The sequence below is a fragment of the Diadema antillarum genome, unplaced genomic scaffold, assembly GCF_040938485.1.
Source record: "Diadema antillarum isolate AM-2024a unplaced genomic scaffold, OU_Dant_1.0 scf00000005, whole genome shotgun sequence".
In the NCBI taxonomy this organism is placed as follows: Eukaryota; Metazoa; Echinodermata; class Echinoidea; order Diadematoida; family Diadematidae; genus Diadema; species Diadema antillarum.
In genome coordinates this window covers 4,444-59,191 of record NW_027270894.1, presented here as the reverse complement: position 1 = coordinate 59,191, position 54,748 = coordinate 4,444, and the positions used below count along the sequence as shown (strand labels likewise).

The window sequence follows — 54,748 nt, the reverse complement described above, 5'->3', positions numbered from 1 at the left end:
CGCGCACAGCACACAGAGAGCTAGTCTAAAGTAAAAGACTTCCCAACTCTGGTTGTGTGTTCTCTCTCGTAGATCAGATCATATTTTTATATTTTTAATCCCCCTCTTTTAAGGGACTTTCCCGCTACAATATGGTACCGAACTCTGAGGGCACAAATTAATAGCGTTTAATTAGCACTTAACAGGGGCGGACCCAGGAATTTCGTGAAGGGGACGTGCCTTTACAAAGATTAAAGAGGGGCGCCCGATCCCTCCCCCATAACTTTTTGGCCCCAACTGTTGATGTATTTAAGGCAAGGTTGGGTGATGTGTACATTACCCTGTCATGGGGGGAGGGGGAGCATTTTTAATGCACTGTTAGCCACCTTGAACCTGCAACCGAATATCACAGCTGTGGAGTCTTGTTTGCAGTAGCCAGAAGAAGAAGAAGAAGACGGGGAAGTCTTGCTCGTTTCTGTGCGTGCTCCTCTGAGATTAATACACTGTAGAGTTAGTAACTAATCGGTATTCGAAGGGGGCATTTCATGAAGCATTTTGTCCGACAACTTTGCTGGACAAATATGCTTTCAGCCAATCAGATGCAAGGAATTCAGAGGCTTTTAACAGTACAACTTTTAACAAATGCATCATGTAAAGTAACGCTCCCGAGCGTATAATTTATGGGACACCAAGTGTCGCTGGTCTATTTCGTTGCGAAATCAGTCATTTCGTCGTCGAAACAGGTATATTTCGTAACAAAATGTTCCGAAGTAATCATGTCGCAGACGAAATGTTCATTTCAGTACAAAATATCATTATTTCGTTACGAAATATAAGCAAAATGCTCATTTGGTTACGAAATATTGTTACGTGTATTTCGTTACGCAATGTTATTTTAGTTATGGAAATAGTACTTTCGGCGTCGAAATGTTCATTTCGTAACGAAATAAAGTTCGTTTTGAAATTATTATTTTTTTTAACGAAATGACTTTGTTTCGTAACGAAATGATCATTTCGTGGCGTTATTTTTTTAACAAAATGATTTTGTAACGAAAATAACGGCATATTATTGTGTGTATCATCATTTCCACATTACCAAGAAATAACGAGGTTATATCTACAAGATTAACATCTTTTTAACAAAATGTCACACATATAGAAGTAGAACAGAGACAATCTATTTTTTTTTTGCTGTTGTTTTGTGTCAATTTATTACCATACACCATTTAGATAATATACTGTAGAAAGAAAACAAAAGAAACAAAAGCTTTAAATGTTAGGGAGTGCATTCAGCCTAAATAAGATACCAGTACTTCAAAAGAGAGAAGGAAATGAGATTGTATAGAAAGAAATCAACATATCTATTTCTGACACAGCCGGATGACACAATAATACATCGTAGGTACACATCATGTAGACATTCCCTTTAAACAGAGGTGCAATATAACAATTGACATCCACTACCTGATATCCCCGTAGGAGATATATTTTCCCGGCAATGTTATGGTGTTAAGAAGCGCGCAGCGCTGAGGGAAAATGCTGTATCACCGGGAAAATGAAACTTCAAAGGGGTTGTTGAGTGATATAGCGCAAAATGTAGATAAAGCAATACTTGTAATGTTATCACGGTCTATACCTATAAAAGTACATACTGGGTCACCAGCCCTGTCGACAGCCAGTCAAATGTTTGAATTATATTACCTGGCGTCACCTGAGGGATATAACGATTTGAATAGTCGCTGCATTAATAGTCAGGCGGCTGCACTGTTACCACTCGCTGACTAGTATTTATGTGCACCATCTAATAATAGTAGGTGGTCCACATAAACACTAGTCAGTGATTGGTCCACACAAACTACACATATTGCGATATATTATGTAATAACATAACATCTCAGAAGGGTTGGAATTCCCCGAGAAAGATCCTTGAGCAATTCTTTGAAACAGTGTTGTGCATGTGTCTTGCTTGTACAACCACGTGCAGTTCGAATCCTTAAAATGCACCCATGGATACCCTGTAAGCCTGATATTCAACAATAGAAAGGAAAACAAAAAATGTATATGCCATATCGTCATTGACATAAAATAAACTTCCTGAAGCACAAAAACAAAGAATTCAAAGCAATAAGAAATGACCAAAAAAAAAAAAAAAAAAAAAAGCGCACAACAAATTATCATTCATACGTCCACCTTGTAAATGCGAAAGCATTTTACAGAAGAGCCATGGTCCTCATCCAATAGGTATACACATATTGTGCTCATTATTACACTACCAGGATTACATTTGATGTATATGCACGATCTTACGTGCAACATTCCAAATTATTTGCACGACAAATGGACAATATAACCCTCTTTTTAATTCTAGTTCCGTGACGCCAAAGAGTGTACGGGTGGAATGGAATTTTAATACCAAGGGCCAACTCCGAGGGAAATCAGTCTAGAATAATGCATGACACGGTGTAGACAAATTGTTACGGTAAATCTAGATACACGGGATTCGTAGTGCATAATTATATGCATGATTAGAGTGCATGGCTGTGTGGTATCATAAATAAGAGTTGGATATTACGTAGTGCCAATCTAATAAGTTAGAAATCATCTCATACACGTGCTACAATGTATTTCTAGTTTTGCATATTTACAGGTGTATAGATACGTACACATTACAACAATGGATCATTGCTCACTTTGCAAAACTTCCAAGATAATCATAAACAGCTGACTCTTGATAATTCAAAATTTTGTGTTTAAAAAGTAGAAATGATACATACAAGAAGTACTGTCATTGCAAGGTCAAGTTCAAAGACCACTGGAAAAGGTCGAACTTGTGCCCAATTAATTATTTTCTGTCCCTGCCAATTTCAGTAAACTTTGCTTGATCATATTTTTTTTTCTAGAGAATATGCTAGTACATAATTAATATTGATACCTCGAAAACATATCATGCTGTCAGCTTTCATTTTAGCGACAGCTCAGTTTAGAGCGATATCTGCTCACATTTTAACATCACAACAACAAAAAATCACGTTTACAGTAGCCTTGGATGACAATAATATGTGGTAAAGATTTGACAGATGCAAAAGTTTAGAATACTAGTAACAGGTGCGAACTGCACAGATAAATAGCACATCTCTTCTCATTAAGTGATTGGACATACTTGTAGATAAGCATTATGAAAATGATAGTCTTAGTTTCAGCCAACTTCTATACGACGTGCATAAAAACATGAAAGAAATATAACATTTTTGAAACATCGTAATAACTCTGATACAAGAAAAATTTGTTAAGAATCATTACACGTTAAGTCTCCTGCTATTTCTACACAGCAAGATACAGAATATTCATATTCTTTAAATTTCATCTTTTTTAAAATCATGGATCACAGTTACATTCACACACACTCATACAAACACACATACAATACATTCTTCCACAGATGATAAAGATACAGTAATGTTTTTCTTTATAACGCCTCTATATTGTATAAAGTACAGTCACTCATTTGTTTTCACCTATAACATGTAGATTTTAAGTACAATGCCATTTTTAATTTTTCATTTGATACTGACACATCACTATTTTTTCACAATATCTTTTTTGGGGGGTATGTACCCACTTCCAACAACCACATCAAGACCTAGTTGCATAACCACACGTAACAAGAAAAAGTATTTCAGCTAGAATGAGAGTATCTCATAATCCAAGTTCTTCTGAAAGTTGCACACCATACATACATGACAAATGTACTTACGCTAGCAAGGAAACATTTCCTAAACTCTATTCCCTTTTGAAAGCAAGAACAAGTAAGTCACTACATGCTTCTGAACACTGAGTTATGACTGCAACCTGTGAAGTATGCATACACTCACCTACCTTCATACATACACTGGAAACTAACAAACATACAGGTAAATAAACTCTAATTTCAAAAGTTGATTAGTATAATACTTTGGCAAATGTAAAAGATTAAAAGTCAAGGCTCACTAAATGGAAGACGCAAGTTATGCAAGCTAAGTTGCAGATGAAAGCCATATATGAATTTATTGTTTATACTATAAACACAAGCCCGTGACTGAATCAGGCAGTATACACAGTACTAGTATATTGTCAGCTGGTATGAGAACCAAAAGGCCTTTATCACAATATTGGAGGAATTGAGTTAGTGGTATCACATCGTAGAGCTCAATCTCCTGTACATTAATGTGTCAGTCTTATTTTCAGTAAAATATAGGAAAAAAATAAACAAGGGTGCTATTTTACCCTATATTGGGAACAATGATTATGAATCTCAACACTTTTGACTAAATAAACTTTCTATTTCATAAAAATGTTTTGTTTTGTTTTTATTTACGTTCAAATCTTAGAATACGATATATAGTGCCCTTCTGGTTTTCAGCTGATGATATGTGCTCTATTACCTCATTATTCCCAACCAAGCTATGATAGCTGCAAATTATGGTGATCTGGCTGGAAATCTGGCATTTGATCAAAGTTTGTTTGAAAGTCACAAAGGTTTGGTGGCTTGCCTACCTCAAGTGATAAATCCAACACTTTGAGAATTTCTGTAAGTTTAAAACATTTCATTCCTATTCCAAGTCACATTGGTACAGTAGGGTAGCAGACATTCACACGTTAACCTGTCAAAGACTATAAATAGCCCCGAGTAAACTAAGGCAGGTGCCTGTGGTAAATGTGCTCTATAACACAATTTGCTCATCTGTGGTGGGGTAAAATTTAGATGGTTTCAATACGCAATAAGGAGAAATGTGTTACATTAACCAGAAGGTAAAATAATGTGTAAATCTGGAATGCTTTTGTATTCTCACGCCAGGACGAAAAAAAAAGAAGAAAAAATAGTAATAATATCTAAATAAATTTATACTTGAGTTTTTGAGATGCCTACTCTAGAAAGATGAAGACTTGGTAGCTCTGCAGTGCCAATGTTCTGAATGAAACTTTGATGGTTAAATGAATTATTGCCCAGAATATAGGATGCTCCCAAATTCTGTGGTCTGGTTTCTTCACATAAGTTCCTCATCAACAGAACACAATTCTTTGAAGTAGTATCTAGGGTATTTTCTCCACTGTTTTATGGTGTACAAATTATCCCTTCATTTTCCTTTTCTCGAAAACTACCCTGACAAGACCTTTGGTTTTTTGTAGTTTCCATGTTACATCAAAACTAGAGAAGCACTCTGAGAGCGCAGACCTCTGCCAAGCATGCAGCTCATTTCCATCACTGATCTTGTTCTTCCATCAGAGATATCAGTGATTTCCACCCATATGTACTTATACTATAGTATGCTGAAAGTGTTTATAATAGTGTACTGAAAGTCTCCCGATTTCCCAATATAGAAGCCTTTGTTACATCATAAACCCTCAGCTACACAGCGCGCCTCACCCTAGCAGAAACTAGAGCACGCACTTTAGTGCGCGCATGCAAACCTCAAATACGCGCAGCCTGAACTTTAAAGTTCATTGACCCTACCTGCCAAAATATCAAAAATCCTTCAGAAATTCCCCCAAAATTCTCGGATCACTACCAAAAGTTAATCGTTTGTTACTTGTGTCATTCTCAACCTTTCCTGCAAGTTTCATCCCAATCCGTTATCTACTTTTTGAGTTATTCTGCGCACAGACAAACGAACGAACGAACGAACGAACAAACAAACCAACGGCAACAAAAACATAACCTCCTCCCTTGGCGGAGGTAATTAACAAATGTGACCGGCGACAACGGTTTCAGGCAAAAGTCGGGAATTTTGAAAATTCATTTTTTCACTGAATCACATTGCCCATTTCCTAAGCTTTGCATTGATATAAAACACTTGTATTCTTCGGCACCATAAGTGGGCATAAAAAGAGAAATAAAATTCACTTTTTAAGTTGTTCGCCTGACAAAACTGCGAGAAAACAGGCTTTGAAGATTCACCTCTTTCTCAAAGACAATGTCCGAGCGGCGATGCGAGGGGAGAATCACCCATCCGTACGATGGTGCCAATCGATGTTAAGCCCCGCCTCTAGCAACCACATCGCCTTCTGATTGGCTCACTGAGAGAGTCAAATTTCCCGGGCACCTTCCTCGGAGCTCAGCGTATGGAGCCGAAAAACAATGCGTTTCGCTCGGGTTTGTTTACCAGTACGTCTTTCAAGATGGCGAATACGATAATTGCACGTATGGTGTACATGTACATGACGTGTATGGTGCACGTATTACGCAATGGCATCTACACGCCATGACTGTGTGCATATGTAACAGGAGTGGTGGCGAATCCACACATTTACAAATCGCGTTTTCATTGTGGTTGATTTGTCTTTATCATTGGCGACCCTTTTGGAAGCAGAATTGCTAGTGCTGGCAAGGGTCATGCTTAAATTAAAAAAAAAAAAAACACGACTCGTTAGTTTGGTGCGATTTTGACGTGTAGCATTTGAATATAATTGGTCACATGTGACTGCTCCTTTCCTCTTATCTGCCTTCCACTGAGTCAGTCTGCTGTCATAATCTTTACTACATGTACAAGTAGACACATTTGAGAATATTTAGTTTTCTTTTCACACGATTATGTCATGCTACACGATTTTTGTTTCACTTCCGTTGTCGAACATTGCGGTAGAATAGTTTGGACAGAAAGCCACACGAAGAGCACGCACTACTAGAGCGAGCGTTTAAACCACTATAGCAAGAACAATGGAGCATGTAATCGTGCATGCGTGGACAAAGCATTCCCCACACGCTGCAACTGGTGTCTCCGAAAGCCGAATTATGTAAATGTATGCGACGCACCAGCCAATCGCATGCGAGACTGTGCGCCGTAGCAACACAGGGGATATTGGCGCGGCGTTCGAAAGAAGCTCGAAACTGACGAGTGCGATCCAACATAGGGTGCTTAAAATTCCATTTTTGATGGGAAAAACTTAGTCTTATACTTTGAAATTTAGTGTAGATGTAGAAAACATATCAAAGATTCGATTTCTGCAAAAAACCTAAATCGACAAAAATAATGGTCAAAATCTTTGTATCCCGCCTAGGAGGGAATTTGCTCTTGCGACTTTTGCCTGAAACCGTTGTCGCGGGTCACAAATGTTATGTATTGCATGAATTTACATTGTTTCCTGTGCCATTTCTGTTTTGTACAATATGCATTTTTTTTTTTCCGTATGAAACAGAACAAAGTTCCAAAATTCAAAGTCTTATTACTCCTGCAGTTCCCTGCACTCTTTCCATTTTCATGGCGGGTTGTTGGAAAAAATGAAGAAAAAGTCAATAATGCAATGGGACTCTGACTGTACTTCTCAATCAAACACTTTTCTTTGCTCATTTTTCCACTAAAAAAATATATTCATTACTGGTCAGTTTTCTTCTGATCATTTGTTACATACTCAAAACGCTGCATCACTTCGGTGATCCTCGCATTTATTCCCAGGTTGAATTTTCCTTCGGGTTTATGCCAGGTTCAAGAGTGTGCGTGTGTGTCACACACAAACACACGGCTATAGCTTCTGACCATCCAAGCATTGAGAATTTGGGTTTCTTGGACAAACACTGAACTAGGGCTTTCTATACCAACAGTCAGCTATTAAACCAGATGAGGACGGGCTCACTTCATAGAAATTAGTCCTACGATTCCTCTGAAGAATGATACAATTTGGATAGTTACGTTCAATCGGCTGAAAAATAAATAGAAATCAAGTGTGAGTATCTTTCAGAAATAAACTTGCAATCAATGTTGACTATGTACAGACCTACACAGGATGATTCAGCACAAGATGAGTTGCAACACTTTGTGAAATGGACCAGAAGCATGTTATACCAAACCAAATGAGAAGGTGAAAACTACCAACTTCAAGTATGTTACTCTCTATGAACTGGATTTTAGGGTTTTGATATTATGGCATCAAAATTCAATTTTATTCCCATAAAACATTTCTTGTCCAAAGGACATAAATAAGAGAAATTTTGTAAGAACATTCAATATAAATGTAATGTATTACATTTTTCATGCCAGAAAAGAGAATTTGATGTGTACAGTGATATTAGAAATTGCCTAAATCATGAACCCGTCTTTCAGCTGATGTAAAGTGATGTACAATAAAATGGAATTAGAAAAATTCATGATATATACAATGTATGAAGCCAAATCGTAGGAGTTACAGAATTGGAAATACTATGTTGATGAAAATATTACTGATTTGCGTGTTAGATATTCACAGACATTTTAATGAAGATATTACATCAGCATGATTGCCCAAGCAATTACTTGCATTTCAAAAAAGCAAAATTTAGTAAGCATGATTTTAAAGAGATACAGCTGCAGAATGTAATTTGTTTATGAATGAATTAAAGGCAAAACACCTATTTCAAAGAAGATCAAAATTGCAGTAGGGACTAGGATAGTTCATGTCCCATTACAAAAAAAGGAATCAAGCATATGCACTACCCTAATATTCCATGTCCAATGGTGATGCTGAAATAACAGTTTGTGGCATGAAATTAACCCTTTTTTGAGCCAATGAGTCAAATGTGCACAAATTTCACAAACATATCTATGGACAGGGAATTAAATGTGGCACAACAGAGTTAAAAAGCAAAAGATTGTCATTCTTCAAATTTATAGCGTCAGGGATAACCAGCTGAGGACTAGTCCTGAGTATACTCAGGCAAGAGTCTACAGAAAATGTGTGTTCCTATCACAAAATCAGCTTGTTCTCAACGGGTTGAACGGCACATAAAACAATCACGTGACACCAAGAATATGAATTACACAATTCTATAATTCAACATTGGACACATACCAACATACCAAAATTTCAAAATACTAAAGCACTAAATTGCTTTAAAAAAAAAAATTAAATCAATTAATCAATAAAAACACTCATCTCAATTCCACGAGTCACACACTATCAAGTTGCCACACCAACTCCAATAGAATAAACATTAACCTTCTCATAACCACCACCCTACAATGCCATTGGCATCACATCACCTCCAGTTTGCAAACTGCAAAAAATGACTTCAGTTCATTTACTCTGAACAAAGGGACTGGTTTTGAGCCTACTTGGGCACTGCAGGCCATCTGCTCCCAGCTTCTTGTTGTTGTTGTTTCATTTTATGGTGTTTTGCATTCTCCCATCCACCTACACTTTCTTAGCCTAACAAAACAGCCTGTTCGGAGAACAACTCTAGTTGTGGTCCACCTGGCATTGGAATGTATGCTATCTGTCATCTTGTAGTCTTGGTCATACAGTCCCTTTGATGAGTTTTACTTGGTCCTTGTATTTCACAAGTGTTGAGACAACAGGATGGACAACTGCCTTGCCACAATAGGTGTTTTTAACAGCTGGCTCCGAGAATCTAGCTACCAGTGGCTGTATCAGACCCTTCTCCAAGTCAGCCCCGAAAGTGTACTGCGGGAAGAAAATAGGTATTCACTCATTCATACATAAACAGCAAGATTAGTCCTAAAATTAAATAAGAATTGACCGTCATTATTAATATATCCACGATAGACAGGATATCATGTACTTTGCACACGCCTACCTACGGGATAATCCATAGCAGAAATGGCTTGATGGATAATGTCATTTACATCTAGACTATTATAGCCTGTGAAATCTGACCCGATATCCCACAGTCCTTTGCATCACTTCCTGTTACTGATATTTTCATTTGGATTGGTATTCACTTTGGAGGTTTACAGCAGGCTGCTGACAGAATAGGTCTACATCTATGTGAGATCGAACACTATTGTATGCGTACATATAGGCCTACAATACTGTAGTCCCACCTATAGAGTCTATGAGTTTATAGGCCACACTAATCCGCAGAGCGCAGATCTTTGACTTATTATTTGCTATTTCCTCATATTTCTAAGCATTATACCCTATGAGTTATATACCATCGGAAAGCTTACATTATGAAAATTTCAAAATTGACAGACGGGTTTTTATGTATAAAGGCTATGGATATTTTTCATTAGTGGTTTCTTTTGAATAAGCAGTGTGATTATTCATAAATATGTAAATCTTACAAAAATACTAAAATCACATGACGTCACATAATTCATGACATGACGCTGATTTACACCTTATATGAAAAGTCATATTTCTTCCTCTTTCAACTGATCTATAGTTTTCCATAGTTTTCTTTTCATAAGTGTCAATGATGTCACCTTGAATTTGAGACAGCACATTTTATCACAGTGAACGTACATGAAATAGTCTCCGGCAGCAACAGCCTTTTAACTGCATTAAATGACAGGCGGACATGGGTTGACAAGGCATTTACAGTAACTGTTCATATTGTTACCTCCATGATGCAACACTTACCTTACAAAAAAAAAGGCAACAATCTTTATTCAACCAGGCTCAACTATGACATTTCATCTTTAAAGGGCCCCTGCAATTCAAATGCATGTTGATTTGTGTTGATTTATGATACCCTCAACATCACTTAGGCAGTGAAACAAATGTCTAGAAACATTCCATATATTGTTAACAATTTTTTCTTCTACTTTTCTTCAGATTACTTGGGAACGCCCCCCCCCCCCCCCCCCCCCCAAAGAAACAAGGAAAAGTAGAAATTACGCGGTGCGTAATATATGTCCCCGCCGGAAGTAGCATTTTGTAGCAAAATGTGCAATATAGGTAAAAAATCAAGGTCAAAGGTCAAAGAAGTCAAAGGTCAAAATTCTGTGTACAAGTTTTGAAGCCCTCACCTAGTGCCATCACATAAAGCAAACGGAATCGAAATCGGGTTAGAAATGGCGAAGGAGTAGCATTTTGTAGCCAATGTACAATACAGGTCAAAAATCAAGGTCAAAGGTCAAAGAAGTCAAAGGTCAAAATTCTGCGTAAAGTTTTGAAGCCCTCACCTAGTGCCATCACATAAAGCAAACGGAATCGAAATCGGGTTAGAAATGGCGAAGGAGTAGCATTTTGTAGCCAATGTACAATACAGGTCAAAAATCAAGGTCAAAGGTCAAAGAAGGCAAAGGTCAAAATTCTGCGTAGAAGTTTTGAAGCCCTCACCTAGTGCCATCACATAAAGCGAACGGAATCGAAATCGGGTTAGAAATGGCGAAGGAGTAGCATTTTGTAGCCAATGTACAATACAGGTCAAAAATCAAGGTCAAAGGTCAAAGAAGGCAAAGGTCAAAATTCTGTGTAGAAGTTTTGAAGCCCTCACTTAGTGCCATCACATAAAGCAAACGGAATCGAAATCGGGTTAGAAATGGCGAAGGAGTAGCATTTTGTAGCAAAATGTACAATACAGGTCAAAAATCAAGGTCAAAGGTCAAAGAAGGCAAAGGTCAAAATTCTGTGTAGAAGTTTTGAAGCCCTCACTTAGTGCCATCACATAAAGCAAACGGAATCGAAATCGGGTTAGAAATGGCGAAGGAGTAGCATTTTGTAGCAAAATGTACAATACAGGTCAAAAATCAAGGTCAAAGGTCAAAGAAGGCAAAGGTCAAAATTCTGTGTAGAAGTTTTGAAGCCCTCACCTAGTGCCATCACATAAAGCAAACGGAATCGAAATCGGGTTAGAAATGGCGAAGGAGTAGCATTTTGTAGCAAAATGTACAATATAGGTCAAAAATCAAGGTCAAAGGTCAAAGAAGGCACAGGTCAAAATTCTGTGTAGAAGTTTTGAAGCCCTCACCTAGTGCCATCATATAAAGCAAACGGAATCGAAATCGGGTTAGAAATGGCGAAGGAGTAGCATTTTGTAGCAAAATGTACAATATAGGTCAAAGGTCAAGGTCAAAGGTCACGACTGAAATTCTGTGTAGAAGTTTCAAAGCTCCCATGTAGTGCTATCATATAAAGCAAACAGAATCAAAATTGGCTCATAAATGACAGAGAAGTAGCAAATTGAAGATTTTGATCACACACGGACGCACACACGGACACACGGACACACGGACGGACGGACGGACACACGGACACACACACGTACGGAGCCCGTTTCATAGTCCCCTGCTCGAACTCGTTCGGCGGGGACAAAAAAAAATCCTTCCAAACCAATATTCTTCAGATCTAGATGACCTCATCTGTCAATCATTGCTGAAATGCAGAAATGTTTAACGAAAGACATTGGAATGCACCTTCCCCTCGACTCAGCATGACTTGCATGTTCCCTCGCCATGTCTTTTGTTAGTCACATTAATATCACAAAAACATGCATCTGTCGCAACTCACGTCTCGAAAAGATTCGTAGATGGCGCGGAAGGCGAGCATCTTCTCGTTGTGGTAGACTCCCCTGTTGCCATGGATAACAGCAATGCCGTGCTCGTTGGTTCGGTGACAGTTATTGGAGTACATGCAGTGGTCGGGTCGGTAGTTCCACTCACAAGGGTATGAAAACAGTCCCTCTGAAACAAAAGAAATATGGATAAAATCATGAGGCAAATAGGGATTGTCTCCAAATATACAGTTTGCTGTAAAGTATCTTAAAGTTATGGAAACAAAGTGGGTAGTAAAGAGATACAGGTAGTATGTTTTACCTATCTCTTTTTTTTTTTCTTTTTGAACGAACTGCAATTTTGTAGTTTTGACCAAGATCATTACATTTGTCATGCATTTTACATACACTGTATAACATTTGGAAAATTAGCATTGCCTATGTGATGGGGCCTGTATAAAAGTCTGAGTTTGATAATCTAGTGAAAGGAACTACATTACTGTCTGTACAAAGCGACTTCAATAGAAAAATGACATGACAGAGGAAGTTGATTAAATCCTGTTCCCAAAAGGCGAAGAATTCTCATACAATTACAAGAGGTGCTCTGTAATACAGACCACTGTATCTTAGAATACCAGTAGAATATAATTTGGTTGTATCCTAGAAGAATGACTCACAAGGCGCGGTCAGACTGACAAAAGATCAAGAAGTTTAAGATCGCCAAGTTAAGTCTTCCCGATCTTTTGTCGTGCGGTCACACTGGCAGCCAAACTTCTCGATCTTTGGATCGAGAAGTTTGGGTCATCAGTGCGCACGCGCAAGAAAGAAGAAAGAGCATGCCGTCCGATGGCTAGTTGTTGTGACGTAACAATGCATATCTGTACACGACAATGGCCTCGCGCTTCTTAGACACTACCCGCAAGCAAGTGGTGGACTGGTCACATGACAAAGATCGCGAAGTTTCAGTTTCTCACAGTCACACTGGCAAAAGATCGAGAAGTTTGGAGGGGGAGGGGGAAAAATCCCTAGTTGATGTGGGAAGTTTCGCGAGAAGTTTGGGGGAAATTTCTTGGGAAGTTTGCGGTCACACTGGCAAAACTTCCAGATCTTAAACTTCTTGATCTTTTGCCAGTCAGACCGCGTCTACTAATTGATGGTATTACAGAGAAAATGCTTACGAGGATAGAAGTGAAAGAGGATGTTGATTAAATCCTGGTCTCCCCACGTGATCTTGAGTTTGTACTCATGGTAGTATGGTACGATCTTCTGACTCCAGCCAAAGTTCCTCATCCGCGTCAGGTTCATCAGCATCACTCCAGAGTTCATGCCTGTCTCGCCGTAGTACGGGTGGCGGGCAAAACGGTTGTACCTGGCAGAGAGGTGCAAGGCAGCAAAAACTGTGATACCATGGGTAAAGAGTCAACGGAAATATATGTGATCCTGAATCACAAAACCAACAAAAAGTTGCCAGACATGAATTTTTAGTTAAGGGCAGATTCTGAAAGAGCAGACTCTAAGCTTTAAAATGATGTATAACTCAATTCATATGGCCTCTCCTAACCTAATCAAATATTAGAAAGAAAGCATGCACTCTGGAAAAGTTTGAACTGAGAAAAGAGGCTCTGAAGTACAGGATCTATTCAAGAGCAAAATCTTTACCAAGTCATGCTTGGCTGTGCTATGAATGGGACAAAAAACAGGATGTGAACCACCGCAGCAACAACAATGAAGGGATTACCAAATTAAGCTGAAATTGAGCATGCTCTATTAACACATTCTGTCCATAATTAAGTCCAACTTTCAAGGCCATAGCCCTTTCCTTTCAAAAGTTATTAGAGTTGAAAGTGAAGGGTGTAAAGGATTTTTAAGAAATGAAAAGGGCTTCTACCTTATCACACTACTCTACAAAAAAGGGTCGTACAAAAATTGCTGAAAACACACTTTCCCATTCATTTTATGACCCCAAATTTAAAAATAATGTAGAAAAAGAATAACTCTTCCAGATTATATGAAAAACTCAAGATTGACTTGGTAGACCCGTTTCACCTTTTTGGAATCCTCACGTAAAATCAAGGGGTGCTGCTTTTTGTTGATTTGGTGATGCACGGTCATATATAAAATGAAAAAATAAACAAAAAGTAATTCATGTACATGTAAAAGTGGCCGCATTAGACCAACCCAGAAAAAATACCAACAGTCACTCTGGACCATAACACAGTGACACCACAAACCTCATTTTACTATACAGTCCTCCAGGGGCAGATCCAGGAATTCCATAAAGAGGAGGGGGGGGGGGGGGGGGGTGCCAAAGATGATTTCTTTAAAAAATTAACCCATTGAGACTGAGTCCCGACTCCCAAGTATACTGTACTCGGGCAAGCATCTACGGGAAATGTGTGTTGTAGCAGAATCAAACCGTCCTTTCTGGGTTAAAGGAAGGGGGCACCCATGCCCCCTTTTTAATCTTTTCTTTAATTTCTTTTGTTTAAAATAATCAAATAAATGTTTAAACTAGATATATCGCTACGGCGACTGATATGCCTCCGCCATAATGCATGGTTCTCTTAATAGGTCTATAGTACAATGTCTTGACAATGTGTGATGACAGTTTCACACAATTGGCAAAATATTGAAATGACAGGTCTGCCACAAATGTGCTGAATGTTCACTTTCCTAGAACTAGGTTCAATTGGATGAATGATTAAAATGTCAGAGTGCAGGTATTTGGGGAACTGATGATTTTTACTTGACTTTTGATCCTTTCATAAGTTCATGCATTGAGTAATTTTCAAGGTATTGAGAAAAAGTATAATTTCAGTATCAAATGGGAAAATAGCATTATCTAAACCTGGCCTTTGACCTTTGACCTCACAGTTCCAAAGAGAATCACTGTTAGGTTGAACATGCATAAATATGTAAGTTTCATGATGATACCTTGAGTTACTTTTGAGATATGGAGGAAAAAGTGCAATTAAACACTTTCACTTGACCTTTGACCTTTTGACCTTCGACCTTTTGGCAAGAAACTTCCCACAGAATATATATCGGGTAATACACCCATACATCAAGTTAAAAAAAAAAAAAACCTTCAGGCATTGCATAAATATAAGGAAAGTAGTGATATTTTGAGGAGTTGACCTTGACCTTTGACCCCTGACCTTTGAACCATGACCCTCAACTTCCCTAGATAATCACTGCCCATTAGAAAAGCATATATACTAAGTTCCATGAAGAAACCTTGAACCATTTGCGAGATATGGAGAAAAACATGAATTTTCAACCTTTTTTTTCACAAAATATTCTGTGACCTTTGACCTTTGACCCTGTGACCCTAAAACCCAAACAAAGTATTATCCCCCCAGGATATACCCTCATACCAAGTTTGATGTAAAACCACCACACGGTTCTTGAGATATCGACAAAAACAAAACGGGACGGACATACGGACGAACGGACGACCCGAAAACATAATGCCTCCGGCCGCTTCGTTGGCAGAGGCATAAAAATCAAATGGGGGCCCGCGCCCGGGGCATCCCCCTCTGGATCCACTACTGACCTCTATCTTTCTGAATGCTGAATTTGTATAGTTTAAGAGTCAACTCACATTGGCTTTTCCTTAATACTTACCATCCAATGTTTTTGACCTCATGTTCAGGGGCCATCGCAGCAAGCTGCGTGGAGTTGAACTGCTTGAAGAAGTCATAGATTTCGTCCACGGGGCGGATGAAGAGGATGTCTGTATCAACATAGAGCAGGGAATCCACATCGACCAGGAGATCCTGTGGTTAATAAGAAAAGAGAAGAAATGTGACAAACAAGTGTTAAACTTCCTAATAGTTGAGTACCTGTATTGGAATTGAAAATAAGTCAACACACACTATGTACCCTGGTCCAGTTGCTGATTGGCACTAAGTACTTGAGAGTGTTTACAATACTGCATAGATACCATCACTCATCTCCCTTCGAATATCCCTGTTGTGCTATCACAACCTTCCTGTTGCACTCACGCACTGACACGCCCCTAAATGGGCTTCCAATTTCTCAATATCGCATTTAACTATCTAAACTACAACAGCGGTGGCACCATTGGATGATTTGATTTCCATAACAGTGAGTCAACGATGCTGTGCCAGTGCAAAGCGCAAGCTCTATTTGAACATAACGAATAATACAGATTCCGGTAAAAAGAGGAATGTTCACATGCATTTTAATCTTACAAATTCTGCAAGAGCTAAGATTTCTGATATTACATCGCATATGAAAGTTCTTGGCTAATCTACGCATTGAATGCCAGGGGCAGTTGGGAAAAAGCCATGATGCAAAAAAGGCCATCGGCTCCAATCAGCAAAAATTTAATGTTGTCATATCTTGCTTTAATACAGTACAAATTGTAACATCTATCTCGAAACTACAATAGTTTTGTAGGTTTTCTATGAACTACCACTTGTTGCAAAAAAAAAAAAAAAAAAAAAAAAAAAAAAATCGGCTGTTTGGCCTGAAAATGAAGGTTAACCAACCACTCATGACAAAGCTCTGCATAGTAAGTTTACATCTTGACACATGAAGGAATAATTAACATAGAAAGGAAAAATAAACATAGAAACAAAGCAGGGCTCTGTTTTATGAAGAGTTAGGATTGCTTATAACTATAGTTGATTTCTATCATAAGTCTGTGGCAGCCTGTGTGTTAAAGGAAATTTATAACGGATTATATATTATTATATTATATATGGGGCCCCAAAGATCTTCTCACATACTGACAAGGGAGTTGTCATGTGTTTGAGAAAAAAAAAATGGCAACAATTAAGCCTCCGAATAAAAGCTATTCCACTATATAGGGATCAACACACTTCTGATAGAGAAATGTACCATGACTATCATCAACTTAACAAAATATGACCCAAAGTTTCAAACCTTGAGGTTCGTTCTCACACAGTGACAGAATGTCACACTGCACCCTGTTGAAGAAATAAATGTCTATGTGAACAAAGAACACACAAATTCTGAACTTATGACTTCACTCACCGGTAGGAACAGCCTCTGAGTGGCGCACATCTTAAAGACCTTCTTCCACTGCTGTGGGTCTTCCCCTGATGGGAAGGAGATACTGTACAGGTCAAAGGTCAACTTGCGTCGGTAGGCGGTGGGCCAGTCATTCAGCTGAAGGTAAAAGCAAGAAATCTTCAGGTTAATACTCTTGGTTTTTTCCCACTATCATGATATGAGCAATCTTTACCAAATATGAATATCATTTGAATGAGGGATACCTAATTCATTACAGCTGACTGTAAAATGCACACAGAAGTTCTTTGTCTACACTATAGGGGGCCTGTGCATAGAATGCCAGAGAAAATTCACGAAAATTTTATGGTGCGTGAAAGGCCGTTAGGACCAATTTGCAAAAATTTTTGTGCCATGAAAATATCTTGCTTAACCCAGTAGTGACCTGTGTGACACTTAAAGTCCACAACACTATGAGATTGTCATCTTGAAAGAGGTATAAAGGGAGAATATTATATCTTATTCTGGGCTAATTCATCAAATTGTTAGATTTTCCATTTGTTGCTGAAGCATCAGCTTTTGCTAAAGAATCAAATTGGTGTAACTGTATGGTAGTGACTGAGTACCCCAGGTTTGCTGATTTAGCTGTTGCCAGTGATTTTGCAGAGTATGGTGCTAATGATAAACCTTTGGCAATATATCATATTCATTGATCTTTCATTCTCGTTCAAGAAGGATGACACTTAGGTTTGCCCAATGGTGAAAATGAGTAGAGAGTTTGTAACCTTATACCACTGAAGTACTCCAATTATCAAATTACAATTATATCATATATTCATTAAAATAAAAGATTTAAAGTAGCTTTGTCAGCAAGGTCTTAAAGGAAGTGTTTTTAACATAACCTTTGACCCTGCATTCATCATACCCTTGCTGCAATGCCTGGCTGGAGCTCATCCTCAGCAAAGATGTGGAAGTGTAGCGGCCGCTGTGTGAGAATAGTCGCCGTCTTCAGCATAACCAGTGTCTCATTAGTCCTGTCTCCACAGCACACCACTGAGAGATGGATGCTGAAGTTAGCCATCAAAATAAAGAAGAAAACATAATGCCAGTGGTAAGAATGCAAACTTTTGCAAAATAAACAGTATATAAAAATAAGTACATCATAGGAGAATTACAAAAGCCACTGCCCATTTCTTCAGAATGCCCACTGCACTATTAGACTTCCTACAGAGCTCTGCAAATATTGTGATCAAGCAGTTGCCAAAATTTTGAGAGCTTAGAACCAAAAGCGAATACTAATATTGCAACACAATATATTTTCAACCCTTTAGTCCTTTAACCCGTTGAGGACGAGTCCTGAGTATACTCGGGCGAGCGTCATGTACAATGTATGTCTGTATCCAGTGAATATCATTCCTGTATGGCCCTGCCTTTATACAATTGTATTTCCCAAACTTATGAGTGAATTGTCCGAACCCTTGTAACATTGTCCAAAATTTACCATTCCCTTCAAATTGTTTATGGGGTTGGCATTGCAAGAGCCTTCATCACGCTAAAAGCAATCTCTTTGAAGGATGTTAAATCATAGTTCCACTTGGGGGAGGAAGTGGTTTTTGTAAAAGAAACCAAAGGATTATGCACTGTCATGCTTCTAACCTACCCAGAGACAAGCACTTCAATGTCATTACTGCAACAGCAACATTATTTCATCTAATGCCATGTGGCATGCCAAACTCACACTGAGTCAGCTCCTGGCACCTTCCCAGAATCCCCTGCCTTCTGAACTTCCTGTGGGTTGCCACGACCTTTAGCCACCTGCTGGGAGATGTCTGGAGTCTTCTGCTTCTCCTGTGGAGAGGTATTAAGAGTTCATCCATCAAAACTAGTTATGAACCAGTGATTTCAAACTTAACGTCCCTGGACAGATTGTCAAACTTTGTTAACTTTTAAAGGAAACCCAAACCCAAAGAGCAATGTGGATTGACTAAAAGCAGCAACATCAGAAGAACACATCAGTGAAAGTTTGAGGAAAATCGGACAATCGATGCATGAGTTAGGCATTTTTAAAGTTTTGGTGTTGGATCCACTGGATGAGGAGACTACCAGCTAGGTTATGGTGTCATGTGTGGACAATACAGTGTAAAGGGAATTCCACAAAAATTCATTTTCATGAAAATTACACATTAAATATCAACTTGATACTCACAAACATGCTGCATGTTAAGGGTAGCAATTATTCCCTCTGCTTTCTGAAAGTGATCGGTCAAGTGCTCTTTCATAATGCTGGAAAAGTGAATTTTTGTGGAATTTTCTTTATATTTTCTTTATATTGTTGTCTACACATACGTCATAACCTCTAGTAGTCTCCTCATCCAGTTTTTCCAACAACAAAACTTTAAAATCTCATAACTTTTGCATCAATTGTCTGATTTTCCTTAAACTTTCACTGATGTGTTCTACTAATGTTGCTGCTTTCACTCAATCCACATTGCTCTTTGGGTTTGGGTTCCCTTTAAATCTACACATGTTTAAATGGATGAAAAAGCTGTCACGGTCACCATTTTATACAAAACTGTAGTTGTGAACTAAACATTCACATGCTAATCGAGTGTTTCTGAATGGTATATTCTACAGGAATAGACTCAAATTGGTAAAATCATGGTTACATACTAATCATCATTGTTTTGAAACATTTAACAATAATTTTTAATCAAAAGTTTTCATAAACATCACTTCATTCAAACACAATATCATGGGCAGAAATGTCATGTACAGTGGGATTGTAGGACCATGCATCTAGGAGTTTTCCATCTGGAAACAGTGAACAGTGTCTCTAACAGCCACTTAATGACACATGATTCAACAAACCCACATGCAGATCCATCTATTTTGGTACTTTACTGAGTCATGCATTAGCTGACAGCTCCATTTTCTTTTTTCAGTGCCAGAGCTCTGTTAAGGCCTTTTTGAGGCACATATTTCCTTTATCTTGGCTGACAACCAATTCAGCAATGCTGTTTGGTGTCCCCCTCCCCCTCCCCCCAAGAAAAAAAAAAATCAAACATTTCTGCATTCAAGTTATATGTGATTGTGCATTACAAAACGAACAAAAAGTTGCACACCTTGATTTTACGTGAGGTCTCAAAAAATGGTGAACTGGGTCAACTGAGTCAATCGTGAGTTTTTCATATTTACTGCTCAGAATCTGCCCTTAACTAAAAATCCATGTCTGGCGAATTTTTGTTTGTTGTGACTTGTATGTGATGCAGGGTCACATCACACAAGAATGACCACAAATTCCTGTGCTGACATACAACATCGAGAGCAATTTAGGTATAGGCTCCGCCTACTGTTAGCAACAAAGAAAATCGTCTCATCATCATATATCCATTTAATGACAAGCAAAAACCTGCCTGCACTGCAGGAGGGCTCTAAAAGAAGGCACTCATATTCATGACAAAACCTGGTAAGTTTGCCAGCAAGATTGTGTTATTTTGAGGAAAATAACAAAACATATTATAAAATGATTAAGGAATCTTTTCGCTTTGTTTTGTGATTTAAATGCATTTATTGCCAAATGTGAAATTGATGGAATTTGGTTTACATAGATTTCCGATGTTCTGTTTTCTCAACGGTGAAATTATTCTACATGGTTCTAGCATGTGACAGAATGGTCAGATTATTTTCTCAGCATTAAGGAGTTACATAACGGCTGAAAACAAGAGCCTGGACACCACAAGTTCTAAATCTGCAGTATTACTGCCAATTAAATATTAAAAACAACGAGTAAAAATGTATTCAAATGATTGAATGGCTGAATAAATAAATGAATAAATGAATGAATAATCAAACAAATAACTAAATACATAAATAAATAAAATTGTAGAAGTCAGGTCAATGGTCACCATGATAGGGACGCCGAACGTCAAGGACATAGCCTTCAGAAATTGGACACCCGCTTAATTACGTGTTAATCAATCCGCACCATCTCGTAACCCCGCGTACGTCAAAATGAATGAGGGGTCAAATTGCATCCGCCGCCATTAAAAATGAAATGAATCCTCATAAACTTACCACAAATTCTACACGTTCATCTCACTTCCCTACCCCGATATGCAGTTATGACAAACTTTGTACATTGTAAATCATTATTACGGAAAGACTTGCCTAAACATGATGTGGAAGACGCAGAATATTCCAAAATATATCCGAGTACATGCTGACGGTTGACCTTCAATCGATGACCATGCTGAGTAAAGTGATTGCGCAATGCCTGGCCCCGCCCTCCCCAGGGGCCCCGTGTAATCCTAGTAGCGGGCGCCCCACACCTTTTCACTTCTTTGGCTGGGGCCCTGTCGACGGTACATCAAAAAAATCCAATTTGTAGTCGAAATGACAGACATTTGTCCCCTTTATTTATCTTTTCAGAAACTTATTAGATTGTTTGCTTTGATAAGGAGCTATACATAAAAAAAAATGTAGCACTTTTACTGTTGATAGGACGCGTTGGGAACATGTATCCACATTTGCAAAATATTTTTTATGATTTTTTCCATTCGGTTTGGGCCCCAAGGGCCCTAGCGCATTTTTGCGCAAAGGAAAAAACCCTTTATTCATGAGATGATGTCATGCAGGTTCTGTTAATAGGCGGAGCTAACGCCGACTGAACTCCGGTGTTTAGTCTTTGGCCAAGGCAATTACGATAATTATACAAATAATACACAGGTGAGAGTACGTCAATGAAGTTGTAGCGCACTCAAGGATATTTACAATTGTGAAACATGCACGATCGAGGCGAAGCCGAGTGCATGTTGCACTACATTGTAAATGCCCGAGAGTGAGCTGCATCTCCACTAATTATTTGATTTATGAAATGGGTCGGAAACTAACAGAATTTTTCATGTACCTTTGTGGGTCAATACCAGTCAGCTACATGTAGCACTTGCTCAAAAGTCAAGATGTCCGAAGATGTTCGTCCCAAACATTTACGCACGTCGCACTCGGAAAATCTGCACATATACGTAGGCCATCGCCACACATGTTATGCACAAGGAAAGGCCGGCTGGCATGGCACGGCATCCAGAACTAGAAATGAATTAAGAGAAAGGTCAATGACAATTTGACAGTTGACAATTGACAATGACAATGACAATTTAATTTATCTCATGTCACCCAATCAGGGTATTGGAGATAACCATGTGAATTATACATTTGAGATTACATATCGAAAAAAAAAAGAGAAAAGAAAAACGATATGAAAAAGTACAATGAAGGTACATAAATTTACTGGGGAAAAATGTGTAATCTTATGCAATGAACCAAATAACCAAATAACGAAAAGTTGTTTAACTAGAAGTTGTTTACAGGATTGACAGCGCGTACTAAGTAGCGCGCGACGCACTTGTAACATCTGCGCATGCATGTATAAGAAAAATCATGAGCGCACACGTGACTCATTTCAGCGCTTCCAATTGGCTACATTCTTGAATCCATTATATAATGCCATATATTTTCCCCATATGCGCACGCGTACGCGTACGCACGCTATACGTTACACACGTTTACTATAACGCTACGGGACAGCATGCAAGGCTCCCACCGTAAACTCTGTATTCCAATTTAAATGATCTCTCCTTTAAGAATTCTAACCAAAATTGATCTAATTGTCAAATATCTAACAAACTATTTTCATCTGCCTTGCTTATAAAGAACGCAGTACCTGTTGTATGCAGGTACTCGTATTTGATCGTGTGTTATCCCCACGCACCACGTCGGGGTTTGGTTTATGCTGTAAAACGAGGAATTTTCGCGTGCACTTTAATTTCGCGAATTTTGCGAGCGCCAAGATTCGCGAAATTAAAATGCACGCGAAAGTCCTTGTTTACACTATATGCATTGAACGCCAGTGGCACTTCGCGAAAATATCATGCCACGAAAAAGGCTGTCGATCCAATTCGCGAAAAATTCATGCCGCGAATATATCATGTTTTACAGAGTATACTAAGTACGTACGCGTACGTGTATACTCTATGAACAGGGGGCATGTTCAGTGCTGTAAAGCGATCGCGCTGTGTGCGTGACTGCTTGGACGTGGCCTATATAGTATGACATGTATGTTATTGAATTAAACTGATATGTGCCTACCTTTGCTTACTTATGCAATAAACATAGACTCAACATCACTAAGCCCATAATAAACTAGAAAGAATTGAGGTTGTAAAGCTATACTCTCATTACGATGTTCCAATCGTAGGCATATATTCCTGTGACATATTGCCGAACATGCATACCACCATGACCACGATTACCAGTATAATACGGTACCAACTTCATTCATATTCGAGTTTGAACTTCATCAGGATTTCACAGTTAATTGAAACTTCATAATATTGTAAGTACAAAGAACATTATATGATACGAATAAATGATACTTCCAATGGAATATAGCTGTGCTGAGTTTCCCGTTGACATCAAGAAACCACGCCGTGCAACACATTCGTTCTCTCTCGATCCCGCACTAACGATACACCTCTGCCTCTCTTCTACTGGCAGAGCAGAATTAATCCGTAGCTGCAAACCTTTCTGTTAGAAGTGTTAATCAGCATAACTTACTGCTAGAAGACCTGCCATAATATGAATATAGATACAACATAAACAGACTAAAAAATTGAATGGTCTTCTTACCAACTGTCATGGCGCGACATGGACCTTTTTCTGCGGAAGAGAGGAAGAGATTTAGCGTGTCACAGTACTCTGTGAATAGAGCGTGCCTTCTGTTTCACAATGCGATTACTACGTGGCGTGGCGTGGCGAGGGACATTAAACAAAGAATGGCCTTGTTTTGATCACGAGGAGGAGAAAGGCCTCCTGGGTAATATAAACAAAACCGAGAGAGAGGTGAGAGAGAGAGAGAGAGGGGGGGAGAGAGATGGGGTGGGGGTGGGGGGTAGATTGTGTGTTGTGCAGCAGTGAAAGAGTGAGCTCTAGTATTAAGAGGAAGATTGAATTGAAGAAGAAAGCAAAAGGAGAAATTGTACTGCAGAGATAACAATCCATGTTTTCCTTCAAACAACATATCTTTTAGTGTTCATGGTTATCTATATAATCGTTTCGTTTTATTTCAGGTTATAGGGCTATCATACTTGTTATCTTAATTCTCATACAAAATGATTCATAATTGTGTCATATGATTCTGTTATGTTTCTGTCACTATTATTTTTGGAACGAAAATAAAAGATTACTCATACTACAACGGTATAAAAGGTGAAGACATACTTTATGTCATTTCTCGCGTTATTTCAGTGTTGTGTCTCGTGTATGATGTTCGGAAATATTTGATTGTGCATTGTGTATTGTGATATAACTCATGCATCTATGTTGACAATTTTGTACATTGGCGGGTGTAGGCCTACATGTATCTTTTATATACACCTGAAGCACTTCAACTCAATATTGATACGCAGCTTACAGCTGCGCTGCCCCTTGAGCCCATAGTGTTCGTATTTTCTATGGCTTTCCAGCCTCTATTGCGATAAGAAGTTAAGACGCTTAAGCTCAATCTTAATTGGTCATAAACTTGACCTCCCAAGCACACAACAAAGGCCTCTTTCAAATTGTGTAATCCCCTGTTGTTTGAACCCGACTGCTGGTAGCCTTGGCGTGGGAACTATGTTGTCTTTTGCGATAACCTGGGCTTGAAAAGCTAGCCGGAATGCCATATGCTATAGTCAGTATACTAGTACTTCTCGAACGCCAGCGTGATAGGATCACCAAATCTCTAACCTCGTACATATCAAAAGTCGTTATGCAGTATCAAACTTTTCAAAGCCTCCAACATTGGTAAGCTATACGTGTTTCTTCTATTTTGCATTAACTTGTTGGGTGTGAAATAAGTAAAATGATGATGTTGTATCCGCCTTCAGTTACACGATGCTTTTATTATGTTTGAAGAGTTTCACATGAAGTTCGAAATTTCCTGCTTCTTGCTGGGATTTCTTCGTCATCAGAATTAACATTCAATACATTATTCTAACGTCTTGATATATTACAACTACGGTGTATTTCAATTACCCTTTATAACATCTTGAAGATGAACTATGCAATTTGTCTTGTGTGAAAGTGACATTTCCGGCGTATATAAACACAAATAACTTTTGCGGTAACTTTACAGTATGTCGGTCAAGGTTGATTATTCTGTATGTGTGTGCTTTTGTCATGTCGGTATAATTTGGTAGTAGATGGATACATTTTATATTGAAATGAGAAACAGTGAGTTAGCAAGCATAGAAGCAGCGTAGTCTCATTGTAGTGGTCAATCCTTGTTAGCGTATACACATCCCTGACGATTATATTGTTTTGAACTTGCAAAATAGTATTTTAGAATTGGTCTTTATTGCTAGATTCGTATATATCTTCGTTTTCAAACTTGATATCGTGTGCTTTTTATCTGTTTGTTTCATTCCAGAATTTTATTTATTGTCCTTATGTTCACCTGCTGTTCTTCGACTTTTTTTCCGGCTTTTGTTGAACCACTTCGGAGTGATGAATTCGTTTCGCGAACTCTAGATAAGTTAAACGGTTGATTCATCAGGTTCTTTTGTTGGATGTTTTGTCGTATGACCAATACTCCTCTTTACGCGCTTAGCGAATCTCAATCGCGCAGCCGAAATAATCATCGTTGACTCATATTCAAACACTTCGAATTCGGTCTTTGCGAGAAAATGAGAATGGTAAAACGGCCACTAATAAGTCTTGTAGTTTGTTTGTTTTTTTCGCTGAATTCCCGTTTCGAAGCATATTATTGTTCGGGGTTTTTTTTCAGAATAATTTAATGTTATTTCGGGCGAATATGTTTGCGATAAAGTAGTTCAAAAATGCGGAGGTATGACGCTGAATTGTTGCTGTGGCCAAAAATTGGCTGATACGCAGGTATAGAACCGTGCATCAATTTTGATTTTCATGAAGCATAAATTGTTACTAATTCCGGTTTTTATTGTTGTTGTTTGTTTGTTTGTTTGTTTGTTGTTTTGTTTTGTTTTGTGTTTGTTGTTGTTGTTGTTTTGTTTTGTTTTTGTTTTTGTTTTTTTTTTCAGGGGGGGGGGGGGGTTATACACCAACAAACAACATCAATCTTGGTTGAGCGCACTTGGGAACTGCCCCCAAGGCCCTGCCCAAGCCCTCTTTTCATCCCGTAGGATCAGGCGAGGAGTTAGTTCCTGTATTTATTGTCGTATGCTTGCAGGTTCATGTGGGCAGAGAGGTGACTGTTGCAGGCTCTTTTCTTCACATTAAACATCTTCCTTCTGCCAATCAGAGTCTGTGACTTTCGCTTGTTGCTCTTGGCTCTTCGGTACCAGTGGCGTGTATTCCTCTGCAAGTCAGCTTGAAGGAGCTTCGTAGGCCGTGCGATGTATTAGCTTCTGTTGGGAGATAAGAAAAAAGGCGGGAACAATGATGCGGTCATACACTAACATGCATGACACACAAACACACACACACACACACACACACACACACACCCTCTCTCACACACACACACACACACACACACACACACACACACAAGGAGAGAGAGGGAGAGGGGGAGAGAGAGAGGGGGGGGAGCACACTCCTGCACACACTCGCTCGTCATCAATCTCTCTTCACACATCAGTCTGTTATCTTCTCTTCCTCTCTCTCTCTCTCTCTCTTCCCCCTCCCCCCCCCCCCCCCCTTCTCTCTCCCTCTTCCTCTCCAGCGGCATTGTTTATAAACCTCCCTGGTTTATATTACCCGTCAGGCCTCTCTCCCGCTAGTGATAAAGGCAAGGACTCTCCCAAACATACGCCATTTTGTATCTCCCATGCGCTTGCCACGAATATTAGAGAACTGACCTGAAGCGATCCAAGCAGCTTTCATCAGAAGGGATTCAGATTTTATGTTGTGGGCGGCATATGCAATTGGTAAGAAGACATTTCAGTTTTCTATTCCTTTGATGTTCATACATGTGATGTGTATTATGTCAGTATAGTTAAGTTATATCAGGCAGTTTTCTGATCATAGAATAGCTTGACCGAAGATCGGTTCCTATCTTGTTCGTTGTTGCCGGGAATTATGTTCCGGCCCGGGCGGGGAGGCATTACGAAATCCCTTCCTTCCTATCTGAAGGAGAACCGTAAAAGTAAAAACAGACAAGGAAAACAATTTACAAAATCCCCCCAGACAGACGGATTTTTCCGCGTACATAGATTCAAGACAAAAAAAAAAATCCGTCTTTGCGGAGTTTTTAGTATTTTTTTTTTTTCCATTCACGGCTCTCCTCCGCCTCCTTTACTAGAGTAGAGGGGATTGTATGAATGAAGCGAGACGCAGCATTCTCCGCGGACGGACGGAACATTATCCCGACGACCAGGTACAAAAACGATCTTCCGGTCAACAGAGATCAACACTGTTTAATACGCGTACGGGCAATCCATCTAATTCCAAACGTAAGATGTTTGGTATGTAATAGCCATTTATAATCATGGATTAAGGGCTGGAATATTAAACACTGACAAATAGAAGTGATGCATATGAATCATAGTACACAATGAAGTAGAGGTTACTAGTATCCTTTCTGAGGGGAAATCTGCGTGAGTTCACGTATTATTGTTTGTTGGTACATTGTATCACCAATGTCCCATGCAATGCTCACTCGAGGTTATTGGAACCATGGCTTGCTCCTGTTATTAGGCTTCAATGTGCTGGTCATGATAATTATACAAAATAAGCAAAGAAATCTTCAACCAAAACAACCATTGTTAAAGACGGAACTTGACTTCAGTGCATATTCAATGCAGCCAAAACCTAGTTTGCAAGCACAAACCCTTGTTGGTCGTATTAGGAGTCTGCATGTGCCAAGACTAATACATGCACCATTGCACTGCAGTCTCTCCCAAACACAGGGACAGTGCCGAAGTGGTGCATATAGTAGTCTTGGCGCAGACTCCTTTACGACTAACAAGGGTTTGTGCCTGCAAACTAGCCAAAACCGGGATGCTTTTGTCCCCTGCCTGAGCTATCCCATGCTAAATGTATCGGAAACGCTGCTCCGCGCACGGCACCTGTTGTATTAACGGTGTCAGAATGATCAGCTCCACCCTTCCAACTCTGATTTTAAAAACGTTTAAGATATCCCATAATGATTCATATGTGTTGTCTGTTGTACACTAATCATCCTAACATTTTTTGCAAAAACCTAAAATATAAAGAGATATCAGTATTTTTCCTCATTAAACTAACTGTTGGCGGTTTTATAGTCTGGAAACTTTTTTCTGTTGTTCACATTTTGTATGTTTGACCAAACTTACATAACATCGATTATACCGGAGTTTAAATTTTACAATAGTTATTCTATCCATGCATAGTTCACATCTAAGAAGTATTTTGAAACACTAATACCGCGGGGTTTTTGTTTCATCTGCAAGTAGCAAAGCCACGATTTACGACCATTAGATCAATACAATGAATGAACACCAAACATTTTGTCCTTCCCCCATTCATTGTTTGGAATTGATGTTGAGTCTAATCCCCCTTAATGGATGTATACCTTCTCCATGCCAAAACTAATCCCTGTTCAACTTCAAGACCCCGCCCCATTGTCATCTTCATTGTATGTTGATCATTTGTGTGTTTGAATAGGGGCTGTATCGAGTGAGTCGTACTTTTCAAGTGTATATGGGATTTGACGCTCGAAGTTATACATGATATATATTATTAGAACTAGAAGAGATTTGATTAAATACTTAAATAGCGAATGTGTGTATCAGAAGTCATTCTGCAGCGTAGGAACCTGATTCCAATACACAACAATAGTATTTGAGATTAACTCATTATACGCGATAAAAGGATTTTTTTTTTGCCATATTGACATTCTTTTGCTTTGATAAGCATATTGTGTGAAAAACAAATGTAGTTTCGTTCCAAAAATGGAGGAAAAAGCTGTACACTCGCATTAGTATAACTAGTATTCCCCGATCCTTTGCGAAATCAGTTTCCTATATATATATATTTTTTTATTTTTTTTTATTTTTTTTTGGATAAACTGTAGATATCTCAGCACATTAGCGTTTCCACGACGATCTGCCATTGGAAGCACAGACGCACCAGAATTCATCGCCTGGCGGGAGGATGGACTGCCCTCCGTAGCCTCATCACTCCTGCTGCCGTCAGGCCCTGGCTGAAAGTCACACCCTTCAAGGCGAGATGACAGGTCACAAGCGAGCCGGAAGGACGTGTATTAGTTTGCATCTATAGGCAGAGTTATAACACATTTCAATTAGGGTGCATTCAAACGGTATTACATGCATATACAAACATATTCTTGTCTTCCTAATAGATGTTCTTTGTGAAGAGTGAAACTAGATGTACAAGTATATAGGCCTAGTCATCGGCGATGCTGATTTTAATGATAACCAAATGCTGACACACGGGCAATTTAATCAAAACATAGCTGTGTATTTTGGTTGTTATCCATGGAGGTTACTATGAAACGTTGAATTGTCACACAAGTCCTACTCAGAAATTATGAGGACAAGATTTTTTCAGACTGATACTTAACTAGTAATAGAAGGCCTTTTTACATGACTATATAAGTGCAGATTTCAATATAATCGTTCTTCATTATACCTCCCTACAACGAGGGTAAATATTGAGGCTGTTCATAATGATTATCGCCATTATCGTTTCATATTTCTATCTTGTGAAGAAAGATAAATGGAGTATAGTGCTAATTTGTCACGTGACAAGATTTAAAAAAATCGAAGTTCATCTAGCTGTAATCAATGTTAATGTTGCCATCATATCACCAGTTTCATCTGTCGTTTCTTGTGAATAATATAAAGGGGTACGGGGCTTGTGTAACAGCACTGAGCAACTCGTACTAGCTTGGGGCAACCACAACTCTAAATATAGACTCGATACTGTCAAAACCATGTTTGTACTAAGGGAAGCAGAGGAATAGGTCAGGAGGAAGTAGAAGGTGAGGAGAGAGGAAAAATTGGACGACGGAACGTCTTGCTTGTTGACTAAAAATGAAACTTTCGTTACACACACAGCTAGCTGGCCAGTCAGTCCGGAAGAATGACGCACGCACGCAACACAAGCACGCCGATGCGATGAACGGAGGTACAGTGAGCAACGGACCCGATTCACCCGCACACAACTGACTTCGGCCAGCCTGACAGCGGAGTAATATGGTGCTTCGTACGTGGTAGCTTTGCCCGTGAAATTCAACTTGAAAATTTGATTTAATTTTCAGTTTGAGCTCGTACAGATATAGTTCAACTGTAAACAACTCATGACGTGTTACATTTGGTTCTTCATATGGTTCTTTCTGACCATATTGATGATTTTTTCTTGATTCGGTCATCGTAAACCCGTCCGTAGTTAATACTGCTGATGCACATAAACCAATGCGCTTACACTTGCGCACAAGTCCCCAATCCTTCATTCCGAGCATCAGTTGTCACACTCTGGAAGGGTTCACGATTAACCAAATCAAGAAAAATCTTGATCTAGACAGAAAGAGATCTTTTTATGAACCAAATTTTGCAAGTCATAATACGGCAACGACTAAACAACATCTGCACTTATTCAAATTGAAATTGCTTTTCATTTTTAAGTTGAAATTTAGGGGCAAAGCCACCACTTACGAATCACCAAGTCCTATCGCTCAACAGTGTACAACACACATCTGCAGCCGGAACATGCTTCACGTTTGACTCGCAGTTGGGTTACTACTACGAAATGAAGATTAATTTTCACATCCACCGGTATGGGCTATAAGTTTACGAGAAAGGTCGGTATAAAAGAAGAAAATTGCCGATCTGGAATACTTGGTTACAATGAGGAGTGAACTGTAGGTACCGAACTATGTCAACTAATCTTAATTAGTATTGCAGAAAAGTAAACAAACGACTTCGATCAAGATCATTACCTGACATAGCTCCGCCCAAAAGTCACGTGAATTGGCCAAATCTGAACACCGATCTCGAGCACGTATGCACGCGCGAAATCTAATTAATATTCCAATCATTTGGAGCGAAACTGGTGTCAGTTTAACTCGGAAATTTACGCTTTTGGGGAAATTTTACCGTGAAAAAGACGAATTTCGGCAGTTGGAACGCTGTTGTGTACACAGGTAAGGTATCATTTCTGTAAAAAGATTGTGTTTTGAAAAGTGTCCGGCAACCCTAACCATGAGTAGGTTTCTCCTAGAATTAAACATCAAAACTTCCCTCTCAAGACAACTTGGGTCTGCTCAGGGATAAGGAAACTGACTTGGAAAGAGATGCCAAATTGAAATAACTGGGGATGGTGAGTGGGAGGGGGAGGGGGAGGAAATGGAGGGGGAGAGAGAGATCCGGACAGTAGTACAACATCTGTCACATTTTATGGTTATGCTGCTATACATAGTACACAGTTCAACAGTTGGACAAGGACCACATTGAGAAACTGGTTGAACACAATCATACAATAGGCCCATTTACACTTGCTTGGAAAAATCATGATTTTTCTAAAATCGCAACATTTGGGTGCAAGTTGCTAAGCAGCTACACCCAAACGCCCTTGAAACATCGCCAGAAAAATCGCCAGCTGGAGTGCGATATAATATCGCGATTTTTCATCATGTGACTTTTGGTCTCGGATTGCACCAGGTCTTTACGCGCGCTCCCGATCCCTCTGTGGAACATGTAGAGAGTGGCCGCTGGCCAGAGTACAGGGTATGCTGTACATACAGGTAAACGGCCAATCCTCAGCTAGTTTCTCACCTCCCTGATGAAACTATATTGTATATGAAAACTAGTAACAAACCTGAAGTTCTCCAACCACGTATCATCACCCCATAACGATTTAACCAATTAATGGTCTCCCAGAAATGCGTTGATTTAGGGAGTGCCCATACTGCTCTCCGTGGTATACGTTGACTAATTTGTTGAATACAGCGGTACGTAACAAGTGTCGGTAAAACAATGGTGAATTCTTGCTGTCACCTGATGAAATACTAGTCCTAACTTCAAGTCCTACTTCTCATTTTCGTCATATTGGCGAAATTTCATGATCCTCGTGAATGCTACTTTCATTAACTTTCCCATACCAAGCTGAAAATGTTTAAAGCTGAAGTTTTACACAGCTGCTAGTGCTACACGTGTACTACACTCTCGAGAAACACAAATTTATGTGTGCATTGGACTGATAAAAAGCCCTGGCTCAACGTTCCAACCAGCTATAGGAAGCTGCGAGCAAAATAGACTGCACTGCAGTGTGAATACCAACAGCCCGCGCTTCCACTTGTCAACCCGTGCTGAAGAGAGGTAAATTACACATGCACACTACCGTCCAAAAAATTGTGATGTTTCGTGAAGCTCAGAATCATTGTGTTGAAACTATCATCACTGAGTACATTTGTACATCAGCCTTTAAAATTCTCTTCATCACCAATCATTTTTCCATTGAAAGAAGCTTCAAAAAAGTTCAAAGATTATTTCTATTCCTGTTATTTGCTGTCCTTGGTTTAATTTGCATGTCAGACAATTGGTTACAGTAATATTGTAGTCATCGTCAGACAATACTTAAAGGGGCTGTACAGTACTGGTTGAGGTGGGGATTCATGTTTTTTTACATTTCTAAGTGAGATAATGAGAAACCTCTTATGAAATATGAAAGAGCATGTAATTCTAATATTTGAAGGATTCAACGTTTATTTGATGAAAATTGGTTTTCAAATGGCTGAGATATCCAAAAAAGTGATAATAATAAAAGACTACAGGCCACGCCTTTTATTACATTGTAGGATCTCTTTGTTTCACCTTGTTTTTGGATATCTCAGCCATTTCAAAACCGATTTTCATCAAATAAACTTTTGATACCCCTTAGAATTGCATGCTCGTTGACATCTCATAGAGTGGTTTCTGAATATCTCGCAAAATGTTTAAAGCTGAAGTTTTACACAGCTGCTAGTGCTACGTATGTGATCTAATATAGCAAGATATATAGTTTTACCGCAAGTTTACACTCTCGAGAAACACAAATTTATGTACATGCATTGGACTGATAAAAAGCCCTGGCTCAACGTTCCAACCAGCTATAGGTAGCTGCGAGAAAAATAGACTGCACTGCAGTGAATACCAACAGCCCGCGCTTCCACTTGTCAACCCGTGCTGAAGAGAGGTAAATTACACATGCACACTACCGTCCAAAAAATTGTGATGTTTCGTGAAGCTCAAACTTCGCGTGCTTTTGCACAAATGTACACTGTAAACGGTGGAACCAAAATATCGCGATTTTAAAAATCGCGATGTTAGTAGGTGTAAATGCGGCTAATGATATGTCCCTTTGTTGGACTATAAAATGATAAATGAGTTTGTAAAGTGCTTTATTTGACGAGTCATTTCAAGATTAAAATTGGTTTGAGTCAACAACTGAAACACAAGTCTGTCACAGCCTCTGTCACATATGAATTTGGTTACACTGCTATTGCTTTGACAATTAATCAATTTGTTAAGTGCTTAAATTGATGAGTCATCTGTATTTGTCAATTGAAATTGGTTTGAGTCAATACAGATGTGTATGTATGCTATATGCTCAACATGAATGGCAATTGGAAATAAACGAGCTGTTCTGCTCGGCAATGCCACTGCACTTGTGCTAAATAATTAATCCCCTGATCATCTGGGCATCACAGCTGTTGCCATGGCAATCTCATCCGGCAACAGAGATGGGTCTTACCTTAATAGGTTCCTCCCGCTGTACAGGGGCTGGTGGTTCAGCTTTCTTTACACCTTTCATATTAATGAGAGAATGCAGAGGGTTGGAGGAAAGGTTTAATTGATATTTGGCAATGACAGATTACACCTCACTGATCACAGCACTGATGAGGCATCGACATTAATTTAATGACTTTCTGCATGGGAAATGTATGCCATACATTAAATCGTTTCCATGTGTCATAGTTGACCATTTTCTGCACAAGCTCTGTGATTTAAGTGGTTAGAATTGTATGGGACTGCAGGCTTTGACTTTCATATAAACTAGAATGACAATAAAAGATCAATTTTGTACTCCTGACAATAATGACTATAGATATCAGTTACACTGTGGTCAGAATCATTGTGTTGAAACTATCATCACTGAGTACGTTTCAGTACATCAGCCTTTAAAATTCTCTTCATCACCAATCACTTTTCCTTTGAAAGAAGCTTGAAAATAGGGTAATTCCATGGGGTTGGGACTGAAATTGTGACATACAAGTTGAAAATTCATGTTGGGTAAATTGAAATTTCCTTTTTCCCCCTGATTTGTTACTCCCATTCTTCAACATATTCCACTAGAAATCTGTTTATTACTTCGCACACTTTCAGTCAGCATGGGTTAACAGGTATGGCAAAATACCTATGTTACATGGACTTCATTTGTTGACATCCTTCATCATTTTGTGTTCTGAAATGATAGCAATGAACACATCCACGTTTTTTTCGTCCATAGCACATCAACATGTTATTTAACAGGCGCATGAGATCATTATTAGTAAGATTGTATGTTCTGATGTCAACTGCAAGCCACTTTTATTAACATGTTTTTTTCTACAAACCATTAACAATTTCAATCAAAGGTTTAACTTTTTCATCAAGAGTGACACAATGACAATATTCTTAAAAGCACCACAATTGAAGCAAGTGATTTGTATGGGTATTCAAGTGAAAACATGATTTTATTGTTATAATCAGGGGTTTTCAGACAACAACCTCGCCCACGGTGTACTACCTATGTTACACGGACAGTATGTCTTTGTAACATAGGTACACTACGACATATCAACTGATTTCCTTTATTGTGGTGTGAGATGTTAAAACCTACACATATAGACTTTATGTATGTTCCCACAAATAACACTATTGTAACAGTTCTTTGGAATAATATCTACTGCACACATGTGGAACAATACCTATGTTACACAGACTTCAATTCTTTGTAACTCTGATATGAAAGAAGGCAGACTTAATCAGAAGGAGAAGAAGAAAGTGAAGCTTTACACAATTTGACCTAATATACACTAACAACATCATCAACTAGTTGTCAACTAACTAAGAAAACTAGTAAAGAGAAATCAGACAAGTCTTCTTGTCTTCTCCATGTTCTTTGTTTGAAATTAATTTCTGCTCTTTTGTCCAATGTCCATTTAGCCCTCGATTTTTGTTTTTCTTCTGTCCATTTTCCCTCTGTGCAGTTTTCTTCTTGTCTAGTTTGTTACATTCGCTCTTCTTTGGTGTTGCTTTGTCGGCTTCCTCTCTGTTTGTGGAGTGCTGTGGATGTGTCCTTTTCACTCTTTCATGTAGTTTAACACGTAGCGGTGGTAGAGGAGGAGCCATGGCAGATTCATCAACAAACTGAACAAAAGGTGTAAAGAGAAATATAATAAAAAAAATAAAAGAAAATTTTTGTCGGGGTTGACTATATATTCCTGTTGATGTATCTGTGTGTTTATGAATGGAATTAAATAATTTTAACAATTTTGCTTACATTTCTACCTCTTGGCATACCCATTAGCTAGAGTTCCATGTGTACCTCCCACCAAAATTGGAAAAAAAAAATGGGTTATGCTTAAAATGATGTAAATATTAATAATAATAATATAGCATGTAAAACATAGGAAAATATCATTTTCATACTCTATGCTAAAAACTTGTTTTCAGATGCAAGCTACACTGCAGGAAGGGCAGATCGCTGCCTCCAGTGTCCTACAAAGTAGCTAAGGTTAGGGCTAGGGTCAGGGCTACGGTTACGGTTATGGGCCTTTCGATAGACTCCCAAAATAATACTAGGCCCTATTTTATATTCATCCCCCATCGAAATTGTCGCCCTCTTTTTGAATGATAGTGTAGAGCAATAATAGTCCAATTTTGATTGGGGTTCATAATTTTATTGAAGCCTTTCCTACCCACTACCCACCCAAACTGAATAGGACACTGGCATTTTAGCTTTGAGACTTCACACGTGGGTGAACATGGAATGGAAATGGTGAATCCTTGTGAAATGTTAACAACTTCATCAGAGCATCTAACAGGTCAGTGAAATCTTGGATGGAAAACATTGACATTTTCAAAGTAAATCTGTTAAAGACAAAGAATTTCACAGCTCCTAGTTCCCTCAATATCACCAGCAAAATAAGGCAAACTCTATTTCTCTAGTTCAGATGCAGTCTGGACATCTACGTTTTCCAACTAGTATATAGTGACTAATACTAACTCTAGCACGTCTACCTTGGTAGATACCTAATGACAAAAGGGTCCAAAAATTCACCATAATCGGGAGGTAAAACAATTTTATATTGCAGTGAAGATACACTGATATACTTTTGTACGGTTTTCTAAGAGAGGAATATATGCTCCTTTTGCAGAGACCGGCATGGACGGAAAATTTGGCAATCAAAATTATGAACATGAACCTGTAACAAATATCTCAGTATGTGGGACTACAGTATCATCGTCCACAGTATTTTTGGCCAGTTCAGAGGTTTAGATGTCGTTTTTTTTCCTCTAATAGAATTACAGAATATGACAAATGTTATTATTTTCGTAAAATAGCGTAAAAGCTTATCAATTGACATCAGAAACATTAAAACTCCTGTACCTACGTTACATGGACAACGGCAGAAAAACAGATCTTGCGCTGTCCAGGTAGGTGTATATTGGCTGTGAGTAGTTTTTCTGCCATTGGGGGAGGACTGCCAGTGACATGAATACAATTGCTGAAGTTAGTAGCTCTTCTTTTTATCGCGAGACGCGTCTTTCCTTACCTACGTTACACGAAGAGGCCGGACATCGCACTGAAGTACAGTGATATGTTCCGTATTTTCTCGTTTATTTGGAGGATTTTTATGCTAATTTTTGGATAAGAATACTCCTGAAATATAAATCTCATTATAGAAATAAAGTTTCTAATCATATTATGATTGGAAGTGTATGTAAAACCATGCTATACCTATGTTACAACAAAAATTGCCATGGACATCGTTTGTAACATAGGTATGAGGTTGCTTGAAGATGCTCTGGTGTTCTTATTTTGTTACAAATGTTTATGTGCCTTATAGCGTTTGTAGAAGTCACCTTGCCTCTCTTAATTATGATAGGCATAATGCTGAAAGGTTGTATATTCCTGTTTTACATTGCCATGAAAATGGCATATATTTATGTCACAACATAAACCACAAAAAACCATGGGACATCATTAGTGAAACAGTCATAGACAAAATACATTTGTACACAGGCTTGTTTTTTTTTCATCAAATAATTCTTCACACATTTCTCTCCAAGAATAACTGCAAACCACGGACAATTATTTGATAAATTTTTCAGAATATGACTTTTATTCCCTACACAACATGAAAATCTAGAGAAGACCCAACCCCATGGAATGACCCAATAGTTCAAAGATTACTTCTATTCCTGTTATTTGCTGTCCTTGGTTTAATATTGTAGTCATCATCACGTCATACTTAAAACCCCTCTCTGTTTTGGGGGCAATTTTTTCCTTAATCAGTGGCGTTCCAGAGGGGGGCGTACCGGCATGCGCCACCTCTATTTTTGTTGATATTTAAAACAAAAGAAATAAAAAGAAACAAATGAGATGAAAACAGAAGTAGCAACAGAAATATTGTCTGCACCCCCCCCCCCCTCTCTTTTAACGGAATTCCTGGATCCGCCCCCGATTGTTCCATAACCCACTGAGGACGAGTCGCGAGTATACTCGGGCAAGTGTCTATGGAAAATGCATGTTGTACATAACTTTAGCAAAATCAGCCCATCCTCTACTTGGGTTAATGTCATCTAATTTGTCAAATAAAACAAATACACAATGTACAATGTTGCGGTACACATAGTATGTCACCACATCAAGCTATTAAATCAAAAGATTGGAATTTTGTCATTTTGTCCAATCATAAAGCGTGGATTGAGTACCAGTATGATAGAACAATGGAAGCCTGACTGGTATTTTCTTCCTATGGGATTGAGCGAGTATCAGTTTGAAGTTACTATACATCCTATGTGTTCATACAAGATCCCAGATTCACGAGGGCACTGTTGCATGGACCCAAGCTTATGCACTCTGCATTGTTCCGAACACAATTCAAACAGTGAGTAAATGAATAACAATTTAAATGGTTGCAATAATGCTCCTCCAGTTTGATAAAGGTAGGGTGTCTGTAGCATTTTTGCAACTTTTGAAATTCTATAAAAGGTGGATTATAAACTATTTCATATGAAAGAAAAATATGTCATTAGCATATATTTCAAATTTCATGGCAAAATAATTATTCTATCTCGAGAAATTCAACTTTCAAATCACTGCAATATTACAACTTTTTTTTGACGAGCACGCACGAAAATGTGTCCAAATCATGTTTGCAAACAAGGCCGATAAGTAGCATTCGCGTGCAGATCGCCAGCGACCGGTTAATGAGCGTACAGCGGATTGCTAAAACGCGTAACCAGCGCAGAAGCCACTCCCCCTCGTGTCGTCATAATACATGTTGTGCGTACGTATACAGCGCTCAGCGTTGTGAATGAATACGAAGCGCATGCATTCCGGCCCAGCCAACATCGGCGGACGAGCTAGCGAGCGTGCATTTGAGTGTATTATTGTTACTACCTACACACTGTACACACGCGCTATATGCGCTACACTACGTACGTGTGTACACACGTACACAGCTGGCTACTGAATGCGACGACTACATAACACGTCGACGCTGTCGAGATCTATATGGCAGTTCATGTGAAAATGTTATATGGCTATTTAGCCATGAATGCCACTTTACCACCATTCGTGGCTGAAGAGTATAGCTTCCAAAATCGTTGCTTGCCCTTTTTTGTCGATTGGAAGTTCAGTCGTAAAAATCGGTATTTGTACCTACCTTCCACCGCGGTACCGCTTCACAATTGACTTGCCTGATATGGTGCGTTGTGTAGCCTAGGCCTATCTGTTGTGCTGCATAAGATCGCGAGAAAGACTGTAACTCGTGCATCGTTAGTGCACTTTTCTATTAAAGTATTAAAAAAATAAATATGACTCTACATGGTCATTCGTTTGGATTGTTAACTCATACATTGTAGGACCTGTTATGATCATTATCAATCCAGTAATAGAACATGTACTTTGACTACGATGAAACTTATGCGCCAGGTGGCTTACGAGCGTGTATACATACATGCACATTGTGAATGTAATGCTGGGCAATCGTAACCCCATAGAACTCAGTGCTGTAGAACTATCGCAAGCGAAGCGACGTGACAGCTCGCTAGCTAGCTCAGTCACTGTTTTCAGTGGCACAGGTGTGCGCGCGCGCACGTACTCGTAAGTAGACACACACACAGCGATCTAGCGAACTACAGTACATTGTATGTAGCTACGTGGCTACCTTGCGACGGTAGACACACTGCTGACCTACACGTGCAGGTCTGTGAGATACACACACACACACACACAGCGCGCGAGCTAGCTGCATGCGCGCCATGTGGCGGCGAATGCGTGTAGATTTACATATGTATGAGCGTATTTGCTCGGACGTTACTATGGTTGTTGCATACGAAGCCACGCCTAACACGTTCGCTGAGATCAAAAAGTTATTGCAAGGGGTATCTTCTAGGCAATATCCCCGGTCCAAGACGTGGAGCTAGCGAAAAACCGACCTCACCATCGGATTCAGCACATCCTAAACTACTCGCATGCCACACGCTGGTACATGTAGCGAAGCAGACGCCGAGATATCGAGATAGGTGTGATTCTAACGACATTTACACCAATTTATCGTCGGAGTCATGTACCAGCGCTTTGATAGATTATGGAGCAAAACTTCCTCTTTCATATGATACCAAATTTGTTAGGATTCGATAGCGGCATGGACCGGGGATTTTGCAATAAATGCGATTTTTTAGCACAAAACGCGGGGTCAAAACAGCGTAGGCGCGCGACTCCATTGTGTTCTATGGGGCTTGCGTGTTGTAAGATAGGGGCGCGTTTTGTCCGAAGGTTGGCAGTGCGCGATCAGACACCCTAATAAAGGTACTGTACAGAGAAGAGATGCAAGAGAGCACCCCTCCTGGTTGATGTGAGGGTTGCTGCCATCTTTTATCACAAAAATTGACAATGTAAAGCTAGTTAACTGTCAATCAAAATTAGATCACATGGAGATTTACTCTCAGTTTGTCTCTTGATATGGCTGTTGTTCAGGAACAACAGCCTGGCAGGATCAGCCTGCTGGTAGGGCCTACAGTTTTCATATTATATTGTAAATATATTTGTACTCTCATACCCCGAGAGGGGGTCGATAGAGTCAATAAAATCTTACAAATCTTACAAATCTTACAGTGGCCTTCCAGGGCATTATAACCAAGTCCTCGGGACCGGCAGTTTTCATTTGTCATATCGAAATGTTGTTATAACCAAACAATAAACAATAAAAATACATAGGGTGGATAATGTTGTGGCCTGAATTTTTACTTGGTTGTAACCGGAATTTCATTATAACCTAACTATACACAGCCCAGTCGATGTACATGTAAGTACAACTAGCACAGTGTACTAACAGCGTCTGGTCCGGCTAGTTACAAGTATAACCATGTTCATTATTTATAACGGAAATGCAATGTACTCCTACTGCATATTAATACTTCAAAGACAATGTTTACTTGCTAGCTTGCCACAGAAAATTGGCATTGCATGTAAATATGTGATCTAATTTTGATTGACAGTTAACTAGCTTTACATTGTCAATTTTTGTGATAAAAGATGGCAGCAACCCTCACATCAACCAGGAGGGGTGCTCTCTTGCATCTCTTCTCTGTACAGTACCTTTATCAAACTGGAGGAATACTAACAGTCAACACTGCCTACATTGTACCTTAACCCGCTAATGATGAGTCCCAAGGATGCTTGTCCTCAGGCAGAGGTTTATGGGAAATGCGTGTTGTAGCAAAATCAATCTGTCCTCAATGGGTTAAAGCTAAATAATAAAGGGACATTGTACTCTGTAGTAAAGTTTCTAAAACATTAAACATTTAATGAGTAATGAAGTTTCACTACTATCAAAATTATGATATCTTGCCAGATTGGTATGTCCACGTTCCATTCAAAGCGAAAAGTTCTACACCACATTAATTTGACAATTTAAGTAAAGCAAAGGCTAGGGTAAGAATTATTAGTTATTATACAAAGTCAGAAAGGAGCAAGCACAATCTTCATCAATTTCAAGTTGACTATACACCTTTGTACAGTTTGTACAAAATTGTTTCAGTGATGTATTCTGATAGTGATAAAATTTTCCCATTCATCAACCTAGAGTCAGAGTAGAATAGGTTACCATTTATATACAGATATAATACCCACCACCACCAGACTGTACAGCCGCCCGATCACGATCCTGCCCGGGCGCACCCACGTTTCGCGAACCCTGCTCTTGCCCTTGGCCTTGGACTTGGTTCTGCTGCTGCCCCAGCTGCTGTGGTTTCAAGCTAATTGGGTCTGGAAATTTCTTGCTTTTTTGCGGTTTTCGCTGATCAATTTCGTCAGATTTAGCCTGCTTGACAACTTTCTGCACATTCGCTCCTTCTCTAGACTTCACTTGCTGTTTGTCCACGGGTATACTTTCCCTCCGCTGATAAGGTTGTTTTTCATTCACTTTTGCAACAAGGGGAACGTCCATTCCTCCCTGCAAAGAAAGTTGAGCGGCTCTCGCCACCTCAGCCTCGCGGTCACTCGGGCTACTCTCCCGTTGAGTGTAGCCGTACAGGGCGATCAGACCCACTAGTGATGCCAATAAAAGCAGCGGCTTGATTTTCACTCTCATCTTCCGCGATCTGCTGGGCAAAATTTCGCCAAGTACGATGTAGAGAGCTGGAGTAAATAGGGCGAGGTGGTGCAACATTTGCGTAGCTTCTGGGTCTGTATTTCCGGTAAATATATGGCGCTTATTCTGGGTACGTGGACAGGCTTAGCGGTATTCATGAACCGTGAACTACCGATATGGCTTCGCGTGTATCGCATCGTGCAATGCATAAGCATCGATGATACCAAAGATTCAGTCTGCGATCTTTGTGCATATTTACAATGTACTGTGTGTGTTGAGACAACGTAGACCGCGTACACGTACCGTACCGTGGCAAGACTTCACGCACACACACACACACATACACAGTAGATTGATACAAAACAGTAGATGGATACAAAATCGAACCGGGAAACCGGCGTGTTTACGCATGGAGAACAGTGTCCACCTCATGCGTGAAACCCTTGAATTCATCCGTCTATGCTCTACCACGGTCTGTATTTTGTATGGCATCCCAACGAGTTCACACTGGCAAAAATGGTCCCTAGTGCAATACTAGTAGTGAAAGATCAAGAGTGTACGTGTGATAAAAAGAGAGTGTAGTGGTGTATTATCTTTGGTGTGATACTTTACACATGCAAGTCTGAAGAAAATGTTACGAACGTTGATGTTGTATGCATCTATTTCCACCAGTGTAAACATACCGCATTATCGGATTGATTGGTTGACACGTGTGATAAATCGAGCTCCACCCACATCCCACCATGGCACACACCTACAACCGCAGCTAACGAAAACAGCATGGTCAAATAAAATAACACCAGTGATATAAAACCCTACACAGCCGTAATATACATTTTTTTTTTTTTTATGAAGAGAACATCATTAGTTCTAGGAGTGTTATTTCCATTTATTTCCAACATTTATTTTGGTAGTTGTGTACAGTGTCTCTAGCAATTGGAAATGGTGGTTACAGGTTGAGCTAACATTATCTTATTCAATGGCGAAAAGCCGACGTGGGGATGCATTTGCTATGTCCCTTTTCCAGTTATAGGGCAACTCTTTATCAAAACAGATCAGTCATATTCGATCTAAAAGTCTGTACCAATTAGATCATTATTTCAAGACGCTAGATGACTCCTTTTTTTATTTATGTTTTTAATTGATTTTCAAAATTAATTCATATAACATATTCTGTAAGGTTAGCCTGGAATGCACAATACAGGTAACGTCAACTGGCAGTTTCGGAAACATCTGGCAAAGAGTCACTTGGCTGCATACGATAATTGGACTGTATAGGGGAATATAAATTACTAAAGTGAAATAGGCCCAGGGCCCTGTTTTATGAAGAGTTAAAATTGATTATATAGTTGATTTCAACTGTACAAGTCTATGGCAGCCTGTGTAGTAAGGAAATTTAAAATCGATTTTATCTTTTGATAAAATGGGACCCTGGTCATGTATGCCCTGCTGGAAGTAACCAAATGAAACTGCTCAGCCAGAGACGTGTATTAATCATAGAAGTTACTTATAGTCAATGATGCTCTGCAGCTCTGGTATAAGACTGACATTTTTGTGATCGATGATCTATATTCCACTCTCGTTTTTGTCAGTTTGTAACGGAATAGAAAATTTCGACAATTTTCTAAATAATTGTGTAACATAGCTCACTGCGTGTTTTGTCTATTGTAAGTTATGCAATTTGGAAGCCCAAGAGACTGGTGTGTCAGAGAAGTAATTCTGACGCACTTTTGTTGACCTCGACTTTCAAATTCTTGACGTAATCATAATCCTATAATATGAAAACAGTATAAAATCGATGAAAGCATAAAACTATGAAAAAGTGGGCGGGTGGTTTGGGGCGGTTCAGTTACTAATGGGTTCGTGACCCTAATAATTGGTATTGGAATAATGTTCCTTAATTAAGATGATGCTTATGACGAATTCGATGATCAGACTGGATTGATGAGCCCTAATCCAGCTAAAAGTTAAGAGAACCTGCAATTGGGCATGCATAAAAGTATCTTGTGCACGGGCTTGTATAATGACCAAAATATTATAGGACCTATATAATACTAGTACTTGGACACTATATACGTAAGGCATATATGGACTACAATTGTAAATGGATTGGTTCTTAGTATAATCGCTGTTTCACACTGCGATATAAACATCCCTCAATTTTATTATTCTTATTATTATTATTATCATTATTATTATTATTATTATCATCATTATTATTATTATTATTATTATTATTATTATTATTATCATTATTATCATTTTTAAAACGGCAGCTAGCATGTTTATGACTATTCTTTTTAAGACGGGAGTGCAGGGGCTTGTTGCGGGCAGTTACAGTACGTTATAATTCCGTGTCACCATGCCATAGCACCCCCCCCCCCCCATTTTTATCCGAAGTATGGACAGAGCCTACAGAAAGTATGGTTTTCTTTTCTTTTTTCCACATATTTCTTCACAGAAGTTGGATGGGGGACGGGCTACACCCCTTGGCTCCCCCTTTATTCTTTTGGTATACTGAGTATACATCTGTCTTTCTCTACTACAGAAATGACACACAAATAGATAACATTGAACTCATCCCCAACTTTCTTCAGAGAACATAGAGTACCGTGGTAGGTATATACATTTTTAATCATCATTCACTGAAGAGAAAGATCTTATATTATTGCCCATTATCAGTGTGAGCGCCACCAACGTGAGCATGAGTAGGGGGGTACGACGCTTCCCGTGTTTTGTTACTACCATTGTAGAATTTAATTGGTATACTGAGTAATTCACTGCATCTCCTTCATGGGCGTCACCAGGGGGGGTGCGTTGGGTGCGAACGCACCCCCTTCAGATCCTTAAAAAAAAAATAATAATAATTACTCTTTTCTATTTTTTTTTTTGGTATTTTGCACCAGGGACACACACACACACACACACACACACACACACACAATCAATTCGCACCCCTGGTTCTGGCAGCACTGATTTTATACATATCTATTAGTATTCTACAGCGTTTACTATTTATCGACCGTACTGTACATCCGTACGATACAGAGCACTTATACACGTTTGCATGTACGTGTGCTATATACTTACAAGTATGTAGGGTCTATGTACGTTACTTCTGACCAATCCATATTGCCAGCCCAAGAGCAAGCCTTAGCCTCATTAAAAAAAGATGAAAAAAAATGGAGGGGCAAGCATATCATTTTGCCCACCCCCCCCCCCCCTCCATAATTCCAGAGACGAGAAAATTTTCTTATCTTTTTTTTTTGACAGAAAAACAAAAAGTTACTCCCATAAAATATTGGAGGGGCAAGCATATTTTAATTTTGCACCCCCCATAATTAGTAATTCCCGAAATGAGAAGATTTTCTTGCTTTTTTGTTAGAATTCATGAAATCTGTCCAATTATTTCACCCAAAAGCAGTGGCGTAACTATACGGAGGGGGGGGGGGTGCGCCCCCTCCCAATCCGCTGGTAAAAAAAAAAGACTTACCGAAATAGTAATTGAAGTGTTAGTAATCTGCTTTTGAATGAAAGGGTGATCAAGAAATAAGATATTTTTCTATCTTATGATTTCTTTTAACCATAATTAAATAGGTATATAGTGTGAAACATTGTTCAAAAAGCCCGGACCCGACAAAAGATTGTGATTCAGCGTGATAGGACATTGTGTCTGCTTCAAAGCACTGGAACAATTTACCACTTACCGTTAGACAGTCTCCATCAGTCAGTGTGTTAAAAAAGCCTTGAAAACACATCTTTTCAGTAGCAACTAGTTCGTAGCTGTATATATCACATTTATCCAATTATACATACTGTCGTACATGTTTTTAATTGATTGTAAGCGCTTTGGGCCTTGTGGGAAAAGCGCACTATAAATAATAATAATAATAATAATAATAATAATAATAATAATAATAATAATAATAATAATAATAATTTCTGGTTGGCACTCTGCATATAAGCAGGATGTGCGCAGTGTACTCAGTACATCCGAACGAAGAGTCGCTACAATGTTGCGCAATGACTTTTGTGATGTAGAATGTACACCTTTGTACCTTACGCTTCGTTGTATCAAAGGTAGATCATTGATTTTGCAGTGTTGCTTTACATACTAGTCTATGTAAAAATGTCTTGCATTGCCAATAAAAAGACTTGACCTGGGCTAATTCCTAACTTTTCCATGTACATATAGTACACACACACACAAACACGCACAATTAGTTTAGGGGATGCTCTAAAGTGCAGATTTTGGACATCCTTTCCCCGCTTGGTCACTTCGACGTCACCTCGCTGGTCATACCTCCCCCAGTCATGAACATAAACCCACACCCTTGACTACCAGTGGCGGATCCAGGGAGAGGGGCGCACCGGGCGCACCGGGCGCACCGGGCGCACCGGGCGCACGGGGCGTCCCCCCCCCCCCTTTAATTTCCAAAGCGAAAAAAAAAAAACCAACAAAATAATATAGCTTCAAATGGCAGTTTTTGGACAGTAAAATGTCAAAATTTTCAAGCTCGCTCGCTCCTCTCGCTCGCATTTAGTCGTAATGCCATTCTCATGAAGTTGCTGCCAGTAATTGCCGGCAGTTGCGCCTGGTGCGACCCCCCCCCCCCCCCCTTAATTTCCAAAGCAAGAAAATATAGCTACAAACGGCAATTTGGGGACTGCAAAATGTCAAAATTTTCAAGCTCGCTCGCTCCGTTCGCTCGCATTTAATCTCTATGCAATTCTTCTGATGTTGCTGCCAGTAATTGCCTGCAGTTGCGCCCGGTGCGCCCCCCCCCCCTTAATTTCCAAAGCGAAAAAAAATATATGGCTAAGAACGGCAGTTTGGGGACTGTATAATGTAAAATTTTCAAGCTCGCTCTCTTCTCTCGCTCGCATTTAATCGTTATACAATTCACCTGATGTTGCTGCCCGTAATTGTCAGCAGTTCCGCCCGGTGCCCCTCCCCCCCCCCCATTAATTTCCAAAGCGAAAAAATATGGCTAAGAAAAGAACGGCAGTTTTTGGACTGTAAAATGTAATATTTTCAAGCTCGCTCGTTCCGCTCGCTCGAATGTAATCATTATGCTCTCCTGATATTGCTGCCAGTATTTGCCAGCAGTTGCGCCCGATGCGCCCCCTTAAATTCTAAAGCGAAGAAATATAGCTACAAACGGCAGTTTGTTTGATTTTTACTGTAAAATGTCAAAATTTTCAAGCTCGCTTGCTCGCATTTAATTGTTACGCAATTTTCCTGATGTTGCTGCCAGTAATTGCCGGCAGTTGCGCCCGGTGCGTCCCCCCCCCCCCCACCTCCTTTATTTTCAAAGCGAAAAAATATGGCTCCAAATGGCAGTTTTGGGACTGTAAAATGTCAAAATTTTCAAACTCGCTCTCTCCGCTCGCTCGCATTTAATTGTTATGCCATTCACCTGATGTTGCTGCCAGTAATTGCCAGCAGTTGGGCCCGGTGCGCCCCCCCCCCCCCTTAATTTCCAAAGCAAAAAAATATGGCTACAAACGGCAGTTTGGGGACTGATGTAAAATGTCAAAATTTTCAAGCTCGCTCGCTCGCTCGCTCGCATTTAATTGTTATGCAATTCTCCTGATGTTGCTGCCAGTAATTACCGGCAGTTGCGCCCGTTGCGCCCCCACCCCTCCTGTATTTCCAAAGCGAAAAGATATGGCTCCAAAATGGTAGTTTTTGGACTGTAAAATGTCAAAATTTCCAAGCTCGCTCTCTTTGCTCGCTCGCATTTAATTATTATGCCATTCACCTGATGTTGCTGCCAGTAATTGCCAGCAGTTGCGCCCGGTGCGCCCCCCCCCCCCCCCTTAATTTACAAAGCAAAAAAAAATATGGCTACAAACGGCAGTTTTTGGACTGTAAAATGTCAAAATTTTCAAGCTCGCTCGCTCCGCTCGCTCGCATACTACCCCCCCTCCCCCCAAGATGAAATCCTTGCTACCGGCGCGCCGGTGCCCTTTCCCCGCTTGGTTTCCCTCAAAAAACAGTAAAAGTTATAGGGATTGAGAGCTTCCTATATTTCAAATGTCTGTCCAAAAAATTTCGTAAACATTTAGTGTCAAAACGCACCCCCCTTGAAAAAAAGCTGGTGACGCCCCTGTCCTTCAAAGACATATAACCCTTGGAGTATAATCCATTTATGCCATAATATATCTTCTTTTGTGTGTGTGTGTGAATTGCAACTGACTGATTGGTATGGCCAGCCTAGCTTCCTGACGTGACAATAATCACTTTGCAAATGCTATTAGGCTAGGATTTGTGACCCCCGGAAATGAAAATGGCGTTTTTTGCCTTCTGCTTTCAATCTTCTGTGTTGCTAATTGGCGACTTCCAAGCCCAAATTGGCTTCTACTATGGGGGTCGCATTAAAGAAGTCTCGCCACGCGTGATAGAATGGTGAATAACTTATTTATTAAGGCAGCCCAAAACCATAAGTGAATGTTCTATGCCATTAATCAAAAGTAGCTGCATTTAACAGTTTCATTATGCATAAGTTTTGACGGAGCCTGCAGTGATACCGGTGGCGGTTAGATGAAGTTCAATCGACCGAGCTATAAATCACTTGAAAAATCTCGATTACATTTCATGAATTGAAATGATTTTGTTCAGAAATCAAGTGACCCAATGTTCCTATTTTACCCTCTATATTGATTTGAGTGCGACATTATAGACTTTCTCAACAATTATTTTGGTGCAGGCATAGATTAATCGAGGGTGCATGACAGTGGTTTCATTAAGCATGATTTCCATATAGGCCTATAGCCTAATGAGGAAAGAAGACAATTATATTGGTTAAGTTAGAATGAGCAGGATAATGGAGGACTTAATAGGTGACGATTACATCATCTCAATGTTTATATGATTGGTTGTAAGTTACAACTAATTACTTGTAACCATGTACTCTATCTCTACTTTTTCTCTCTCTATTTTTTTTTTTTGGGGGGGGGGGCGAAGTGCATTACACTCATTACCCGTATGTCCACTCAGTCTTAATGAAGCTGTCAGCTGTCGATTTGTTTATCTTTTCAAAATATTAATGGGCTTTAGAATCTCTGCAGTCTGAGTGGTCAAGCATGCACTGATTTTTGCTGATTCATAATACACACTGAGCCTCGCGTCCGGTAAAATCTGAACGCATGGCTCAGATACGGCACTGGCTCAGGCCTTATAGATTTATGATTATTTGGAGGAAGGGTGAATATCATGAATTTACGGGCCATTTTGTAAAACGAATGATGCCCATGACTATTTCTTGGACCGGTGAGAATGAGATCTCTCGATTAACTTTGGAAAAACCCAGTCGCTGCGTTCGTGGGTTTAAACAGTTCCAAAGTTAAACTCGTCATGCATCCAATTCTCACCATTCCACCCTTGGCTGTCCTGTAATTTGCATCTAGGCCTATTATAATACACTATATACTAGGCCTATGTAATCATGCAGTTAAACAAAGGATAATACAAGTGAATGCAAACTTGAACAATGAAAAGTCCCGAGCCTAATCGTGTCTGCCTATTCATGCTGCACGGCATATAAAAATTATATTGTTCCTTCGAAAATGGTAAAACTTAAAACGATTGTGCATTGTTTCATTTCTTTTTTCATAACGCCTGCACAACAGTCTATAATGGTCCGTCCTGATAATATTGAGTGCGGATCGATCTATAGACACGGTTGTGGTCAATCATTGTGATGACGACCAACAAAGTCTGAAGTATAAAGATTAAGGGGTAAAACGAGTTTGAAAATTGGCTCCCGTGACCTGCATGTTGATCATTGTGAAACGTTCAGAAGAAGAGACAAACAACAAAACTCAAATACTTTTAAAGCAACAAGCCGCATAGGTCACAATTTAATATTAAAGCAAAATAAAACGAAATAAAGTATCGAGTTCAGTGATTAATAGGATAAATAAGTAATGTATATAAAGGGTATATATTTTGGAATAGTATACTCTCATACTTAAACTATAGATGTGTTTGGTTTGATATACAACATATCTATTCACTTGTTTTGCATGTATAGTTCAATTAGACGATGAGACTATAAGATAGGCCATACAGTGTGATTTCAGTTGGAAGTTGGGCAATACTTTTGGATAAGGCCTATAGGCCTCATGCGTTAGTAGGTTTTAACTGCCAAATCAACAATGATGTTGATGATGACAAAGATGATGATGTTGATCATGGCCGGTGCCACGTTTTAAAAAGTGGGGGCCCATTACCGGGCTTCATCAACTAATGCAAAAAAAAAAAATAAATAAATAAAAAAAATCAGTCACACAAACAAAAAAGGCCTTCAGCACAGTACGTGGTGCCATGTCCGGGTTTCTACAGCTGACAAGGAAAGAAAAAAGGTTTCAGGGCAAACAAACAAACAAACAAACAAACAATAAAGGTTTTATCTTATTTCTATATTGTCACTTCCGGGTAAAAAAAGAAAGAAAAAAAAGTAGGGTCCCGAAGTGCATGGTGACACCATTACCATGTATTCCTCTATGATGTATGGTGCCCCCCCCCCCCCCGATTCCGCCGGGCCTGATGATGATGATGATGGTATTATAATGGTGATGATGATTACTAGTATGAAAATTCTGATAAGTATAGCACATCAGAACTGATCACCAGTCGCTCGTAAGTTGTTCGTAACTTTACGAACAGCTTTATGAAACGGGGCCCTGATTACATGACTGCCATCTTCCCAGCTCGTTTCCCCTAAATTTGTCAGATTCTGGATTTGCCTGAGGAAAGATGTTGATAATAATAATAACAACAACAACAACAATGATAATAATAGTAATAATAATAATAATAATAATAATAATAATAATAATAATAATAACAATAATAATAACAACAGCGCTCCATAGCGCACAGGTCCACCTTTCAAAGGTGCTCATGGCGCTTTAGAATGAAAAGATACATCACATAATCAAACACGACAACAGAGAAGAAAATGGCAAACAAGAATTATCACTTACACACATACCAGATAAAGAATTGAATTATAATAATTATAGGCCTATTATATCATTGATAGTAATATAGGCCTAATTGTTATAATTTAATTCTTTTTTTATGTTTATAAGTGATAATTCTTGTTTGCCATTTTAGTATCTATCTTTCAGGCAAATTATCATGTTCATATCATATTGAATCAACTTCGACAGGGCTACTCCAATAAAGTGTATTGTTTTTCCCGTTATTCCTGCAATGTTTTCCTTTGTTGTTGCTTTTTTACCTGAACTGACCGTTTTCAGGACAGTTTTGTGAAGGCAGCGGCTGTTGCTGAGTTGTTTTTGGACAGTGTTTTTGGGCAGCGGAAATTGGGCTATTTTGAAGACCTCGCCTTGCGGTTTGAAAATGATTAAACCGCGCCCAATGGTGCCACTCAGCTCTCGGTCTTCTCGCTCGCGGGCTGTGTGACAAGCGTCTGTCCAAGAAAAGATCCTGCGCACCTGGCTTCCTCAGTAAAAACTAGATAATAAAAGTGATTTGAGACCTTGGGATTTCTCGGGAAATGGACAAGAGAACTCGGAGGACTGTTTGGGAGGCTAAAAAAGCAGCTAGACCAGGTAAAAATATCGTCCAACGTGTTCTTTCTTTTCAGCTGTGACGTAAATTTTGCGCGCGTGCGGCACTGAAAAGCGCTAATGGTTGCTACCGGGAATTAGAGTATTGATCGCCCGGCGTGGTCGGCTTCGTTTTTGGCAAGGTCTCGCTGGTCATATTTCAAGTGTTTGAAGTCGCAAAGAGACATTAAAAGTGCATAAAATCTGTACTGATAATGCCGGTTTGATGTTACACATTTTTATGACGTCATACTCGTTGATATATGTTCGTTTTAAGCCTTTTTTGGTGTTTAGCATTACATTTTAGGTGCTGCACTACACTTGCTTGAGTGTCTGGACATTGTTTTACATGCTGTTGCCTGCCTGGTGGGCAATTCGCCAGCCAGGGCGGCTCATTGTCTCACGCGCTGCCACTGCACTGGGTAGTTTAGCAGTGAGTTTGCCCTTCGAGGGACGAATTTTTACCAATATGTAGATCTAGTTTAAAGCAGTCCTAGTCTTGGCTCATCTTAATTGAAATCTTGAATACTACCTGTCGAACATTCCACATAGAAGAGGCCACCAGCACCAGTCAGGTTGTGTTGAGTGCACACACTGCAGTGCCAGTGGTTTATGAGTGTGGAATGAGTATGAGTGCATTTCTGTTTGGGGCTCAAGAAAAGTACAGGAAGTGTTAGTCCTGAATTCATTTGCCATGCCATGCCCATATGGTCAATTATTACCTCCACCAAGGAGAAATGTCCTTGCATATATTTTGTCACTGCACTGTTTGTCTGTCTGTCTGTTTGATATTAATGATAGACTCTACTAAAACTTGGGTAAAAGTTGTGAATGGGTATGGATGAAATTCACAGGAAAAGTTGATAGTGATACTGACACATGGAACAGATAATTGGAAATTTGGTAGTGATCCAGATAACCTTTACATCCAGGAAATTTAATTTTTCATTTTTGAGGAATTATTTTTACATTTAACATTATATGGAGAATCTAATGGCCAAATACAATGGGGGGGGGGGGGGGGGCGCAAAGTAAGCCAGGGATTTCAAGCTGCACATATTTGAGGTGCGCATGCACCCACCGATGACGGCACACTTTAGGCTTAGCAGGAATTAATGTGGCAGACTGCTCTAGATACTGGAGTAAAATGGATTTGTTTTTCACTGAGAAACAGTGTCATTTTTATGGGCATATGATGTGGGAATTAGCTGCTTGTTGGAGGTCTACATTGTACACTCTTTGTTGAGTGATTTTCATGTTTGTGATTTTGTCTTCTTCCCATTTTCTTGCCTCATTAACATACTGGTAGTAGGTTTGAAATTATCATCCTTCTGCAAAGCAGTCGAGGGGTTGGTCCCGGGTCTACTTATTGATAATTTTCTGATCAGAACAAGACCTAAGAGAAATATCAAAATTGAACAGTTCAAAGATCATAAAGCCCAAAATGTTTTAGAAAGACAAGTGACAAACCAAGACTAAGGGTGTAAAATTCATCATTGTAACACAGAGCAATACAGATTTATTTTTATGAGCCCCCCCCCCCCCCCCCCCAAAGCTTGGAATCACCTCCCAGCACCAGTAATCAACAGCCAATCTCCAGAAGTCTTCAGAAGCAAGATAGAAAAAAGCCACCTTCGCTATGATTAATTAATTATTCGTTTTGTGCCCTCTCTCCCCACTGCGCATAGTATACAACCTGGTCCGGCAGCATTACAGATCCAGATCCAGAAATGTGATAACTGTCGCAGTGTGTATTGAAAATGCAGGCTCCCGGGCTGGGCTTGTTTGTGCATGTGTGTGTGTGTGTGTGTACAGTACACCCTTTCACCAATTGTCAGTGTTTTAGTTGTTCTGTTTAACAAGTACAATGAATTTAATAGGAGCTTGTATAGATTCAATCGTTACTTTTGACCTTTCTGATATTGCAACAAAACATGAGTCTTTCCGGTGCGACAAGCAGGATATACTGGCTTGGCAGCCGGCAGCCTTCTTCTTCAGCCTTTGCTGGCTACAAGTAGTTTCACATCTCACATGTAACTGATGGACTGATTCCAAATAACAAATTGAAGTCATGTGATTAAAAAAAAGGAAAACACATGCACAAAAGGAATAAATTCTGTAGAGAATGTTGTGTGCAAACTTCAAAGTTATTAAGCAACTATTTACTGTGGTATGTCCTTTTTTTCTCGCAGTGCTTCTTGTGACTTTTTGCATTTTGTGACTTGCATTTTGTCACCTTGGTAACATCACATTCTCTTTTTTTTTTTCACTTTCCTCTCAGTGAGATTAGAATGGCCCTTAATTCAAAAGATATGAAAACACAAATGATTAAGCATGCAAACTTTAAAATAAAAAAGAGTCACTGCAACTAGCGTCATTTTTTTTCTTTTTTTTTTCCCTATAGATCTGCAATATTTACATGTATTAGCATCCTGAGATCAAAATTGTATTTGTACTACAATGTACATTGCATTAACGGTATGGTTTTGCAGTCTCATTTTTCAGCTAGAATTTTGTAAGAGATCTCTGTTTAATTTCTTCTTGCCAAAAAATGATGGACAAGCATGATGTTGTCAGATCAGAGATTCATTTATAGATCATTCATTACCGGTATTCCCTTTCATCCAATACCTACAATGTAGAAGCGATACTTGCTGTATCTGATTGGTCGACTTCTAATCACATGACTGACCATTTACTGTAAATTGTTTGCTGCAGAACTGCGCGACCTCTCTGACTGGGAGCGCTACAGCTTCTACGAGGAGCTGAAGGTGGACCTCGACACCGTGCGAACCAAGGACAACATCGACCGCGTGGACGTGAACGCCATCACGACAGACGAGTTCATCGAGCTGTATGAGAGGCCGGGAAAACCGTGCGTGATCCTCCGCGACCAGGACACATGGCAGGCCCAGAAAAAATGGACAGTCAGGGTGGGTACACTATATCTTTAAATCCGCTTAGTGAAGGGGAATATACTCGATTCACCGCAGAGTACTGTAAAACGAGGAATGTTCACATGCATTTTAATTTCGCAAATTTTGCGAGCGCCAAGATTCCCGAAATTAAAATGCATACATGTGAATGTTCTTGTCCTGTATGCATTGAATGCCAGTGGCAATTCATGAAAATTT

The 54,748-nt window shown here is 39.3% G+C and overlaps 2 protein-coding genes across 2 annotated transcripts in view; one reads left to right on the top strand and one right to left on the bottom strand.

Moving 5' to 3' along the window:
* Positions 1 to 7,085: 7,085 nt before the first annotated feature.
* LOC139711807 (glucoside xylosyltransferase 1-like) lies at positions 7,086 to 42,156 on the bottom strand. Its single transcript, XM_071623692.1, has 9 exons — positions 41,570 to 42,156; positions 33,914 to 33,966; positions 18,906 to 19,015; positions 18,093 to 18,234; positions 17,192 to 17,326; positions 15,794 to 15,945; positions 13,345 to 13,535; positions 12,184 to 12,356; positions 7,086 to 9,390 (listed from the first exon to the last, which is right to left on the bottom strand). Exons 1-9 carry the CDS (start codon positions 42,105 to 42,107, stop codon positions 9,223 to 9,225), a joined length of 1,662 nt encoding a protein of 553 aa, XP_071479793.1. The 5' UTR covers positions 42,108 to 42,156; the 3' UTR covers positions 7,086 to 9,222.
* A 9,327-nt stretch (positions 42,157 to 51,483) lies between these two features.
* LOC139714095 (bifunctional arginine demethylase and lysyl-hydroxylase JMJD6-like) overlaps positions 51,484 to 54,748 on the top strand; it is a gene marked incomplete at its 3' end in the record, with an annotated part of 7,541 nt that continues 4,276 nt past the window's right edge. Inside the window, exons 1-2 of the mRNA XM_071625840.1 lie at positions 51,484 to 51,617; positions 54,333 to 54,547. Of these exons, the coding sequence (XP_071481941.1) occupies positions 51,563 to 51,617; positions 54,333 to 54,547 (270 nt within the window). The remainder of the gene's footprint in view (positions 51,618 to 54,332; positions 54,548 to 54,748) is intronic.

Excerpts from the sequence above, each read along its gene's own strand:
- LOC139711807 (XM_071623692.1), bottom strand. The coding sequence starts at position 42,107 with ATGTTGCACCACCTCGCCCTATTTACTCCAGCTCTCTACATCGTACTT. Across the intron at positions 19,016-33,913 it reads AGCGGGAGGAACCTATTAAG|GAGAAGCAGAAGACTCCAGA; the intron begins GTAAGACCCATC and ends ACCTCTCCACAG. Across the intron at positions 9,391-12,183 it reads TCTACGAATCTTTTCGAGAC|TACACTTTCGGGGCTGACTT; the intron begins GTGAGTTGCGAC and ends TTCTTCCCGCAG.